The sequence below is a fragment of the Lutjanus erythropterus genome, chromosome 18 (assembly GCF_056507025.1).
Source record: "Lutjanus erythropterus isolate fLutEry1 chromosome 18, fLutEry1.hap2, whole genome shotgun sequence".
NCBI lineage: Eukaryota > Metazoa > Chordata > Actinopteri > Lutjaniformes > Lutjanidae > Lutjanus > Lutjanus erythropterus.
Genome location: NC_139334.1, coordinates 36,389,600 through 36,450,547, shown reverse-complemented (window position 1 = coordinate 36,450,547; position 60,948 = coordinate 36,389,600). Strand labels below are relative to the sequence as shown.

General features: G+C 38.2%; 3 protein-coding genes and 1 pseudogene across 3 annotated transcripts; all 4 read right to left on the bottom strand.

The window, feature by feature from the left end:
- Positions 1–5,782: 5,782 nt before the first annotated feature.
- On the bottom strand, positions 5,783–22,466 carry ak7b (adenylate kinase 7b). Its single transcript, XM_084742272.1, has 18 exons — positions 22,374–22,466; positions 21,355–21,543; positions 21,140–21,248; positions 19,440–19,534; positions 19,040–19,150; positions 18,873–18,956; positions 18,235–18,323; positions 18,007–18,097; positions 17,798–17,875; positions 16,017–16,166; positions 15,730–15,858; positions 15,524–15,629; positions 13,609–13,737; positions 13,428–13,493; positions 12,263–12,460; positions 10,343–10,563; positions 8,677–8,835; positions 5,783–7,322 (listed from the first exon to the last, which is right to left on the bottom strand). The coding sequence occupies exons 1-18, from the start codon at positions 22,449–22,451 to the stop codon at positions 7,284–7,286; spliced, it is 2,121 nt and encodes a 706-aa protein (XP_084598398.1). The 5' UTR covers positions 22,452–22,466; the 3' UTR covers positions 5,783–7,283.
- Positions 22,467–24,318: 1,852 nt separating this feature from the next.
- On the bottom strand, positions 24,319–37,961 carry galcb (galactosylceramidase b). The gene is made up of 16 exons (XM_084741921.1): positions 37,732–37,961; positions 37,521–37,584; positions 36,312–36,425; positions 35,253–35,392; positions 32,838–32,876; positions 31,518–31,648; positions 30,714–30,869; positions 29,746–29,870; positions 28,290–28,417; positions 28,022–28,111; positions 27,845–27,934; positions 27,602–27,746; positions 26,223–26,403; positions 25,935–26,098; positions 25,415–25,491; positions 24,319–24,682 (listed from the first exon to the last, which is right to left on the bottom strand). The coding sequence occupies exons 1-16, from the start codon at positions 37,828–37,830 to the stop codon at positions 24,539–24,541; spliced, it is 1,887 nt and encodes a 628-aa protein (XP_084598047.1). The 5' UTR covers positions 37,831–37,961; the 3' UTR covers positions 24,319–24,538.
- Positions 37,962–42,884: 4,923 nt separating this feature from the next.
- LOC146311408 (GTPase IMAP family member 9 pseudogene) lies at positions 42,885–44,535 on the bottom strand (annotated as a pseudogene).
- A 3,452-nt stretch (positions 44,536–47,987) lies between these two features.
- On the bottom strand, positions 47,988–53,203 carry LOC146311407 (GTPase IMAP family member 7-like). The gene is made up of 2 exons (XM_084741922.1): positions 53,056–53,203; positions 47,988–50,106 (listed from the first exon to the last, which is right to left on the bottom strand). The coding sequence occupies exons 1-2, from the start codon at positions 53,075–53,077 to the stop codon at positions 49,139–49,141; spliced, it is 990 nt and encodes a 329-aa protein (XP_084598048.1). The 5' UTR covers positions 53,078–53,203; the 3' UTR covers positions 47,988–49,138.
- Positions 53,204–60,948: the final 7,745 nt, after the last annotated feature.

Sequence of the window (60,948 nt, the reverse complement as noted above, 5' to 3'; positions counted from 1 at the left end):
CAAATTGTAGTAAATGTGTCTTCTCCTCCAGGTCCCAGGCTGAGGTGACAGCTTTGATGGCAGCATCAGGGTTATTTTCAGAGACTTGACAAAGATCCTCCAGAGCTACAGAAGACATTAACCCCCTGTGACCTGTCTGTGGAAATCCATAAGAGAGTTTATCGTTCAGGCTGTGCACATACAGTGATACTTTTATATAAGAAGAATAGGAAATGTTTGCGTTTGCTACTACTCTCTCTGGAATAATGTGTGGAATGAGCACAAGTACTGGGTTGTCATCATGAATGAAGAGACAAAGAGCAGAATCTATAGAAACTCAAACGTTAAAATTTAAAAGTTTCATTTGTCTTTTATTGATTCACAGCTGGTCAGAGGTCAGTGGCTGCTACCTCATATCCTAAATTGTACATTTAATAAAAAGCAAACACTTCATCATAGACCATGTAAAGAATAAGAACACACAGAAATCGTCCCCCTGTGGAGTGAGAGTGATGCCTCCCGTCAGCGAATAGATGATCAAGGACTGCCACCTAGTGGTGCAACACTGGTAGTAAAACATGGGACACTGAGGCCTGTCTCAGCTCTGGAAATGAGATCAAACCAAACATGCAGCTCAGATCAGAGCTTTACTGCATTTCAGAGGTCATCTTTGACTTGACTTGATATTTGTGCTGCAGTTTTGGACTCATTGATGTATTATTTCAAATGATTTGCAGTTTGTATTTTTCTTCCTTTCTATACATTACACCTGGACCCATTCCTCCACTTATAAATAGGCCCAGTAATTGCAATTTATTACAAACACTGTCACTGTTTATTCACAACCATCTGTCATACAGAATGCTGTGGTAATGTTGAGTTTTATATTTGAGACTTGAGATTTTAAAGGACCATATTAACATATTTCCAGCATTGAGCATGTTGTTGCTGTCAAAGCTACATTTTAGTTGTCTGGTTGTTTTATAATTGCACATTTTTATCAGAAAAAGTTAAATCAGTCCGACTTCTGCAAAAAATGAAATAAATACTTGCAGCACTTGTTTGACTGTGGCGTTATCAAACATTACTTTTGCTGTGACTACCATTACAACCTGTATGCAGCCTGCATGGTAAACTGTAAAACATCAAGTTTTGGACATTGTCTACAAAATATTAGCCCATATTTCATCACATGGTAATTCAGAAAAGGTGACCAACAGTAGAAGTGTCCTATATAGAACACTTCTGATCATTCCATCATTAGAGATTTGGACATTATCAGGACCTTATATCATTTGTGTCTGGCCCACGGCAGCCTGATTAATTTCTCATGTGGCCCCCCACGAAAAATAATTGCCCACCCCTGTTCTAGAGAGAGAAACTACAGGCTCTTATAGTCAGTGCATAATGGTGTTCTCATCATCTGTTATGTAAAATCATGCACCACAGTGGTGGAACAAGTACTCAAAACTTTTACTTTAAGTTTTTAAATTCACCAAGACAACAATGTAATAATACTCCATCATAAGTAAAAGTCCTGCATTCAAAAATCTTAAGGAAGAGTCCAGAAGTATTATCACCTAAATGTACAATATGTACAGTATTAAATGGAAAAGTACTTGGCCGCTGTGAAACATTAATGCACAATCAGTATTTTACTTTTGTAACTGTTCAGGTGGGAACTAGTTTTAATGACCTGCAGTTGGATATTTAGGTTCAGTGGTCAAAGGTCCAGTTTGTAGGATTTAGTGGTATCTAGCAGTGAGGTTTAAGATTGCAACCAGCTCACCTCACCCTCCTTTCAAGCATGTACAGAACCTATGGTGGCTGTAAGTAAAGCCGTATCTTTTTTGGTTTGGTTTGTCCATTTCAGGCTACTGTAGAAACATGGTGGTGCAAAACAGCCAATAAGACCAGCACTTGTGAGCAGATTGCAAAATACAGAGGCAAAGTCACGCCCCTTCCAGTGGACCATCATGTGACCTAACTTCAGAAAAAATATGACCTGTAGTCAACGGCAAGAGACAAATTATTTTTTGATCCCATTTGAGTTGTGTTGTGAATCACACATGATGTTTGTCAATTTAAAAGATAATTTTACAAGCCAAGAAAGTCAATGTAGCAGACTGTGAAGACACATAATCAGAAAGACTACACACCCAGAAGTCACGTAAGTTATGTCATGACTTTATCCCTCCAAAAGCTGATGTTAGCTGATGTTAGCTGCTGAAGCTATGATTGTATTTGTACTAGGATGTGTCACACAACAGCGATTCTTACTCACTCTTTCTCTATGTGGCTGATAAAAGGACCAGGAGTCACTGATTAAACATTTCAGGTAAACTAACATTACAAAGGACAGTCAGATTCATGTTGATGATGTATAGTGTATGAGACGAGAGATGTAGTTCACTCATCAGTTTCATATAAATTTAAACTACGACAAACCGGACACAATAAAATCGTGTTAGTAACTATGGCTGTCAGATAAATATAGTAAAATCCGGAGTAAAAACTACATTTTCCCCCTAGATGTAGTGCAGTAAAAGTGTAAAGTATCATAAACTGGAAATACTTCGGTATCTGAAAAATACACTTGAGTAAATAAGCTTAGTAATGACCTCACTTAGCACCACCACAGATCCAGTGTATGTTAAAGGGCCTTAAACGTCATTTCCTGTATTCATTTTGTTAAATGTAGAATGTCTCCTGTCCTAACGTCTGTAATTGTAATGTCATGTTGTATGGATGTACTTTGTTTTTTGTCCTGATGTTTGTTTTTATGAGGTTGCAAATGGAGCTACTGTGACGCAGGACAAATTTCAGACTTGTTCTGACAATAAAAGTATCAATCAATCAATCAATCAATCAATCAATCAATCAATCAATCAGTCAATCACGTAATATGTAAATGATCCACCTGTGTGCACCAATAATACCATATAAGGCTACACTTCCTGCCCCATATCTCTGGAAGTGTTCATTCATGAAAATGGATTCAAAGACTAAAAAGAAGAACTTAACAAGTTCAGAGTTTAAAGTTCTGCTTTCAGAGCTTCATAAAGGAAAACCTGTCATTGGATTAGTAGGTTTAAAAAAAAATACCTGAACACAACAAGGGGTGATCACTGACTGCAGCAGGAGGAGGAGGTCAAGGAGAAATTTCCATCATGGAAATTAATAATGGAAGGTTTCATGTGTGCCTCTTGGTTCTCCTGGAAACACTTGATAATTCTTTTACAAGAATTACATGAAAGCTGTCCATCAGACTCTGGAGAAGATGAAAGAACAGGAATGAGACTGTATAAAAAAGAAGGTTTGTCTTGTGAAAGTAAAGCAGACCAACTGCAGGATTTTGAGACCATATACTGTATATGATTTTACTATGATAATAGCTAAAGTGCTATTAAACCCACCAGACAATCCTGAGAACTGTTAAGGAAGCAATCTACAAAACTGTTCTTTATACTAACAGAACATTATTTGATAATGTGATACCTAAAGATGTATAGTCTCAGGTAGTTGTAGTAGAGCTGCATGAAACATCTGCTTTAACTGTGGAAAACAGGTTAGTATTGTGTTGTATCTCAGTGCAACGTATTTCTAAGGACATGAAAGTAATATTTAATGAAATAAATCATAAAATGACCATTATGTGTCATCAGAGATCAAGGCAACGTGTGGAGTTGAAATGAATGCTTCACTTGACATGAATGCTACAGCTGTAGTGTTCCTCTTGAAATTTTGGGCTCTGGACCAGAATAACTATTTTGTATGTCTGATTCACATTAATCATGAGCTCAAATTAATTCTGAATTTTCACAGAATAAGTAAGTGTCTGTTTGTGAGTTGTAAGAAATCATTAATAATCTTGTAGAAGGTCAGAGTGTGTTATTTCAGAGCAGTGGGTTTTTGTTTCCAGGATAACAGACTTAACTTTACATCGACAGACAACTGACAGTTATAAACAGCTTATCATCTTACAGTGGAGGACTTGTCCTCACTTGTTATTGTCAATTTATGAGGTTGTGCACGTCCCGTGGTCCTATGAAGCTTCTGTGAAGCTCCTGCAGCCTGCCTGTCTCTGCTGTGTCTGGGGAGGACACATAGTTCATATATTAAACAGGACTACAACCTTTTTAATATACAATCTATGGCTGCAACTCACTACTTGGACTGCTGTGTTCATTTGTGCACGTGCCATGGTTACATATTCTTCCTTTAAATGCTTTTCTTATGTTGTTTTGACAAAGTTTGTCATTTGACATCTTTACTGCTGCTTTAGTTCAACTGAGTGAATCATGATGCTGAATTTGGCTGATGACTTGAGTAAGATATATAAAATTGTCTGCTTTACTTGGTGGTAAACATGATCAGTGTCTAATAACCGATAATGACACATCTCATATGAGATGGGATGGTAGTAACATTTTTTGTTTGTGCATCAATAATTCAGTAGTTGTTTATGCTAAATCTCTCAAACTTTGATACACAGTACCCATATTTTTCTGCTACAACCTACCAAACTGCTGGGGTAGGTTGTAACTCTAGCTGGGGATAGATGAGACAGTGAGAGGAAATTTGCTGATCTACACTATACAATTTACAAAATAATTTTATTTAATGAGAAAGAATAAACACTTTGAATAAAGTGAACAATTTAAAGTGACCAAAAAAGACTATGACTAAAATTAGAGACTGACATTGGGACTAAAACAATGACTAAAGCATTAAGTAAATTAAAACTAGTTCCACTAAATGTTAACCAAAAAAAGATGAAGACAAAAGACTGAAAGCTCACTGAAAATGTCAGTGAGCAACTAAGACTAAAACTAAATTAAAAATTCTTAACAGTGATAATAATTTAGAGTCACAAGTCAGTCTCTAAATGTTTCACTCAGTAGAGACTGAGGATAATCTCCCTGCTTTTGGAAACAACTAGAGAGTTTTAAAAAGAACCTGCACTGCAGAACCCATCCAAAGGGCGGCCCTTCATAATGCAGCATTGACAGTGAGTGTTTACTGCTGAGAAGAACGGGGAGAGATCATTGTTCCTGGTAAGACTATCCTTGACACTAACAATACTTTTACTTGAGGTAAGTAAGATTTTGAATTATACTCCACTATAGCATAGTGTTCAGTAAAGAATCTGAATTTCCTCCACAGGTCCATGTAGCACTGATGATGCAGGATGACAATCATCAAAATGTTATTCAAAGATTCAACGTCATTTATTATCATTATACAACACAGGGTTGTACAATCAAATTAGAGTTGTATTACTTCACAATTACACACATTATTTGAATATATATTGCGCATTATGTTAAATACATGCATTACATAATCTATATCTTCAAAGAAAGTTTGACCAAATGTCCAGTCAGTGAGTTAGCTTTAAGTCCAACTGACTCATTTTGCATCATTCACCACAGCTAAATGGAAATAATGTTCCGTTTTGTCCAAATGGACTGATGAGTGAAAGGGAACACAGAACTGATGTTGTGCACACCTGTTGATGTAGTGACACGCTTGACCAAAGCTTCTTTGCATGCCATCACAGGATGTTTCAGATCACATGAGTGGTGATGTGCAGTCAGGGCAGGTCTCTGTCTGCTCAAAGGCCAACAGTTTCACTTTCCTGGTGAGCTGCTAAGTACCTCTTAACATGCTTAGCTTAACAGCATGGATGTTTCATAGTTAAAGGGACAATTCAGCCCAAAATCAATAAGCTGCCTAGTTTTGGAGACCATCATCAACCATAGAGATTTCTGTCTTTTCTGTCTGATCTGATTTCTGTCACCAGTCCTTTGGTGTGTAAAGAGCCAAAAAATACATTTGAAAACTCAACAGCAATGTCTCTTTCCACATATCATGACCTGGTTACTAAAAATTATCCACAGACCTTGTTGTGTGCAGTTTCATATAGGAACTACTTTATTTCTACTGCACATCTACTCGAACACCTTCTTTCTACTAGAAATCTGCTCTGATTTTTCAAATGTATTTTTTTGTCCACAAGCTGAGTGCCATTTAATTCCACTATATTGGAAAGAAGGCAGACATGTCTACAACTGAAATCTCCAAAACTCTGCAACTCACAAAACTATCTGGATGGATAAACAGCACTATAGGCCAGGGGAGAATATGTATTTTTTATTTTTATTTTCAACATTATCTTATGAAGAACAGAGCTGTGGTCACTAATGGGAAAGCAAACCACCTGACCTGCAGCATCTAACTCAGAAGTAGGGGTGAAAGATCACACAAACCTTTCAAACAGATTGTCCACTGTCACATCAATGTGAAAACCTTTGGCAAGAGTCCAAATGACACGCTCTGAACAGTGCTTATTAGTGCACACAAAGCAGATGTAAAGGAAAACAGGGAACTCTTTAAAAGCCTCCTTGATGTGACCTGTAACACTGACATTAAAATTGTACTATAGATGTGTCTAAAGATTGTAATTAGCTTTGCAGTACGGTCAAGACATATTTGTTAATTTGAGGTCTGACTAATGAAGCCTATTTATGTGTATTATGAACTTAGGTTGTCACTGACTGAGAATTATTGCATGACCATATTTCCTCTCAAAGTGTGTGTTTCTCTTTCAGGAAACTCTCCGTGCCGTGTCTGTAGCTGTTCCTCACAGATGGTGCAGTCAAATTGTCTTGCAGCGGCTTGCGTCACAATGTTTCCCAAATAAACTCAACTAATTTCCCCATGTGGTAATTAAGTATGTACAATGAAATAATTTGGTGTTCCGCCGCAACCAATTATGTACACTTTGGAGTTGCGAGTGGCAACATGAGAGAAACACAAATGAGCTGCCATTTGTAACATTTATCCTTCCTGGATATCGGAAGCCAAATCAAAGCAATTATGACCCGAGAATGCCTACTTTGGAGTTTACCAAGTTCATTACGCAAATTAACTTCCTAATTAGCTTTTGGCTTCATATGCACTTTCATCCGCTTTTTTAGGGTGCTTTTAAGTAATGGCCAGCACACAAGAGCCCAAACAAAGCAGTGTGTAAATACAACAGGGGCAGGAGAATGGGCCACTTACAAATCAGACCTAATCAAAATCCCAGCATGAACCGAGGGACACTCGGCATGTGTTGGCTCAAATACTGTGACTACTAATACTGTGAGTCGGAAAGACTCCGGGAGATTTTCTACTAATAGAAATGCTGTCTGTAATTGACTCCAGTCTCTAATATACTAAAGAGCTCGGGAAAATTAGGAGAAAACATTGATTTTATTTGAGTTTGTGTGGGTGAAACAGAGAATTGACCTCTTCTGTCAGTGGTTTAAGGGGTTGTTCTTCAACAAGTACTCTGCCTGCAACGACACAAACCAGAAGAGAAGTTCAATCAAGGAAGTCAGATACAAAGAATTACAGCTAACACTTTCTACAATACCCACACATTATAAACATACTTATAACGTGTTATAATGTTCTTATAGCAATCTATAAATATAGCTGTAAGCACCATAAAGACTCATAATCATAACACATTATAAAGCATTTTAAAATAACTTCTGAGGTAAAGTATCACAATACTTCTCAACATTTACTGACATTTTTGACAAGCATCATTGTGCATTGTAATTCTCATCGTTACAATACCTTAGAACCATTTATAACACATCATATTCACTGTTATGATGCATTATAATGTGATTATAATGCATTATAAAATGATTATAAGGTATTGCAACAATTCTTTTTTGGGGAAACATCACATTAGTGAAATGTAAATTCCCATCATTCAGTTATTCATCATCAAAAAGTTGTGTCAAACTGGAGTACTCTATTTCTGTTATGACCCATTAAACACCCGCCTTGCCTAGATTTAGTTTTTCTCTCACTTTATTTAAAGCAACAATGACCACTTATAGTGACTTATAACCAGCTTATAATGAATTATACATTACATATACCTCAGGAATTTCATTACGTTACTTAAAGCAACAATGACCACTTTGAGTGACTTATAACCAACTTATAATATATTATATCATACCTATACCGCAGGAATTCCATTACTTTACTTAAAGCACCCAATCACCACTTATAGTGACTTATAACCAGCTTATCATGTATTACATCTACCTATACCTCAGGAATTTTATCACTATATTGAAAGCAGCAAAGACCACTTACAGTGACTTATAACCAGATTATAATGTATTATATCTACATATACCTCAGGAATATCATTAATTTACAGAAAGCATCAATAACTACTTCTAGTGTCTTATAACCAGCTTGTAATGTATTGTAGCTACTTATACCTCAGGAGTTTCATCACTTTACTAAAAAGCACCCGGTGACCTCTTAGATTAGACTGTAATGCTTTATAACAGTGCTTAAAGTACATTATAAAATGGTTCTAATGTAATACAACTAGAATTATAACACATTATGATTCTTGCTAAAAAATAATGTCATATACTGACCAGAAATGATTGAGTTATGATACTTGAACTTATAAGTCATTATAAAATGTTTAAAAATTACTAGTGTACAGCTTTATGAATATTTGTGATTGCTTATGACTATAATTATCATTATATTATCATCCAGAGTCTGATATTATTATATATAATTTCATCGCTACAGTCTAACACATTATGAACATGTTTATAATGTGATATAGACATGGGTAATAACTGTTGCTGAATGTAATACCAAGAAGTCCACAGGGTCCTGTGGTTGAGCAGTGCAGCACTCGTTCAGGCCCTGGCTCAGTGTGGGCATGATGTGCTCCATCAGATACTTCTTCATCGGGACTGACTGGGCCTCCATCAGCTCCTCCTCCTGCTGCCTCACCTCCTCCAAACATTTGGTCTGAGACACACACACACACACACACACACACACACACACACACACACACACACACACACACACACACACACACACACAATGTATCTTCATCATATACAAACAGGTCAAACATCAATCTTAAAACTTAGTGGATCATTCTGGTTCGGTACAATGTGGGTTTGTGGGATTTGTAGTAGGGGCTGAAGAAAAATATTGATATAAAGAGTATCAAGACGTTATATTTTGTGTTTCTGTATCGATTCTCAAAAACACTCAATCATGACATCATGATAGCATGCAAAGGTTTGTGGCAGTGGTTCATTTTGTTTAAACCCTGGAACACTATAAAGCAGTGATGTTCTCAAACTTCATTGTTCAGACTATATAATAAAATCTGATTTTATACATATGGTGGTGTTTTCTTTATACTATGACAGTTTTCCTAAGATTTGATAGAAAAATAGCAATATATCACCTGCTTACAGTATAAAGATATATTGGGTTTTTACCCCTGTATTGTGTATCATGTAAACATATTGTATCGCCAGATTCTTGCCACTACACATCCCTGTACAACACAAGTTGTGTCTTAAACAAACAATCACAACACAGGTGATTGCTAACACAATCAACCACCACACAGGTGTAACACAGGTTCTTTTAATCACAAGAAAGGAAGGTTTTAAAAAACAATCACAAAACAGCCAACCACAAGACAGGTGGGTGGGTTTTACAACAGCCAATCACAGCACACTAGTTGACTGGCTATTTTAAACCTCTCTTGTGTTGTGATTAGCTGTTATAAAACCTATCTGTCTTGTGACTGGCTGTTGTACACCCCTGTATTGTGAGTCAGTCAGTTGCAACACAAGCAGCTTTTAAGACCATCACATCACAACAAACATGCTTCTCAAGCAGCCAATGACGACACAGGTGTTTTTAAAAGAATCCATTACAGCACCGGTGGTTTATAAAACAGCCAATCACAGCACAGGTGGTCATTCTTATGCACTTATTTTGATGAAAATCCCCCAAAGAAGTGTCCAGCATTACTCTACATAGACAGGACTATTGTAAAGTAACTCAATACTTTCAAACAAAGGCAATTAGTAATGTGGAACATATTGCATTTTAACTTGCAGTAATTTGCAGTACTGTACAGAGCAGTCTTTATCCAATGAGCCTGTAAGAGGTGGTTGAAAACTTTGGTAAAAGTTAGTAAGTGAACCTCTGAGTCAAGCTTTGTTTTTTTCTATAGTCTGACATGCATGGACTGCTTGGATCCTGTGTTGTTCTACTGTCGGCTTTGTGAGTTTCACATGGGGCACAAACACAGACACAATGCTAAAGCAGCAGTAAAATAGCTTCTGTTGTCTCTTGCTGTAGTGGACCAATGCCTCACATTTCCTTTTTGATTTACTGTGTACACACTGCACAGAGACACAGACACACCACATCAGGTGTATTTGATATCCTTCTTCAAACAACATCCCAACATCCAAACCCCAGCTTTCCACACAGTACTTACCCACTCCTCCCATCGTGCAGCCCTGTGTCTGGCCTCCTCTGCCTCGCTCCTCTCCTCCTCTGCCTTCTCCTGGGCTTCTCTCCTCATCCTCTCCTCAGCCTTCCTCCTTTCTTCTTCATCCACCTCCTGGCTGCTGGGGCCGTAGTTCCTGGGCTGACCCACCGTGTCGAAGATCTTCTGCATCAGTAGCAGGCTGTCAGGTTCATCACTGCTGGTGATCTCTGACAGGAGGAAAAGATGACAAGGAACCCAGTAAGGTTTGATGATGAAAATTTGAGCTGTTAGTGATGTTCTCAGTCTATGGCATCGATGGCGAAGCAGCAGGAGAACTGGTGTAGGAACCTAAGCCATGTACTGCTGTGGACAGGGTCAGCAACATTTTTTGGACAGCCAAAAAAATAAATATCAGTTTAAAGGATTAGTGTGTAGAATTTAGCGGCATCTATTGGTGAGATTACAGACTGCAAACATCTCATTTCACTCTCACTTTCCAAGAGAACTCACGGCAGCAGCAAAACTCCTGGTGGTGATTTTCACCACTTTAGCTTGCTGTCAGACAGCCTTTTCTGATGGGAAACCTCCATTACAAAATTGAATATCACTCTCTCACTCCTTTTGCGAACACAACAAATTTACTTTGTTGTAGTTGCTGCCTTTATTAGTTCATTTGTTTGTGTTATTGTGTGACGTCAGTGGTTTAAAAGGTTAGTTCAGATTCAATGAAGTCACAGAATAACACAAACTAACAGACTGAGGCAGTAATGGACCAGCAACTCCTGTGTTCTGTGAGCTAAAACTACTGTTTTTGCCAAATGAGTCAGGTGGTTTTGGAGAGAGTGATATTTGGCTTATAGAACAGTTGTTTCCCATCAGAAAATAAAAAGTGGTGAAATTATTCTTAAAAAAGCATATGTTTTGAAATGATGCAGATTTTTTTTAGGTGTCTAAAATATGTGTTCCTGCTGACCCTGTCCACAACAGTACATTGCTTTGCTTCTAGACCGGAACTCCTGCTGCTTCTCCAGACTGGGGGGTTTGCAGACCACCATCTGTGGATAAGAAGTCATACAACCACACTTGAAAGCTAATCATACAGGTTGACCAGTGTCATTTCCAGCTATCTGGGGGCTAGTTGCAAAATGTTGTTTGGGGACCCCTATTTTGTGAAACTTTAACGGGGGAATCCTAAATCCTCTAAGGTGGTCTGGGGCATGCATTTAAAACTTAAATGCATAAATCTGGTGGGCTCTGTGAAAAACACATTTTAGTTGATCCCTTGTGTTTTAACCTACAGAAAATGCTTATAAATGGGGGACACTGGGGCTCCCCTATCAAGAAACTCTTGAAAACTTACAGGATTTACAGAAGCTGCATTTTAACATCTGCCATATGCACACAAATGAGACAGATGCTGCATTTTACTTCAAGTGTTTATTTAAATGCTAGGAACAAATTTGTTCTTAACCTAACTATTCATGCTATTTTCAGACCACACAAGATGCAAAAAAGTCTGCAAAGTTTCCAAATCTACCCTATTATAAAAATATGAAAAATGAAAAATATAATGAAACATCTTTTGATGTTTTAAAAGGAGCAACACACCAGCACCTCCTCCGTCTGAGGCTGTTTGAAAACAAATACATTCATAATACAATTTTCCAACTTAACTAATTTGAGTTACTTATCTTAGCCTAGCATTCTCACAAGGTGTGCTCACATGAATGATGTAGTGCATGATGTGTGGCAGAGCTTCCCATCTAATCTCTGGACTTACATTACACTGCTTGGGGCCCCCATGGTGGCCTTGGGGGCTCTATGGCACTGCATAGTCTGCATATACATCAAGAAACAGCCCAGAGCTCGACCAATGAATCCCTAGTATCACCCACCCAAAGTATACAGTCATGCTTCATGGGTTACCCAGGTACAGAGGGCTGATGTCCAGCTCATCAAAGTAGTTGACAACAGTCTCATCCTCCAGGTTGCTCTCTCTGTATCTGGCCAGTCGTCGAAGGAAGCGCTCCTGCTCATAGTTGTGCTCCTGTACCAGCCTCTCCGGCAGGTTCATCACCCGATCCTTCAGAAAGGAGTCTGACGCATCCAGACACAACACGAACTCTGTGACACACACGAAGAAACCATCACAAACACACAACACTGGACACTGGAAGACTCAGGCCTGGTTATTTTTGTGGTTATTGAAAAGTCACTGTAACTTGCTCTTTGTTAAGAGTGAAATACAGTAATTGTAGTTTGTAGAGAAATGTGACAATTGATGACCTACTACATTTTTTTTCAAAGTATTAATGTTAACACTTGATTTCCATTTTTTTGGGTGACAATTCAACCCTAAAGGATTTATATGACATACATGTAATCTCTGAAATGTTTTGGTTTGCTTAAAAATTCACAACCTCAAACATTTAAAATGTGTTAAAAAGCCTTTAAAATCTAAAACTAACAATATCTACTGATACCATAGGTGTAAAAATGTGCTTATTATAATCATTTATCTTTGTTTTGAAAATGAAAATGTTGGCTATTTAATGTTGTATCCCAGATTTCCATCAACTCTGTCAGATTTTTACAAAAATATTTATCCTAAGGACCCCTGTCTCAGTTGCTCATGCACTGATAAACTTCCTATTTTTGGACAAATTCGTGAACTACTATTGCTATCAGATGTGTCTCAACCATAACATGTCAACTCTGTAGTCCTTCTAAATCAAAGCTAAACAAGAACTATGGTTTAAAAATGTGTATTTTGATTAACATTAAGAGAACTCTGAGACACTATGACAATAATATGGCTGCTCACTACGACTCTGCTGTGAAATGAAAAAGTAGAACATTTTGTAAGACGTCAACTTCATTAGATTATCCAATCTGCCGGAATTGACATCTACATTTACTTAAAATAATTACCTCACTAGGAGATTGGTCCATTACAAGGTTTAAAATAGCCAGAGTTCGATCTTTTAAAATATATTATATTTCCCATTTTCCTGGTTTTGTCCTAATTCTGAAGAATAAGTGAGTTCTGTTTGCTAATAACAGGACTGTAATGACAGTGCACTACAAAGACCTGGTATAATGCTCTTGCTGTGTGAAGAAGTCATGGCTGCTCCATCCTCTGATTCATGTTCTTCAGCTACAAAAGAAAGACAGCACACAGATGTGTATGTATGTGTAGTATCAATGTTATACGGAGTGAGAAGTTGTGATTCTGACACCAGTGCAGCAGCAGCTCTGTGTCAGCGTCTCACCATAGAAGAGCTCTTTGGCTTGTTCATATGTTTTGGGAAAGCCGTCCAGGACAAATCCCTGGTTTCTGCATGGATTAGACGTCAGCTTGTCCTTCAGCACCTTCACCAACAGCAGGTCATCCAGAAGACCTAATGGACAGAAACAATGACTTTCTAGCAAAATAATCTTAAAGGGACATTTGAATTATACTTCCATAAAGTCAGGAGACTCGTGAGAGACAGATTTTTTGTTTTAATAAGAAAGGTCAAAATGTAAAGCAGCAGAGTCTGAGATATCCTGACCTTTAGTCTCTCGTATGGGCTAAGCTCCAAAACATTGGATTCTACACTAATAATATCATAAAAGCAACTCTCATGACAGCCGTCTACATCCTTGTTATTACAAAGCAACAGCAGTATTTATTTGGAGTTTGTATGTTTGTGTCCACCGGAGAAATGAAATATTCACTAACTTTTAGCTCTGGATTTAGTCTCTACCAACTCTGGGAAAAAAATATCTAGCTTTTTTAGCTGTAAAATGCTTCACTATGTTGACCAGGTCATTAGTAACCATGTCAGTCAGAAGTTTGGTGCTGAGCAAGTAGTGGACTGTGGGTTTGTTGAGTTTTTCACAGAAAACGGCTGCCTGCTGTGGCTGAAAATGATGCTGTGGGAGCAGTGAGAATGAATCAGAAGAGTATTAGATATGAAGATAAGAATGACCTGAGAGTTGCTATAATGATAAAGGTTAATTAAAGTTAAGTGGAGATGCAGATTTATCCATCCACCCTTAAGGATGTTTTAGGATGGATGGATGATCCATCTGCTGAGTGCAATGGTCTTTTCCAAGGCTTCAGTACTTTGCGCTGTCCTTTCAGTCCTGGCCACACATTCTTATTTATCAGCAATGAAACATATCAAGGATGACAGTACCCTTCCACTGATCAGAGTTCAGTGGTACCATCAGTTGGCAGGGCAGCAGGCCTTCAACTGGCTGCAATAGTTCAGAGAGGTGGTTGCTTCTAGATGACTTGAATGGGTAAGAGAACTACTGTTGCACACAGATAGATAAATTATCAGCTGATACTGGCCTATCCAGCTATACTGGTCTATACTGGTATCATGTATATTAGCATAGCGTTAGCATAGATACTGTGATAGCATCAGTTATATCAGAACTGGAGAGTGTTTCTTTACGGAAAGAAGAACAAAGAACAACACTGAAGGCTTTTCTACATGGAAAAAATGTTTTAACTCTTGTCGCGACCAGCTTCAGCAAGAGTTTGATCTGATTGGTTGATGTTAGATATGACAGATGGTTCATCCAATCACATGCCAAATGTTTTTTGAAAGTGCCCGCCCTAACAGTTTCTAAGGATTACTTCCCAGATGGTTCTGTGTGCCAAACCATCTGACGTGTCAGGTTTTCCATCCGCACCACCTCTTTCTCGCTCTTTAAACTTCTCCTGTCATGTTTACTAGGTCCACTAGGGGGAGCTACCTAACAATAAACAGACATCTCAATCACTAGTCACAAGAAGCCACGTTTAACCAACACGTGCAATCTTCTGGTGAGGATGGAGTCGGATGTCAGATAAATTTGTGATTTGTGTGGTCATCTGAGACGTTCTTACACTCAGCTGTGCATAAACTACAGTTTATATGAACTTCTTTTTAAAATACTGTGCACGAATGTGAAATAGTCTGTCATCTTATTGGAAAGAGGTGATTATCAGTTATCGTATCAGAAGAAAACAAATCCATATTGTGCTTTCCTAAATACAGCTCAACTGTAACTTTACCTTCTGGGAAATGGGGACTTTTGGCACTTTGCTGTAAGGATCCAGGAGCAGCAGCTCTATTTTATAAGAGTTGATGTTCCTAGGTGTGTGTGAAGGTGCTACCACAGATAAACCCTGGCTGTCACAGTATGTACCTGCATTCTGCTCCATACTGTCCTTCAGGCTGCTCAGCAGCTCCTGGGCCTCTGCTGCAGAGTCCTCATCCTCTGCATCTGGATCAGCCCTCTTCACAGCATCTTCCTGCAAATGGGGATCAAAATGCAAATGCAAGGGCATGTGTATTTGTTCATGTTTTTGTTTTCACATGCGTGCATGTTTGTGTGCCTGAGGAGACGCTGACCAGTTGTGCGATGGTTTCGGAGATGGTCTCCTTCAGGGTGATGTGATGGAGTTTGTAGTATTCACAGATCTGCTTGGACACGGTGCTCTTCCCCACCGCAGGAGGACCCAGGACACACAGACGGATGGGCTGGACAGAACACTCTGACACTGATTATCTACGACAACTTTTTCATCTTCTACAACTTCGCACATTATGTCTATGAGATGTTGATCTAATTTGTCATTTCATGATTTATTTCTGTTTTCGCTGGACAGGGAAATGTTTCTTTCTGCTTCAGTACCTACCAGCAGTCCCCTGGTCTGTCTGTATTCCTCCACCACTATCTCTATGTTTTCCACCAGACCAGACTCACACCGCCAGTTGATAGAGAACAGTTCCTTGATATGGACAGCCTCCATACGGAGGTTGACCTGCATGGAATCAATTTCCATCACCTGTCAAGGGGAAATAACATGTCAGCTTTCTTAAAGCGTATTTACTATTTTATTCCAGGAATGAGATGAGAAGATGTCTGTGTGTTAAGTACAGAGCTGGAGTCAGGGTGTGATTAGCCTAGCTGAGCTGAGACTTGAAGCAGAAAGACACAGCTAGCCTGGCACTGTCCTTTCACAAATACATGTAACTAGACCTCTAAAACTCTCTAACAGATATATAAAAATGACAGAATGTCTTCACAGCGCCTCCCGCTACAGGGCAGGTTGCCAGATCTGGTCATAGAACACAAGTTAGTTTTTTTGTCATCAAACCTGCTAAACTGACTGAGATATCAATACTCCAGAAAGCTTCACCCATTCACTGCAAATCATTTTGATTGCATTGTTTCCATTTGGAATGTCATGACAGGACACGTGCAACGCCATGCGAAGCAGCGCAACAGTTTGAGCTGAACTTTGTCGGACATCCTGTTTCTATTTCTTCATGTCGCTCACGTTAAAGGTGCTGTCATGGATGAGGACTGGCTGATTCATTTTGAAGAAATGAGGAGTTATTTGTATGACGCCTCCTTGTTTCACTAAAAGAACATAATGATGTTGTGGCTGGCTGGACGGAGATCTCTAAAGAAACAGAGTTTCTGGTAAAGAAATAGATATGAGAAGATATAAGACATAAATGGTAAGAAATAGTTCCAATACTGATAACTGTCATATTTACATTTCTTTTTGTGTACAGATATAAAGTAGACATAGTGTGTAATTAGTAGCTTTCAGTTGTTGGTGGCAGTATGAGTGAAGTTTAGACAGAGCCAGGTTAGCTGTTTACTTCTTTGTCAAGTCTTAATGCTAAACTAAAGAAAAAACACATCCTGACTCCAGCTCTGTACTTTCTGGAGTCACAGGAGAGCCAGAAAAACAATCAATCTGTAAAGAATAAAAAAAAAATGTGGAAATAAAAAGAGATATAAATAGTAAAAAATAAATGTTGAATTTAAATTATTGCTGTATGTTGTAATTTATTTCTGTCTTTCTTTTTATAATGCAATTTATTTATTGTTATCCCTTTATTTTTCCTTATTTTTTCCCTTTTGCTTTTGACTGAATGAACACATGAACTCTGCCAGGTTTCAAGTGTGCAGGGATTGACTAATCATCCTGGGCAGGAAGGCCCGTCCAAAGTGAGCTGACTGATTGGCAAGGAATAGCAAAAACAATAGGGAAAAGAATTTTAGTAAAAATAAAGGGCTAAAAATAAATAAATTTTATAAATATTCCTCTAATTTATATATACATATTTGTTTGCTATTTGTCCTTATATTTCCACATTTATATATTATTTTATCCTTTCCTCTTTAGATTTCCAGTTATTTTCTTATTCTTTTACAGATCTTTTCTCTTTATGGCACTCCCAGGAATCTATAGTACTTAACATGCAGACATGAGACTGATTTCCATCTCCTCATCTCTCTCCTGAAAAGTAAACAAATGAGAGTATTTCTAAAATGTTGCACATACTAGCTTTCATTTCCAGTTAATTAGCTATACTGAAATAGCAGTGTGATAATTCAGTATTAGGCATGACAGAAAAACAGGCTCTGTAGAGCACTGCAGCAACGTCAGTTACAACATACACTCATGTCCTGGATGAGGAAGGCCTCCTCCAACGGCTTTTTCTGGATCTCCCCTGGTCCCAATACAGAGGCAATGGTCTGGTGGACAAACAACTCACATATCATTATATCATCATCTGTATGGGTGAAAGCATACTCAGCATTTATATAAATATACATGAGGACAGATGTAATAAAAGTCAATATCGTGTTTTGTCTGTATACGAGACCTTCACAGTGACCTCCATGGTGTTTCTGGAATTGTCCACAGCTAGCAGATAATATGGCTTAGGTTGATGTTCAATCACGTTCTGAATCACACTGTGACATCAAGAAAGATCAGTGGTTAGCAAATACTTGATCTCAAGCTTGAAGAGATTCAAGAGAGATTTTCAAGATTGAAAAAACATGTATTTTGTGTGTGTGTGTGTGTGTGCACGCGTGTGTGTGTGTATGACCTTGCCAAATCATTGACATGAATCATGGGAACGATGTTGTTGCCATCTCCAAACACAGGTAACTCATGTTCCTGTCCCAGCCATGATGTCTGATAACATCAACATCATTTTCAATTAGTTACCAACGTGATGCTTTTGAAATGTTTAGTTTGAAGTGAATTATTTTCTGGCAAGTTTAGAAAAGAAAAAAAAATATATATAAAGCAGACCAAAACATTTGATAAATGACATACATTTCATAAAGATAAATCCTTAAAGAATACATTTTCAGGAAGAAAAAAAAGAAAAGACGTGGAATTAGAGGGTTAGTAGTTTAATCTTATCTTGGTAGGACATGATTCGTCCCCATTCTTCAGAGTGAGTGATATATTTATATGTTAAACTTGAGTTAAGAAAAAAGGCTTACAAGCAGGGTGCTTGATAGAATATAAACACACAAACAAACAAACAAACAACTATAAGGAATCTGAATTATGTTCTGATAAAAACATGAAAGTTTTTATTTCGGGGCAGATGGTGCAAGTGAATCTCTGACATTTACTTTCAGTGATAAATGGAGAGAGATGTGTGCATTGCAGGAAAATAAAACTGGATCTTGTTCATATCCTAAGCAATAATCTACAGTCATCAAATCTCACCTTGAAGAAGTAGTGCAGCGCCTGCTCTCCCATCCCGTACTGAACTCCTGACGCCACCACGTAAGTTGAGAACAACGTCCTGTTCTGAAAACAGCAACCATGTGACGTGGTGATACGTATCAAGCAGTACTATATCAGATGTAATAATTTAGGAACTTGAAACTGACCGTTTTTCCCAGTTTCACCACCCTCTTCTCCAGGTCAATGTGTTTTTTGAAGTTGGGATGAGCTCGTCTTCTCCAGAAAATCTCATCAGTGAAAGTAAGATTCAGATCCTCCTGCATAACACACACAGCAACAGGGAAGCTAATGACAACTAAAGTATACAGAGTAATTAACCAAACAAAAACAAAAGGAATGACATTAAATAAATACATGAATGCACAAACACATTGCTGCCCTATATGGTCAGTGTCATAATGTGTAATAAGGAATAAAAATGACCCATGTTAGTCAAAAAGACAACATGCTAGTCTGTCCAGAGGTACTGTGTGTGTGTGTGTGTGTGTGTGTGTGTATGTGTGTGTGTGTGTGTGTGTGTGTGTGTTTGTGTGTGTGTCCTCTTACAGGGTCAACTGGCTTGCTGCATGCCCAAGTCATCACAGTGGAGACGAGGATGAACATCTTTGCTCCACAAAAATGTCCCATTTCACTGTGGAGAGCTACAAATACAATGAGTTTTTGTGTTAAGTGTCCATGTTTCAGGTGGTTTTCAGGTATATTTTTCAGGCATCTGTACTTTACTTGAGTATTTATTTTGAAGACAACTTTTAACTTCTACTCCCCACATTTTCCCACAAATATCTGTACTTTTTACTTTTCACAAACAGACTTGTTACTTTAGTTTTAATATATTTGAGGGGAATTGTTGATTATTTTTGTTTTGCCAATAAAAAGAGACATAACAAGCAATGACAAGATGAAAACAACTACAAGACATTAAAAACATAACAAGACAAAATCGATGTAACACAACAAAAACAACTGAACAACAATAACAATGTGAAGGATGCAATAAGATTGAACAGTGTACACTGTAGCAAGCTGAAAATGACACCAAGGACATATGAAGAAAAAAAGATGTAACAAGACAAAAATGACATTAAAGATGTAACAATATGAAAACAGCATAAAAGACATAAGACAAAAACAATATAGCAAAATGAACACAATGTTAAAATGCCAAAACAAAACAAAGGACGTAACAGGTATAATGAGACGAAAATGACATAAAAGATAATACAAAGTGTAATGTACTTTTAAATTCATAACTGAGTAAAGTATAATTTGAATAACCAATCTTTTCATCCACGTTTTTGTATGCAATAAGGTGATCAGATCACAAACAGACCAATGAAACAATGACATATGGATGAAAAACAAAACAGTGCAGCAGCACAGTTTTGGTGTGAAGATGTTAATGACGAATCATTAATCGATTAATCTCTTAAGAACTGAACAGATTAAAAATGTATTAATCTGTATTTAAATAGCCTAGAAACAGCAGAACATTGTTTTGTCTGGCAGAGCCATTTGTTGAATAAAGAAAATCCCCAAAAAAAATGAAAATGAGAGAAACAAAAATGTAACAAGACATAACAAGACAAAAACAACATGGCAAGATGAACACAAAGTAACAAGACAAAAACAAGAGAAAAGACATGACAGGCATAACAAGACAAAAAATTATATAAAAGATTATATATAAGACAAAAATCACGTAACAAGATGAAAAAGACATTACAATAAATAACTACGAAAATGACTTAAGAGATGTAACAAAATGAAAACAACCTAACATGTTTTTTTTCATGATTTTGAGACCTAATTTTACTTAGCGATTATTTTAATCATTCGAATTTGGCTGGGTGGTTAATAACACATGTTTCTGTGGTGTGATTCAGAACTCAGAACAGACATTTATTGTTGCTTTACATGATTTTTAAATATCATCTGACATATTGTACAGCCTGCTATACCTTAAATACCAGTCAAATCTGAAATCTACAGCACAACTCAATGCCTCTTTCATTAATTCATTAAAAAAATCCATCTAAAACATTTTACTGGCTAAGATGCCTGTGTATTAGACTGTAATGTGTATGGAAAAATTATACATGACTTTTGTATATTGGCTGCCCCGCTCTATGCTACTGAAAGGCCAATATCAGCTGACCACTGAAACAAAGCAACTAAATGTGAAGACTATAATAATAACAGACAATGAAGAGCCGTCAACCAGCCAACAGAGACTGAGAAGCGCTTACCCGAAACAGCCCAGAGGGCCTCTTCTATCTGCTCAGCATGCTGGGTAATGTTGTAGATAACAACATCACAGTCCATCAGTTTGGAAAGCAGCCCATCTCTGTTCAACTGCTGCCATTCAAACAGGACACAAAGAGAAATGTCACGAGTCCTACTTTAATATAATGTTAGTTTACAGAGGGCTGTTGGGACAGCTTTTGAATGATGGAGAACTTACTGAATACTCCTCAAACACATATGATGGTCTGTCCTCAGATCTGTCAGAAACACCTCCAACAATATGAAAAGCTGCTCCTCCACTGGGCTCTGACATCACCACCTCTTCCTCTTCCTCCTCCTCCTCCTCCTCACTCTTCCTCTCTCTGTCAGGATCAACAGCTGCTCCCACCACACATTCAGACAAGAACTGAAAACATCAACATGTTAAGTGGCCAAGGCAGGAAGTAACTCGTTACAAATACTCAAATTACTGCAATTATGCAGTTTTCTGGGGGGATAGTGCTACTATTATGAGTAGATTGTCAGGTCTCTACTTTAATCGAAAATAAGTATGCATGACACTATATAATATAATTAGTTACTTTTAAAATGATAATTGAGTACAATTTTAATTAACTAAATCCTTTCATCTGCATTTTTGTAGCCAATCAGTTTATCAGATCACAAACAGACCAATGAAAACAAAGACGTATGGATGAAAAAACAAAACAGTGCAACAACACAGTTTTGAAGTAAAGATGCTAACAATGAATCATTAATCTACATTAAGAATTTAAGCAGTTAAAAATGTATTAATCAATGTTCAATCAATAACTGTACCTCATTTAACATTGTCTGGCGGAACCATTTGTTGAATAAGGAAACTTAAATTTAAAAATGAGCAAAAAAAGAAAAACAATTGAAAATGAGACCAAAAAAAAGTTTTCTATCTAAAACACTGTGGATATTTGATTTGTTTCCATTTTATTGGTTAATGAGAAGCTCAAAAGGTTAACTAGTAGTTTTTAGAAGAATACTTCGTGCTTTTACTTACCACAACTTTAACTTATAGTTGAGTAATATTTCAGTAATGTAGGCTAACAGTAATTGTACTTGTACTATTCGTTCCACCTTTGTAACTGACAGAGAGTTGCTCTTTACACTCTGCTACAAACAGCTAACAGTAGCAAACTGCTAACTCCACCATCACAGCTAGCGTGAGCTCGTTCCTCAGAGTCCACAGTGGACTACATTTACCTTGGCGATATATTTAGATGCGTATGAGTTGATGTTGTTGATAAAAACTCTTTTAGGTCGCTGCTTGATCTGCTCCATCTTCGGTTCCGCCACTTTAGCGTGTATACAGCTGTTAGCGGCAGTTGTTAGTGTCCCGTTGCCATAGAGACGACGACGCGGTGCGCAGGCGCAGTGCCCGCAGAGAGCAGAGAGACACTGAGCGGCAGGTTGGGACCGAACTGTCCATTAATAAAAAGGCTGTTTCTGTAAGGAACAGGTGGACAAACTAAGTCAATAGAGACAACATTTGACACGCTACATATGCTTCGGCGTATCACAACACACACGAATGTCGTTTTAAACATAAATTTGACAAATACACTCAAATGTAAAGCAGTATCCTGACCAGCAGTGGAGGAAGTACTCATATTTTACAGAAAAAGTACTGATATCATTTTTTACATTATCATTCATATTTCAGACTTCTTGAAATACTCTTTAGTAATATTTTGATATAAGAAACATGTAAGTGCACCAATTAATAATACATCTGATATATCTTCACTAATAAGGACGAGACTTCAGAATAGAAAAGGTTAAGCCTTTTCCAGTGGAGCAACATACAACAAACACTTATGTGTGATTCAAGGCACAATTCAAACAGGAACAAAAACTAATTCATCTCTCGCCATCAACCATCTTTCATATTTGGTATAATTTCCCCCTTTGTGGAGGTAACTGAAAAAAATGTTTTGAGGGAATGGTAACACCAAAAAACAAGTCATATTAACTCACAGTGTCTTACAGAAAAGCACAACTAAAAGTAATCACATTACTGCTGCAGTATCTAATGCTGTTAACTTCAGGTGGTTTTTATGTAGTTCAAATTCTTTAAGATGTCAGACATCGCCTGCATTCACAGCAGGAGACTTCTACTTTTGCATAAGTCCAGGCAGCTATTCTAGTGGTGACTTGATTTTACATTTAAAATCATTTAAACAGAGTAAAGTACTTTGACACAGACAAACAAGGTGCTACATTTGGCCATGACACCAGGATCGCAGCCACAGTAAAATCTTTATGTACATTTTTAACCAATAACCTCAAGATCTTTTTATTTCTGGTTTGTAAACATCATCACTCTAGCTTCTTTCTGACTTAAGAAATTCAGTGGTTACAATTGTTCCTGGTCTCCCCTACTCATTGCAGTAACTGGCTCCCTCTGACTGCTATAATGATATATCTCATTACATGATTCTGACTGCTGCAGTTGGTTGAGGTGGAGCTCATTTTGATCTATTTTGCTTCCTGGGGTCTACACAAAAACAACAATAAGAAGAAACTAATGATTGTCAACTAGTGAGAAATTCCGTCACGATGAACTAGAATCCAAAGTGTCGCCTTCACATTGTTTGTTTGGTCCAAACCTCAACATTATTACAAATACATAACAAATATTAGTTATTCAAAGGAAAAGCAGCTAATCTGGAACCATGAAATGCATTTACATGAAAAAGTATATTTACATGAATTATCATAATTAGACACTTAATGATTTCATCTGTACCTGTAAACTATTGGGTAGTTTTATTTATAACAAAACATTTTATAAACTTGTTGTATGTTTTGTGCAATTAACTTGTAAAGAAAAAAAGATGGTCAGATAAATGCAGCAAAGTAAAAAGTCTAATATTTCCCTCTGAGATGTGTAGAGTAGTGTAGCAGAAGCAGAAAATAGCAGAAAATGGAAATACTCAAGTTAAGTCCAAGCACCTTAAATTTGTTCTGAGGTACAGTACTTGAGTAAATATACTTAATTACATTCCACCGCTCTCTCACTAGCTCTCAAACAGATGAAACAATAATAGCCACAGTTAGACTTTTCTGGGTACATTTCTGATTTCAGATCTTACTAAACACAATTCTAAAGTGTTACAAAGCAGTTTTTTTTTTCAAAAACAAATTATTTAAAAAATCTTTTATTTCATAAAAATGATGAAGTGCAAAATTATTTACAGTTGTATCAGTCAGAAAACCTCCAGGGTGCAGTGCATCATGTTACATTATGTGCACACATGGCCCCTTAAATCTTAAAGCACAGTCAAGTGTTACCAATACATTGATCAGAACAATAAATTAATCACAATATTCACAGCATAGTGTAAATGAATCTCACAAAGAAATTATCATGCCGCCACCACAGCAAAGTTATCGAACTGAGCCAGTTCAAATGAGTGTGTTCCTATGGCAGCCCAGCCGTTGTGTGGTGTCAGAACCACAGCGTTCTTCCACAGGGGGTATCCATTCAGCTGTCCTGATGCATACTGGCCCTGTAGAGAGACACGTTACACTTTACTACATACACACAGGAACGTCTAGTTCAAATTAAAAGTGAGGGTTCAGAATTAGTGCCAGGCAAGGGGAGGACATTTTTTTTTCCTGCAGAGGTGACAAAATCTTAAAAAATACACGTTACCAGCTGGAATTAACTACAAGTTCCTCCACCTTTTCTGAAGTCAAATTTAAGCATTTTTCATTCAGCATTTTCAAGCTTTTCCAGCACCTTACAGCTGGAGGAAATGTTTAAATGTTGCTATAAACAGGGAGACAAATGAAAGGAAAGCAGTTTCATGTTTGAAATTAAACACCTGTCTGTAAGTAAACTTGGCTTCCTATTAGAGTTGCAACAAGTCATCAGTTAATTTTTATTCATCAATAATAAGTCATCAACTAATTGGTGTGAGTATTATTTTAAGAAAACAATGTCAAAATTGAAAATGAGAATGTGAATATTTCCTGGTTTCATTACTCCTCTTACATTTGAGGATGTCATCGATTGTCCCAGTACTAAGGAAGAGTGCTGCAGCTCAAAGTACATGAACTAAAAGTCTAATCTCTAAGTCATCAGTCATCAAACTTCATGGTATTTGGATTCAGTCGAGCTGTTGTTCTCTCCTCCCTGCAACTCTGCATTCATCATCAAGATGAGGTGCCAAAAGCACAAGGTTTGAGTGGGACACAAAACCTTTCCAAAACAAGCAGTATCTGAAGTCTCTACTTACTTCCACAGTGAGTGATAGAGTGTACCAGCCATACGCTCGGGTACCAGACCGTCCCTCTGCAAGCACAGTCTGTCCAGCTGTCCACAGGAAGGAAGGAAGACAACAAAACAGTCCAACACACATCAATGAGGGGTACAGCAGTTTGAATTAAGCAAGTTTTATGAGGAGATAACAAGCCAATGAAGCTCGTCTTAGCTCGGTAAAACGTAGAAACTTGAATTCAGAAGGTGAGCAGTTGTACTTTTCTGTTTAATAAGGAAAATAGGTGTGAGAATGTTTAATTTATTGACACAGAGCAAGTTTAGTTTGTTTATATTATTGAACATAGTGAACATATGCAGTGCACATAACGCAGTGAACTTGTTGGTCACTTGATTTTCCCAGCTGTGACTCGAGAGGATGAGTGGAGGTGGGACAGGAATGTATCGCCAATCACTAATGGGAAAATCTTAACATATCGCCCAACCCTATTGTCATCTAATTCCATGAAAATACCAATGAAGAAGGTAATACTACTGACCGAGATCATTGGTGACCTTGTATGTTCCATCTACAAACACCCAGAAGAAGACTCCTCTAGCGCTGCGGATGGACTGGCCTCCTTTATCCACCCTGGCTGCTATGAACACACCACCTGTCTTAATGCTCTCCATGAAGACATCACAAGTCACCTTCAGGTTCTGCCTAGAGCACAACAACAGAACAGTGTGTTGATATCGATTAGAATCTGGCACTATTTAGACAGTTAAGTTTGTTGTATAGTTACATTCTCAGTGAAAATCAAGTCTTAAAGGTGGTGTGGCCTCACCACTTATAGTCTCCTATGACACTGACGGTCTGGTCAGCATCAGCGGCCCAGGTGACGGGCCTCTCAGTGAGAACCTGCCGTAACGTGAAGACATGAGGTCCGGGGTCAGTCAGGTTCACGTAGTACTCGAACACTCCTGTCTGGTCAGCAAAGTCTGGAGCCTCAGAGAATGGAGGGTTTCCTACACAGACGGAGAAGATGGGTGGAGGTTATTTAGGCCATTTTTCTCCAGTCTTTGGAAGACATCAGCTCAGAGTACATGTGGAAATACAAGAACTACATAAAACTGTTGGAAATTTTGAGAAAGCTCATAGTTTAGATCAAAATAATTCTTGATATAACACATTATCACATGGTTTGCACTATGGCCCTCTCTTCCCATTTAATGACTTTTCACTGACTTCTCACAAAAAATGAACTCTTTTCTAAATGAAATTAAACTTAGCATCATGACTTTTATTCTCCCTGGTTTGTTTCAGTTGGTCAGGAAAACATCAGCTATTGCACTTGTGACTAAAAAGAACAGCAATTTTTGAAGTTGGTCCAGTACTGAGGAGGAGCGCTGCGGCCATCAAAAGTGAAACTGAGCTTGTTTTCACTGACAGGCTGTTATTCCAAGTGTCTGACAACATTATGGAAAGGATCCCTAAAAAACAGAGCCTTTTGTTAAAGAGGAAGATATATTTTGTTCAACCAGTAACAGTGGTTTTATTGCTCTTGCCAAACTCCCTTTATAGAAACACTAATTTTATCATTGCAATACACATTTAGCTCAAATCTGATAGAAATGCAATAAAACTCAGAAAACCATCTTGGTTTGTCTGTCCACTTTTCCTACCAATCATCAACTCTGGTTTGGTCAAGGATCAGGAAGTCTGTAGTGAGCACTAAACAGTTGTTTCTGGTTAAACAAAAATGATCTTCCTCTTTAACAAAATGTCTTTCTCTGCAGAAGTCTTTTCCATAATATTGTCAGACACAATTGTCAGAACAATCTGAGCCTGTTAGTAGCAAAAACAAGCTCTTTTAGTGGACACACTTTGATGAAACACAGTTGGCCATAAGGATTCCAGTGCAGCCTGTTTCACAGCTGATGGCTGCAGCTCCTCACTCAATACTGGAGCAGCTTCAAAAATTGTTGTCTCCTTTAGTCACTTAGAAACAACAACAAGGGAAAACAGATTCAGGTGGGAAAATAGCAAAGATGCCCTTTTATGTGTAATATAAGTTAAGTTGGATTTTGATTGTGTACAGTGACCATCTGTCTCTATCTATAATTTCCTTGTCTTGGGTACTCTATTATACTATTGATAGTACTTTCAGAATTCTGTGGTCAAACATGCCAAAAATAATTTGGGTTGTGTGCCTGCTGTACTTACGGACATCAAAGTTGTCTTTGTAGACTTTGGGGAAGCGAGCAGAGGGAGGAGGGTCTGGGTAACTGCCCTTCTGTCCTGTTGTAATTGTGGTTAATGTGTAAACCTCATCTTCAGCCAGATTTAAGCTGACTGATCCATCTAAAACCTAAAATCATCAGAAGCATATAAACAAATAAAATTGTGTTACATGTGTTGTATGGTGCAGGGTCAATCTGTTCTCTTTGAACTGTCCTGTTCTTCTACCTTCAGTGGAGTCAGTTTCTCAAAGAAGGACGGCTTCTTTGTCTGGAAGTTAAACTGAGAGCGCCACACTTGGAACTCCTTGATGGAGGCCTACAGAGGAAAAACAAATCAGTGTGAATAAGACAAGTATCACTGGCTACCTTTCAAAAGTATGATGAAGACCTCAGGGAAACTTACAAATGATCCCTTAAGCTGGAAAGTTGCATTCTGGGACGTCACATTGAAGGGGGGGAGTGGAGGTCTTATGCACACCGAATGATCATGAGTCTGTGAAGGAAAAAAAAACACGTTCAAACATCTCCAGAAGAGTCTGAAGTGTAACTGCAGTACATCTGCTGCAGCTTCATGTCAACACTTATCATTTTTAAATGATTATTTCAAATTATAGAAGATGAAAACATTAGAAGCAAAAAGTAAAGCATCAAAATAGGAAAGCCTAATTTACCATGGTTTCTATGACAACAGTGAGGTTTCCCTTCCCATCAGTCAGGGCTACATAACTTCCACCTCGTGCCAGATGTCCAACAGTCTGCAGGTAGGTCCATCCTTGTTGGGTGAACTGTGTGGTGTGGGCTGGAAGGAAAATAATACAGTGCAAAATTGGACAGTTTTTCTTTTTTTTAAATGAAACAGATGCTGATAACAAAATGTTAACATCTCTGTTTGGTGCCTGAACACATAAGCCACTGAGACGGCCTCATGTGAAGGCTTCATTATCTTACAGAGATCTCTAAAACAGGCTGCAGAGCTGCAGTTCTGGCCAAGCAATACTAGAAAAGTCACTGAAGAAATGAGAAATAATGAATACAAAACAACAACTTTTTGAGTGACCCTGAAGACGCCATGGGCAAAATATGTTGATCACACCAAATAAATTCACAGTAAAGTCAGCTGAGTTTGCAGCAGTTTATTTTGATATTTTCTATTTACCAACAATATTTTTTTATTGGCTATTATTATTATGGTCAAAAAGGGATCCCAATAGTGTTGTCTCCATACTGGATACACTATCTTGAAAAAAATAAAATAACTGATATTTAATATAATTTCTGATACCATAGGGAAAAGTTTAAAAAAAAAAAAAAAAAATCAACAGAACCATAACCCTAAAAGTTTTGATTTTTATTAATGGATAAATTCAGTATGTGCCCTACCATTCCAAACTAGATATTTTATTCATATTACATATTTATTATATATTATATTATATTCTGAAATCATTTCAGCTGTTCAGAATTGATAAAGCCAACACTGCTCAGCATGACAATGAAAGTGCATCATGATCTTGTTATGTATGTAATGTACTTTTAAACTTTTTCCCTGGAGATGTGTCTTAGTGAAACTGCACTTATACACAAAAGCATTTTAAAATGAACAGCTTCCTTTACTGGTGTAATGAGCCTGATTATTTTAGTAAAATCCTCTGACAGACACACATGCTCTTAAAGGGACAGTGTGTAGGACTTAGTGGCATTTATTGGTCAGCAAACAGACTGCAAACCCCTAATCTCAGTCTCGCTCTGTGTTTGGTTTGTCTGTTCTGGGCTACTGTAGAAACATGGCAGTGTGACATGTCCACTGAAGAGGAGCCATGTCCTCTGTAGAGATAAAGGGCTCATTGTAAGATAACAAAACACAATGATTCTTATTTAGGGGATTATACACTGATGAAAATTAAAGTTTGTGCAAACGATTACATTCTGTCCTTATTTACTGTTTCACACACCACCTCAACCTCTTTGGAATCGGGGTTGTAAGGCTGTCCACTGGCATTAATTTCAGTTGCAACTTGGAGAGTGTAATATCCTGTTTGACAGTCTCCTGTGTTGTTAAGATAAACAGAAAGAACATGTCTCATATTTACATAGTATCACTCTCTCAGTGCAGGATGTGATGCAGACCTGTGATCCAGATTGGAGACTCCACCACATAGTGACCGCTCCAGGGCTCCTCAGCTGTCATGAGCCCGTCTCTCCCGAACGGCAGCTCCTCATAGTAGCTGGCCACCAGGTTCCAGGAGATGGTGCTGCAAGAAGAGTCACAGTCATCAACCAGACGGCTGCACACAGGGACTGAAATCAAGACTTTCATACTTACAGTCACACACAACCTCACTGTGATTTATGATTTTTTTTTTTTTACCTAAAACATGAAATATTTGATTTTTTGTGCATTTAAAACCAGTTGATTTTGTTCAAGTTCTTGCACAAGTTTGAACTTTTCTCCAATACAAGTTAAAAATTGAACAAATGACTTAAAGAGACACTTCACCTCAGAATCAAAAATACATATTTTTCCTCTGGCCTGTAGTCCATCTGTACTGTTTTGGTGTGATTGCAGATATTGGCTGTACAAACTGTCGGCAAACTAACTCTCTTCAGTATAATGGGACTAAATGGCACTCATGACCCGGATCCTCAAGATAATCCACAGACCTTGTTGTGAGTTTCACATAGGAGCCATTTCCTCTCTATGTCTACCAGAATTTATATGATCTATATCTACATGAAACTGCTCACAAAAAGGTCTGTGGTTTAACTTGAGTAACCAGGTCATGATTTCTGGAAAGAGACACTGGTTTTGAATTTTTCTGATGAATTTTTTTGTGGGTGCTTTGAGCACCACAAGCTGAGTGCCATCAAGTCCCATTATATTGGAGAGAAGGCAGATATCTCTACAGCTGGTATCTCCAAAACTCTGCAACTCACACCAAAAAAACTCTAGATAGATAAATAGCACTACAGGCCACGGGAAAAATATGTACTTTTGATTTTGTGGATGAACTGTCCCTTTAAAGTAATTAGAAAAATACATTTCCGGTTCATCAAATAGAGTATTTGATGAAACCCGTTCACATGTATTTCCTTACGCAGTCATGAGTCCGTTGACGTAGTTCTGGTTGAGGATCCGAGCCCAGCAGCCTCCTCCCACATCATCGTTGAATGTGCTGTAGTCCTCTGATGACCACAGCTGCTTCTGAGTCTTCAGGGCGTCCTTCACTGTGATGGTGCCTGGGTAGTGGGCCCTGAACATCACACATACAACACCCAGGACACAAGGTCGATATGACAAGAAAATAATAGGTCTGCTAACATTTGGGTGCCAAATTTTGCTAATGCAAGAACAGTACAAAAGAATATGCTGTCCTATCAGCAGAGAGCACTAACTTCAGCATGTATAAAACTGAGAAAATAATGGTTTCAAATGATGCCTATGAATGGTATCACACTGGTATCTCAAAATGTCAAACACACATTTCTTTACATGGTACAAGAAGGCAGAAGTTTTGAATAAATCCATTTATCCTTGTAAGTATTAACTTTAAAATATGTTACTTTTACTTTACAGTATTTCAAAATCGACACTAAGCATATTTCATGTGTTGTTCTACACATAGAACACAGACAGACAGAGGTGCACCACACTACAAACAGAACACTGATCAGAATCAGACACAGAAAATATGATTAATGCTTACCTAGTAGCTTGAAAACCACAAACATGTAAGAACACAAAATGATGCTCATGCACACACACACAAGCAAACACTATGTTCACAGGCAGATTACTACTGTTAATACGGTACGTCATGTGATGCAGATAAAGACTACATTCAACTGCAGGCGGTGACAGAGGGAGTGCATGCAAACACCCTGCACAGAGGGGCTCCTACCCTATGACGTCTACAGCTGAGCTGAGTTCAGGGTCTAGCAGCAGAGACAGAGTAATGGGCTGCCACAGGTTGTCACTGGCTATGATCCTGACCCCCTCCAGACCACTCTTATCCAGAGTGTACCGCAGCAGCTGGGACAGCCAATCACAGCCACACAGCAAGACAGAGAGCAGAGGAACACATGGCTGTCACCATTTTGACTTTGTCTGCCTTCACAGTATTTGCTGCCACCATGTAAACACACACACCAAAAAGCACTTTATTTGGAAGAAAACTGACTTTAAAGCTGCATTAACCGATGTTTTGACCACTTGCTACCAAGTGTGAAGTGTTTTCAGATGGGGCAACTGATAACTCCACCATTCCCTCCTTTTAGCACAATTCTGTTCTGAACTCCTGAGGAAAATATCTGTCTCTTTAGCTGCTAAATACTTGACTTTGTTCATCAGCTACTTTGTCTGCCATCTTGGGCATAATATTATTGATTAGTGCAACTTTAAAACCACTCGAGAAAAAGTGCAACATTGTATTTTGTGTGTTTTTATATGATGGCAGCAGTACACTGTACAGTTTAATGAATCAAAAAAGTGAGCTAATTATAGTGATGTCATGCTTTATAGGAAAATACTATCTCATGCACATGGGTGTACTACACAGGAGCATGCACATATGCAACGTATCAAGTTAGTATGTGATTGAACTGTTTTTACTCTTCAAGACCAACAGAAAAACAGCCACAAACATTCAGCTCTGATCCAGCACAGCAGTGACATTTATAGGAAAGAAGACACAAGCTCAACTCAACAGCTGTTTGACGTGAAGACGCACACAAATGCAGTGGACGTGTCACCGTCTGAGCATCACATGCTTAGTCACTCAGTTGTGAGGGATCAACCTGCCCTGCAGTGGTGAAACTTCACATCTTTCCATTAGGTCAAATGAACTGCAGTAAGATTTTTATTTTCATGGCTTCAGAGCGACTGTACTCACCCAATCACCTGAACAGAATCATAAAGGTACGGGTCAACGATCATAGAACCAGCGATGCTCCAATCACCGTCTGCCGCGATGATGCCAACATCAGTTAGACCGACTTTATCCAGCGTGTCCCGGAGCACCTTGGCAACAGAGACATGCTCTCAGAGGAACACGGCTAAAATGAAAAATCATCTCAACCACTGAGAGTCAAACCGCAGCTCTCTTGTGGGCACAACTCAATGTTGGTGGCTGTTTTTCTCCTTTCATTCACTGATTACCCAGAATGCACATTTGTCAGTCAAATCAATGACAATACAGAGAGGGATAAGATGTTAGGCTTACCTTGATGTACTTGCTGTCAAAGTTTCGCTCGTTCCAAATCTGAACAGATGGAAATAATTTTAGTTACAGAGAAAATGGGTCCCTGTTCAACTGTAATCTGCTGTGGAAACAAACCATCAATTCAGCATTAACTTGTTCAATGTTTTCATGCTAAAGAGCTTCAAAAATTATTCCATGTTAATCACAAATATCGTAGTTCTGGCCAATATTCCTACTGACGATGACAACACTGCACTCACCAAAGTAGGCCTGACAAATTAACTGAAATTTAATAGAAATCGCAATATGGTCTACTGAAATTTTGCAAATTGTAGGATGTGTACTATTTGTTAAAGGTGAAATATGGGTCAAAATACCATTTTAAAATGAAATATTGTGGTGCTGCAGAGGCGTCCTGGCCAACACATCATTCTTTAGACTTCAGAAAACATCTTTGTTTAGTACAGATCCCTGAAGAAAATAACACACCATAATTGTTTTGAAGTGTTTTTCAATGAAACTGAGAATAATGATGAAGCATAAGCATAATTTCCTCTAATATCAGTCAAAATAACTGCAATTAGATATTTCTTCAGAATTGTTCAGCCCAATACCGACGTTAAGTGATGAAATCTATGAACACTGGGTGAACTTGCTACATGAAACAAGCAGCAGTTAAACAATCAGGCTGTAAAAAAGACAATAAATTCATCCAGATTTTCTGACCACTGTCAATAATAATCCCTCATTGTACAGACAAACAGTGAGCACACAGCTAAAAGTTGAATGAGGCAATTGGTCTGTACATGGTGGCAGTTTGATCTTGCAAAACCATTATCATTTTGCTATAGGAAAAAAAATGTTTTGGCGTCTATATTAACATGTTAGAGCAGCTACACAGCCTGCATGAGCAGCACATGCGGGGCTGCAGACACACTTCAACTTGAGGCTCGCTTATTTTTTCTGCATGATACATGCAGTTCTCAGCAGAAATACACAGTAAAATGATCTGTTAACAGTCATATCAACATTATATCAACATCATGACACCTCTCACTTCAGTTTCAATCTCTGTCTCTGTCTGTATCTGTAATTTATGTCAAAGACACGAAAAAATCTGGCGCAGGGTTTTGCTTTTTCTCTTATTTCTCTTTCTCTCTCCCTCCTTCCATCTTTGTCTGAGTGAGGGGGAAAATCATTGATTGCCTTGTGATTACAACTTTTTCTACTCTTCAAAAGTCTGCAGAAAGATAAGGCTCTCAGCAGCAGCAGCTGTGCAACAGAAACACAGCCTGTGTGGACACCACAGGCGTTTCAGGCACGGCAGTTTAGTGAGGTGGCCACCACACACAGGTATATGCATGAAGCGTCAACCATCCATGAGCGCTGGCCAAACAGCTGACTACTCATTTAAGTCTACATAACGACTTTCATTTTTGATTCTAACCAAATAGTTTTGATTGTGCATTTTACAACCTCTGGTCTTCACTTCATTACAGTGTGAGTGTGATGACAGAGAGACGTGCCTGTATCAGTCCCACTCCACATTCTGTGAGTTAATATGTGTGTGTGTGTGTGTGTGTGTGTGTGAGCGTGTTCAGCTGACTATTGAGCAAAGAGTCATCTTGAGTGTTTGACAAATGTTAGCAAAATAATTGAGGAGATAACACATTAATTGTTTGTACAGGCATCCTCATTAAACAAATTACAGGGAAAAACGGGTGCAGTAGCTGAATGATTGTGCAATGATGTCAGAGTAACAGGTCTTGAGGAAAAGGCAGGTTATTTATCAGTCTTAGAGTCTAATTTTACAGTTTAATGTCTCCTAGAGTGTCCTAGCCCAGATCGTCCTTGTTGGAAACCTACGATGGCATTAAAATGAATAAACCCCTGCAAAAAAAAGTAACAGCTCATAGCTTGCTTATATTTTTAACATTAGTGACCATGTTGGATAACTTTCCATTTTCAGCGTGTAGGTTTCTAGCTCAGAGGTTGATTTGGAAAACAGTATGCACAGGATCGCAGAATGGAGGGAGAATACGGGCTGAAACTGACGGCTAATGGCAGGCTTACACTCACAGTCTACAGCTGATGGGTCAAACTAGTTCAGTGATAGTTTTACCACTCGCCTTTTTTTCCCCAATTCAGAATAAGTTTGACTAATCAGTGGGTGTCCTGTCTGATCAGCTGACTGCTCATTGTGATGTCACCATGTTTGAAAATAGTAATTGATCTGGTGAGTACAATGTTATTACTGATAGTTTAGTAACATTTGTCTAATTTATTTCAACATGACTCAAGTTGTACATTAACCTAATAACAGTATTATAATTAGCAAATAACAATAATAATATTGATAGAAATAGGCAGTTGTACTACACACAGCATGGAGCTTGAACAGGTGTTAGATTCAATTAGAAGTAAATGCATACACACCCCAACATACTGAATGTCCAGGTCATGGTACTGCTTGGCGCCGAGGATCCAGTTGACCACATATGCTGCAGTGATGTCTGGGAAGTCATAGGGCCAGTTCTCACCATGGCCCACCCAACCAGGAAACGCCCAGGGTAAACCTGCATCAACACACACACCAACACACACATGCGAAGCACGAGTTGTGATTTGTACCACAAATATACAACGTCAAACTAAAGCCCCTTTTACACTGGATAGAAACCCCATCAACACACACTGACATCTGGCTCTGGGCTTCACTGGGAAAAAGGTACAATCTGCATTCAGTTCCAGGCCAAAAGACTGTGCAGTGGTCACAGTATCAGCTCCAGCTCTGATCAGCAGTGATGGAAACATGAACTCCACATGGACACGAACATGTTTGATTCTTTGCAGTGGAGGCAAAAAGGCTGGTCACCTCCATCAGTCATGTCTGTAACTCTTTTACTCCTTTATTCATACACAGTCACTGCCTTGACTTTACTCAGTCTATGTCAGCATTAAATGATACATGCTTGTCTTGAGTGTTTCTTTAATAACAAAGTATATACTCATACAAACCCCTTTCAATCAGCACGTCTGACCCACTGTCAGTGTGTGTTGGTGTCTGTATCTACACAGATCCTGCAGCCCTCTGCCTGCGTTTCCTTAATTTTCTCATTATTTTGCTGCTCAGAACACTTTACCAACTCAGACTGTTGGTATTTGACATCCTGGTATCTTTCTTGTACCTTTATGAACAACTGAGACAAATCCTACTGATTCTATCTTTGAGTTTGCTTCAAGTCTTTGATGAAGCAATGAGGCTTAAACCTGTCAATCCAGATGTTTGAGTCACATCTGCAACCAGCATGTATTCAAAAAAGCCAATATGGTAAATGCAGTCAGGGGTTTTGATGTCTGTTTCCAGAGGTAATGACATCATAACTTTATCATTAATTGATCTCAGTGTCGTAGCATCACATCCTCATGTGATGTTTACTGTAGCAGCTGTTTGTTGGAATGTAGGGCACAAGATGTTCCACTGTACGTTCTCACCTATGAGTGTGATATTTGGGTTCCTCTTCTTGGCCTCTTTCATGAGCCACCACTCGTACCCTCTGAAGTAGTTCTCATCATTCTCATAGTGCATGTGTGACGGCTCCGTTCCATCTATGAAAAATTATTATAATAACAGTCCAATGTAACATCATAAACATGAAACAGTGGAACACAGTTATTACATTTATTATTTATTAAATTATCAGTGTATCCAGACTTTATCCATGGCCCTGATGAAACACTCTTACTACACTACTCTCAACATCTGGAAGTAACAGCATGCTGACACAACCCCATTACACATTGATTGCATTCTGTTGTATTACTACATTATTTCAGTTTATATATTTTAAAGTCATGTAAGGTGTACTATCAACCTTTAATGTATGTACAACTAAATGTTAGAGCTGAAACTAATTAGACCAAGCCAATCGATGTGTCAGTCAGGTGATTAATTGTAGGGCTGCAACTAACAAATGTTTTCATCATCAATTAATCTGTTTATTATTTTCTTCATTAATCAATTAGTTGTTTGGTCCATAAAATGTCAGAAAATGAAAAATGTTGATCAGCAGTGTTTCCTCTATCCTGGTCCTCAGAGCTCACTGCCCTGCATGTTTTAGATGTTTCCCTGCTCAAACACACCTGATTCATGATGAGCTGATCATTTGAATCAGGTGTGTTGGAGCAGGGAAACATCTAAAACATGCAGGGCTGCGGGCCCAGAGGAAACAGTGATTCAGTGTTTCCGCAAGTCCGAGATGATGTCCTCAAACATCAACTATTTTGTCCACAACTCAGAGATATACAGTTTACCATCAGAGAGGAGTAAAGACACCAGAAAATATTCACATTTAAGAAGCTGAAATCAGAGACCTTTGACTCATTTTCTTTACTCAATTCATCACATAACTGGTGTTCTCCTCAGCTGAGCTCTAACCTCTCGTCCATGAGTAGATACACACTTCCTTCTGAGCAGTGATGCAGCTGTTGTTAAGTATAAAGAAAATAGTGAAACCTCTCACAATAAGGTCTGTGGATTGTTTTAAGTTTTAAGTCATGGTTTCTGAAAAGAGACATTGCTGTTGAATTTTTCAAATGTATTTTTCTTTCCTTTTTTTCGGCTCTTTGAACACCACAAGCTGAGCGACATTTAGTCCCTTAAATGAAGTCAAACAAATTTAGATGTTCCTACATGTGACTCACCAGTAGTTTGAGCGTCTCCTCCGATCTCCACCTTCAGAATGTGCAGAGAAGCTCCAAAGTTTGGCTGAAGAGCAGCACAGACACAACAGTGAGTCTCCAAGTGCTCTGATACACAGCACTGACACACAGGACTCACACACAGCACTGACACACAGCACTGACACACAGGACTCACACACAGGACTGGATGAATGAGTGAATCCTAACTTACTTTAAACAGGAAGTCTAATATCTGGCTGCGGTACGGCTCTGCATAATTCACCAACAAACGAGACGTCGCCTGAAGGAACCAGGAGACAGAATAATACATGAGCAGAGGGTCAACAGCTAACTTTAACAGTCCGTCTTCCTGTGAACAGTAACGGTATCGGACCAGGAAGTAGACAGACAGACAGAGTGTGAACTCACCCCTCCGCCGCTCAGACCTCCGACTCCATCGAAGACTCTGCCTACACCCTGTCCATCGTCCAGGACGTAAGACTGACAGCGGGACAGACTTACAAACACACCTACAAATAAAACTAGCACAGACGGTCTGTACATCCTGACACACCGAGCTCAGCTCACGCGCTCTGGCTGCTGTGTGCACGCTCACGCCTTCTGTGCGTCACATGACCACGTCCCTGAACGGTCACGTGATCCCATGACAAAAAAAAAACAAAACTAAAAACAAACCAAACGGTGAGTTTGACGAACATATTTTGTTTGCAAACAGAAAATACAAGTGAGTAAATTAAGCACATTGCATTGCAGATAAGATATGTTTTACTAGTTAACCTTTTCTACATGAAAACTGGTAAATAAAAAAGATAAGTTATTTTTAAAAATAATTCTGACACCAATTTTCCTGTTGGATTGCATGCACCGAAATATCTATAACGTCCCGCTTTTTATCCACCGAGAAGTGTCCTTCTTTTAACCCTTAAATGTGCAGGGTCATTCTCTGAATTCAGAGCCCTTTAAGTCCCCAAGAGTTTCAGACACCTCAAAATCTATTTTACTGCAAAACTATGTGCATATACATACACACCAGCATGTTGCATGTCCCCAATGATCATCATTAGCTTTTCACTGAAAAAACAAACAAATACAAATTGTAATTAAAACCAGTTTGTTCTGCCTAATAGGATCATGTTTGTCCTCTTGACCTAAATTGTGTTTTTTTCTGAAATAATTACATGAATTATGATTTGCAATATTTTTACACGTCACCCAGTTTGTTTTCCACCACCGTCACACCATACCATTTATCTATAAAAATAATGGATCAGGCCCTGTGCTATCAGAATTGAGGAAGTGAAATCACACAAGTCTTTGAAATGACATGCTGCAAAGAAAGGAAAAGGTCAGCATCTTTTCTTACCTATATTTCATTATTTTTATTGTCAGATTGAGATTGTCAGGCTTGATGGTTCAACTCTTATATGAATAAATTATAGTAAACCTTTGTTTAGGAAAGAATCTACTGTAATACAGCAAAATTTAATTTTCAACCACTTCACATTCAACACTTTCACAAGTTTTATTGAATCATTGTGACATGGCTGAATTAGCAATGTGTTTACACACCACTCACCACATTGTAACTCAGTTTTGTCTCAGTCTGTCGCGAGGAGCTGACAACACTTATCAATCTTCTTGATTTATTCAACCTCTAAATGACTCAAAAGGCACCCGTCTCACAGAATCACCCACAGGAAAATATATAAATATTACTTAAAATGAATTAATCGCTAGACTACAATTATGAATTTCTTGATTTTTTTTCTAAATATGACCTTTAGTTTCCAAGTTACACTCTGTATCTCCTGAGATATGCTGCCCTTTCAGGATGTAAATGTCTGCTAACATTTCCCCTTATTTTAATCATTCACATGCAAACTTTTAAAAACATTTTATAAACAACTGATTAACTACTTCTACTGCTAACTTCCTTTCATGTTTTGTTTTATTTAAAAAAAAGTCTGAAAAGAAGAACAAAACTTTTTTTTTTTTTTTTTTTTTTCCATGAGGTGCAATAAAGAACTGGGTCACTGAGTGTCACTGTTGTCCACATTAACAAGGTCTGTCTGCAGTAGGAGCTGACTGAACTCTGCTTCTGTTTGACTGGAGATGATTCATAACCTCATACATTACTCTCCTGTCAGAAACACTAATTACAGCTGCTCATAACATTTATTTGTCATTGTGTTGAGCTATTTGAAGAGTTTTGTCTGTTTTAACCAGCTTTCATCGTTCCTGCTGTGTGGTATATGAATTGGTAATCGTCTTCACTTGATTGGCTGAATTCTCAGTATCATTTTCTCAAATTGAAACTTTATTTCTACCAATTTTCCCTGTTTATGCAGATGTATGCAGCGTAATTCCTCTTTCATCATAACAATACAATACCACATCAAACTTAAACTATAAAACATGAACATCTATGCTGTTACATACATATTGTACCTATACATTGTGTCCAAACCAGCAGATTTACTCTGATTTACCACGTTGCCATAATCCATCCATATATCAGTGTATTCTGTATACCTGCTGATCCTTCTCAGGGCCTTGGGGTGCTGGAATGTATCCCAGGATGCACTGTGTAAGAGGCAGAGGAGCCTACTAACACACACAGACTATCTGACTAAAATATTCCACAGACATCCTAATATAACAATGTACATATAATGTACCAGTTCATAAAGACCATCTGGAGCCGGTTTCATCAAGATATTTTAGACTAGTCTGAAGTGTTAGACTAGTCTTAATTTTGCTCATAGATGAGTCTGTTCAAGTTAGATCATTCATTCATTCATTTTCTGTAACCGCTTAGTCCGTAAGGGTCGCGGGGCTGCTGGAGCCTATCCCAGCTGACATTGGGTGAGAGGCGGGGTTCACCCTGGACAAGTCGCCAGTTCATCGCAGGGCTAACACATAGACAGACAACCACTCACACTCACATTCACACCTACGGGCAATTTAGAGTCACCAATTCACCTAGCATGCATGTCTTTGGACTGTGGGAGGAAGCCGGAGAACCCGGAGAGAACCCACGCAGACACGAGGAGAACATGCAAACTCCGCACAGAAAGGCCCTGCCCCAGCTGGGGAGCTGGGGGATCGAACTCAGGACCTTCTTGCTGTGAGGCAAGTTAGATCATTTCACAAAAATAAAGACTGTGAGACAAAAACAAAGACACCTTGACCCCAGGCTGACTCAAGCTTAAGACCCATGATCTTTTATATATTTATGTTTGGCATACTTCCAGTGCATCACCCTGCTAACTCGCTGACCCTCTACTTTTTAACCTTTTATAACTGATGTTAGTGACCCTTGTTGTAATGAAATAGCCTGTTATGGCATTTTGACCCACACTGACTGTCATTATTGAAGATGACCTGTATATATATCAGAACTTAGCTCAAATTAAAGAAAAAACTGACAAAGACATTGTTGAATGAAGCCCCGTGTTCGTCGGCAGTGGGCCTCCAGCTGTGTCAGTGTCAATGTAGGAAAACAGATACTGATCTGTCCTGAACTGATGACCTGTTACTGCTGTATGCTGGGCAGAAACAAACAAAAAAAGGATATAGGAGAGTTGTCATCTTTTGAAGTGTTTAATAAGTTTTACACCACAATAACTTAGTACTTTAGAGTAGACCAAGTCAAAAGTGTGTTCTAAATGCCATTAGTTATCTTACATAAGAGCACTCCTGCAACAATATTCTGTAGAAGAACACCCCTGAAATGAAGCTCACTGATGAACCACCACATGCTTCTATCCAAGACACCAGTAAATATAAATGGATTTGATTGGCTTTCGTTCATCAAATTACTCTGACTGTGATCCCAGTGATGTTGTTCCCTTGTTCATTATTGTTGTCAGGGGTGAAAGTAACTAATTACAAATACTAAAATTACTTAATTAAGTAGGTCCTTACTTATAATTTAAGAATATTTTCAAGTTTGTACTCTTACCCATACTTAAGTATGCATTACACTATATAATCTACTTGGTAACTTTTACAGTCAAAGCTGAGTACTGAATACAATTTGAACTAATGTCCAAACGTTTCATCTGCATTTTAGTAACCGATAAGGTGATCTGATCACAAACCGATGAAACAATGACATTAATAACAATGTAGCAGCACAGGTTTGGAGTGAAGATTTTAATGATCAATCATTAATTGACTGATCACTATCAAGAATTTAACCACATAAAAATGTATTCATATTCAAAAGTGTAGAAATGTCAGTAATTGAACCCTGTATTTCTTGTATTGCTTTGTCCGGTGGAGCAATTTGTTGAATAAGGAAACTTAAATGAAAAGAGGAAAAAAACATAAAAAAAACATAAAAAAATGAAAGTGAGAATGTGTTTTGTATCTTATCTTCTATCAAATTAGTAATGATTATTGAATCAAAGCAAAGTGCAGAAAAATGTACAACCCTAGTTTGGAGAGATGACTGTGAGCACTGAGCAGAACAGAGCAGAAGGAATTCAGACCGAAATCTGTGGAAACAAACACCTCTTTTATTGAATGCTGTTATTAATTATGCATTAAACATCAACTGTATAACTAATACATTAACATAGTCTTTGAGATTAATATTTTGTATTTTTATTTAAGAATTAAGTGATTTTTTTTTTTAGTAATGTAACAGTACTTATCTTATCTTAATCTTTAAATGTACTTAGAGTTACTGTTAGCATTCTTTGTGTGGGCGGCCCTGAACCTGTATGATGTGTGTTACAAAAACTATGTGTCATTTCTCTGTTTTCTGATGCAATGTGAATGTAACATGCATGAAATAAAACGGACAACAAAGCTGATAAACTCTTATGTGTAAACTACAGAGAAAACTCAGGCGAGTATAGGAGGCTTACCAACATTCAGATCAGCTTCAGATCAGCTCTGTGAACACTGAAGTACTTTTTTCCAGCCTTTTCCCATTATGATTATTTTTTGTGATGATCCTAGGTGGAAAGGTGTCATAATTTCTGTTAAAATAACATGTTCATAATCTTATAAAATACATTTAACTGTTTCGCAGATCGCTGATGGTTATTATCCTGCTACTATGGTTTACTACAAATGATGGCATGCATTTTGAAAAATATAAAAATACTTTTTACAAAATTAACATTTTGGTGTTATTTCTTTTTTTTTTTTTTTTTAAAGATAAACTAAAAGAATAAATGCATTAATCTCTTAGCCTCATATCTATCAATGAGAGATAATAGAGTTTGGAAGTCAAAAGTCAAAATGACCACTTGTACTGTTAGGGAATAACATAATCATTTCATCCACCCTGGAAAACTCACTTTGAGCACATCATACACACATGAATGAACATATAATTCTGTGTGCAGTTACACCAAACTGAGTACAAAGAAATCCTGTACAGACACAGTCATACTGAAGCTTCCCTGGCAGCGTACAGGTCTGTGGAGAGTCATCTTTTAGTCAGTGTATAAAAGGAGGTTTAGTCCTTAAGTTCAGCCATTCACCAAAGTGTATCTATTCACCAAGTTCAACTGCTTCTGAATATCCAGAGAGTTCATCCACCTCCTACTGCAGTAAACATTTACCGTCTTTCCCTGACCCTCGTGTTAATCCCATCTCTCTCTCCACTTCAGCCTTCAGGGTTCTCTTCCTCTGCCGCTCTGCCGCTTTCAACTCCTTTGAAAGTCTTTGCTTCTCTTTCTTTGAGGCCTTCTTTGCTCTCCGGAACATCTGCGTGGTGTAGTGCCCTCCGTCGTTCTCCAGAGTGATTCTGTCGATCTTCTCCAGCAGCTGATCGATCTGCTCCTGCTCTTTCACCTGGTTGTTGAAGACATGATATCTTCCGTAGCAAACCTCAATGAACTCTTTGAGTTCTTCACTCTTTGAAATAAAGGTTTCAATGGTTTGTTTCTTCAGTTTGTCTCCGTGTGTGAACAGCACCAGAGAGTATTTAGCTGCCTCCTCACCAAAAGTATTCTGAATCACCCTCATGGTGTCTTTCTCTTCCTTGGTGAACCTGCCCAGCTTTAGAACCACCAGGAAGGCATGAGGACCGGGGGCAGACAGAGACATGCACATCTTGATCCTCTTCAACACTTCGTCTTCGGTGAAATTAGTGTCAAACAGCCCCGGAGTGTCGATGATGGCAACACTTCGACCTCTGACCTCTCCGTCAACTCTCTTGCACTCAGTTGTCCAGGATGCAGAAGACAAATGGGAGTCAAATGCTTCTCTCCCCAAGATGGTATTTCCCGCCGCGCTCTTCCCTGCTCCTGTCTTCCCCACCAAGATGATCCGCAGCTCATCACTCTTCGTCTGCTTCTGAGATCCTGTAGAAACAAAACACAGCAACATCTTTGTTTTCATCTTTGTTCTTCTGCTGCTGGTGCTGGTTTATACTTTCATTGATCGAACATCCCAGAGCAACATCTTTGTTTATCCCAGAATGTAAAGCTGCAAACATTCACCCTTCAACATCCATTTTGTGCAGAGGCTCAGGGTCCATGGAGTTGATTAAAATATCGCGTTGTTGTTTTATAGAGCAGCTATTGAATCCAGTATTCGTTGAGGCATTACAACATGGTTTGGAAACCTGACCGTCAAACTTAGATCACAACTACAAAACCTCATCAGAAGGGCAGGAAAAATCATTGGCATGCTGCCCCCATCCTCTCTCCAGGAGATATGTGAGGGGACACTGAGGAAGCAGGACCTTAAAGTCACTAAAGACCCAAATCATATCCTTCATAAGGAGTACGAGCTGATGCCTTCAGGTAGAAGGTACAGGTTACCAAACTGTAAGCTGAAAAGGTCTAAATTTTTGTTAGTCCCACTATCAATCAAACTACTTAACAGTAGGAGATGAAATATGTTTATGTGGGTGTGAGGGGTGAGGGAAGAGAAATGTGCAATATTTTAGTGTAGGGTATTTGTGCAGTAATTTTTGTATAGGATTTTTCTTTATTTGACTTTAGGGCATCATGCAATACTCTTTGGTATATGTTTTTTGGGGTGTATGGATCTTGAGGTGATACTGTGTGTTGGTTGCAGAACTGAAGAAGCTTCTTGGATGAGAAGCGAAACATCTTCAAGAACTCTACATGTGTATTTGTACATGTGTGGTTGTGTTGCCTGTGTCACTTGAATGTTCAAGACAACTTTCTCCTTAGGTTGAGACAGTGAAGGCTGATCTTATCCTATCCCATTGTAACCACATGGTTGACCATTTTTACGACTAAACTGCTGTCATAAAAAGTCAGCAACACCCTTATTTTGCTGTTTATCGTTATTCCTCTGACTGACTTGAGTGTCTAATGACAATTACATCCACAGGGTAAAAGATATCGTTGACAAAAAACAGATGTGAAGCTGCTCTTCAGATATGACTTCAAGTGACACCATAAGTTGAAGTAAGAAAAACAATCTTTAGATTTCATGTTTTAGACCTCCTAATGATTTTATTTCCATAAAAAAGTAACATTTATCTCTATTTTATTTGAATAAAGTGTGTAGCTGCCTGGTTGAGTTGCCTGTTTTGGGTAAACTGAATCTCAACTTCTCCATACTGATAAATCCAACACTGAAAGTCTTTTGTGATTTACTCATTTCTTCATGTTGAAAGCTGTTTTTTGTTGACATGTTGTTATCCATACACTGACAATCCCATGATTACTTCAGCTGAGTCTGTCGACCAATCAAAGGTCCATTCCCCTTTCAATAGATCTAGGTACACACACTTTGTACTCAAATAGAAAAACAGATACTGCTGTAAAAAACAAACCCCAACTATTAATCAGTAAAAACAGTGTGACATGTGACTTTTCAAATCTGGACCAATCACTCTATAGAACTGGCCCCATAATTAAATAAATGGTTGTGATTGGCCCAACCTGATCCAAGGCTGGTGGAATTTTGTCTGAAAGGACAGGGGGGCAGACATATCTGCCAGAACAAAGGAGAATATTGTAGTTTGTAGGCTAATGTAATGTGCCCATATAGTTAAAGAAGCAATGTTACACCCTGGCTTTCAAAAATGAATACTGCAGTCCAAAGAGTGGGTTTGAGTCATAGACGGTATATTAAATAGGTTGAATCCCTATTTAATATACGATCAATAATCAGAGCAAGTTGTCCCCCCAACTGGCTGTTGCAGCTAAACATGTTTCCTTAATCTGTAATGACATAACATTGTCATTTTATGATTTACTACAATAAATATATTACATATTTCCCCTTTAAGTGCAGTACTCAAGTTTGAGGAATAACAGATTAAATGTAACAGGATTATGCAATCTGGATTTTAAAAAGGTAACTGTATTCCATTAAGTTACAGATAAAAAAGATGTAATCAGATTACAGATCTATTTAGTAAAATTTTAGATCATTAGTAGGATTATAATTTTAAAATAAAGCAGGATATCCTACCATTCACAGCACATAGCTGCCAATTCATTATCATGGTCTCTACTGAAAAAATGCTTCACTGGGTGGAAATTTCAGCATTTTTTGTCTTTGAATCCATCAATCAGACTACATTAATCTGTACCTATTTTGATCATTGGTTAATTGTTTTGAGTCATTTTAGCTAATATTAATATTTTCTGGTTTCTTTACTCCTCTCTGACAGCAAACTGAATATCATCTTGGACATTTTTCATAATTTTCTGACATTTTATGGACCAAACAGCTGATCAATTAATTTATGAAATGATTGACAGATTAATCAATAATGAAAATAACTGTTACAGGAAAGACTGTTTTGATATAATCCAAAAGGACAGTAATCAAGTGACATTACTCTAATATTGTGATACTTGGATTATATTACTGAACATATTTTTTAACAGATAATCAGTAACTGTATCTGATTACATTTTATTTTATTCAAATAACCCTGGGGTACTTGATCACATAGACTTAGATACTTAGATTCCACCACTGCAGATTACTGGGTGGAGTCTTTGCATCTAATTTATTCATAATTAGGAATGTGCCAACACTTAAACTATTCTAAATCTTTGCTGGTTCTATGGTCAGCTCTTTAATTCAGCACATGCAGCAGCCTTCAGACACATGCTACACTTCAACAATCTACAAGTTTTGTTCCACTGAGGCTCTATGCAGAGTGTTGTTTATTTCTGTGTGGGACTGTCGCAACATGCAACATACAGAGTAATGGCAAAATAAAATTCTACATACAACATGTTTGCTTAAAAAAATACTGTAAGCAGCTGTTTTGGTTGATCAGCTTTTTATTGAATTTGTCACATGAAAACCACTGTACACAAGGTACCAACATGTATATAAACAGTATTTAAGACAAATCATCACTATATAGCCTACCAAAGAAAGAAAAAAAGGCCCTACATAAGTGCTAGATAATTTTACATTATATTTGTCACATAAAGTGTGTTTTCTATGTGACAAATGTCCCATTCTTTTATAAACAGGTAAATTATGGTCTTCTCAGCAGCAGTCAGACCTACAAACATGACTTTCCAAAGTGTTAACCTGGTTTTATCACTGAAGGTGAAGTCAAAATTAAATAAAAAATAAAATGGGCTGTTTAGGAACTGGGAATTTTAAGATATTTTCACTATAATTAGTCACCTCAGACCAGTGATTAGATACAGAAGAGCAGTCCCAGAAGACAGTACAAGAAGGTACATGCCAACAGTGTTCTGTTGGGGCTGGTGATACAGTATGTATCACAATAAAGGCATTACAATATATTGCAATACTTTAAGCAAGATGATATATTAATAATTTTAATCAAAGTTTGGGAAAACTGTCATTGTATAAAGAACCCACCAGCATATATTTATAATATATATAATATTTGAGTCAAACATTTACTTTTTTTGTGCAATCAAAGCAGGGAAGACATTTAACAACACTGCTCTCTAGTGGACGAGGGTTTAAACACAACACAAAGTTAATCACAGCCGCAAACGTGTGCATGTATCACAATATCTCTATAGAATGTTATTGCAATACAGTATCAGAAAATATAATACTGAGATACTCAATATTTTCAATATGTTCTTACACCCCTAATTCTGGCTACATTTAATACCAACACATGCTCATACCTTTACAGCAGAATGGGTTGATTGCCAATGATCCCCAAGGCGACATATATGACCAGTGGACACCATGCTAACTAAGCCATGTGACTTAATTCACATTACATGTGGTTAATATAGTAAAATGGTCACTGTTTTGGTTAGGTTAGGTACCAAAACCACTTACTATGTGTAGGAAAGGATTGTGGTTTGGATAAAAATAAGTAGTATTATGTATGACATGATGAAAGTGAAGTACATAACAAAAGAAGAAAAACAGAGTTAAGCAGCCAAAGCATTAAAACAGATTCATCTACTGTTATAAAAGATTGAAAAAAGTTTCTCCTATCTTACATATACAGTATATGAACATCAACTCAAGAAATGAATGTACTGAATCCACATGTACTGTTTAATAAGATTTATTTAAATGCTACACATGTATAGTCATTCAGTCATAACTCATCATGGTAATTAAATTCATGATTTTACATTTTACATTACATTACACAAATATTATGTAGTTAAGATGCTGTTCAAAATGCAATATAATACAAGTCAGTTAGCTTTACTTACGTCAGGTACAGAATATTTCAGTGATTACCAAAAAATTATTATGGAAGTCATCTTCAGTGCAAATTATTTGTGCAAAGAGTTTACCAAGAAGCAAATAAGCAGATTACACTAGACAAGATGTCTATATTTGGTAACACTTTAGTTTATATCCCACAGCATACTGTGTAATTACTCCAGAGTTATGGCATAAACGCTGTACCAGCACAGTACAATACCTACCTACAATACCTATATGTAGGTACTGGGTAACATAATGGAATAAGGGGGTATAATTTTGGATTTTACAAAGAAATAATACTGTAGTTATTTTAGTTATTTTTCCAACTACTGGACAACTATTTTATTATTACAGGGTAAGTGTGCTCTGCTGAGTAACTATCTGGATGTTTGTGCTCAATTTAGAGAGAATTTATACTGTAGTTATTTCTAATGGATACCCATTCTATTATTACAGGGTAAGTATGATGGGTAACACTTTAGATTACAGCCCACTTGTGTGACTATAAGTAGTTACTATGTAACTATACGTAACAAGGGGAGAAGTGTCAGTGCTTTAGAATACAGCCTTCATGTCCTGTAGTTACTTTTTAACTATATGTAAAAAGTTTACATATAGTTATACAGTAACCGCATGTAGTTACACAAGTGTTGCCAATCATACTTACCCTGTAACAGTAGAGTAGGTACCATTAGTTAAATATAACTACAGTATAAATTCTTGCTAAATTCATAACAAATGTCTAGTTAAGTGCTCTGTAAATCATACTTACCCTGTAATAATAGAATAACTACCCAGTAGATAAACAATAACTACAGTATAATTTAATTTTAAAATCACAAATTGTTACCCCCTTATTCCATCTTGTTACCCAGTGCCTCAGCATTAACAGGTGTTATTTTAAAAAAATCTCATCGTGTTAGTGCTACCCTATATTTTTCCTGGAGAACAATCAAACTATTCAACCTAAAGTTGTACTGTCTTCACTGAACACGGCAGTGTTCTGAGAGTCTCACTGATATAGCGCCAACAGATGCTCCAATAGCTGCTCCAGCTGCAACTCCAACTGCCAAACCGATTGGTCCAGCTGCGACTCCCAGCAGACCTCCAACAGCGGCACCACAGGCTGCTGCTATAGCTATTGCCGGAGCAGCGACAAACTCGTTTGACCTTTCAGCTCGAGCTCTGGCTTCATACTCATATCTCATGTGCACCCGCTGCTCCTGCGTGCGGTAGACCTTCGCTCCACATTTGGCTCTCAGTTCGTCCAGCTCTTTCTGCTTCTGTGCTTCCATCTCCTTCAGGAGTCGCTGTTTCTCCTTCTCTATGGCTTCCTCCGCTTTCAGGAACATTTCGTTGGTGTAGTAATTTCCATTGTTAGCCATGGTCATCTTGTCAATTTTGTCCAGGAGGTGACTGGTTTGTTTTGGGTCTTTGATTTCATTGTTGAAGACATGGTATCGATTGTAGCACTGTCGAATGAGGGCATTCAGGTCGACACTCTCAGCAATATAGCTCTCAATGGTTTGCTTCCTCAGCTGATCTCCATGTGTGAACAACACCATTGTGTATTCAGCTGCCTCTTCACCAAAAGTGGTCTGGATCATCTTGATGGTTTCTTTCTCCTCCAAGGTGAATCTGCCCAGCTGAAGAACCACCAGGAAGACATGAGGACCAGGAGCAGCCAGAGAGATGCACATCTTGATCCTCTTCAATACTTCCTCTTGGGTGAAATTAGTGTCAAACAGCCCTGGAGTGTCGATGACAGCAACCTTTCGACCTCCAACATCCCCCTTCGCTTTCTGGCACTCAGACGTCTGGGAGGATGGAGACAATTCTGACTCGAACGCCTCTCTGCCCAGGATGGTGTTTCCTGCAGCGCTCTTCCCAACTCCGGTCTTCCCAACTAGAACAATCCTCCTTTCATTTGGATCTGTGGCACCTCTGTACCCTGTCGGAGAGAAATACACCGTTCATCATACAGTGCTGCGCTGTCAAATGAGGCTGTGTGCACACTGCAGATGGAACAAAAGATCTCAGCTGATTACATTTTTGAAAATGAGAGATAAGAGTCACCTCTCACGAGACAACTTCGAACCAACAGTCAGACTACAAGGCTGATAATACAGCCTTTGTTTAGCTTGATGACAATGCATTTTTGATGTTATCCAACAGGTCTGGAAAATCTCTGATATCCACCAAGTCACAGCATTTCTCAAATCAGAGCATTGTGTAAATGTAAAGGACAGGCATTTCTTTGCATAACACCTCCCAATAACAAGGTAATTCAGAGTGCTTTACATACAGACAGACATTCGGACAAGATGTAACTGAAACACAAGGCCAGTTCAGTGAGTTTTCTAAAAAGATGATTTCAAATGAGTGATGCATAAAACCGGAGGGCTTTCTCTCCATGTTTAGTTTGCACAAGAAAACCTGTTTCATACCATCTGAGAGGTCTGGATGGTTAAGGACCGAGCAACAGATCATTTAAACACAAAAAGATTGAACAATGAAGAACACCAGCATTTAAAATGAGCAAAGCTTTTGTGTTGGTTTCAACTTTGCTCAATTCTTACACCAAAATTTTTGCCATTGACTGATTGCAAGGCAACTGACCTGCAAGTCCAAAACAGATGATGTTATCATAGCCCATTAGCTGTATAGCACCATCCACTTTTATAAACTGTCATTATAGTTTTCATCAGTGGAGTTGTAGACCAATGGTGGGCAAGTTATCTGAAAAATGTGATCAGTTACTCACTGAAAAAGTTCTTTTTCACAAAAGACCCCACAGCAAAATGATTTACATGCTTCTGTTACTTGGCCCAGCTCTTAAGACTTAAGAAGGCAGACTTCCTGTACCAAGTTCTAACTTTTACAGAAGAGCAATAGAAAGCTGGACTGGAAACATCATGAACTAGCATGAGATGTACACGGCCGGAGGCCAGAACATCATTGGTACTCATTTACCGAGCACCAGTGATACTGGGGAGGTGAAGTGTCTGCGCAGAGCCCCGAGGATATGAAAAAACAATCCCCACCACAGCCTGTTTACCCTGCTGCTGTCTGACAAGAGATACAGAAGTATCTGCTGCTGCACCAATGGACTCCAAAGCAGCGTCTTCCCTCAGGCTGAGGCAGCTCAGTTTATCCTCTGCACTGCTCTGCAAAAACAGTCTATTTTTTATGACTAATTTCTTATTCATCCATTATAGAATTTTTGTTTTGTGAGAAGCATACCAGGACTACAGCTGTCATTTAATTGCACAACCCTGTATTGTAGAATTGCAAATAAATGAGCCTTGTACCACATACCTTTTAACAAATGAAAATCCTCATAACAAGAAATCAGCTTATGATTTTGATGTATTTACTGACCATCATCAGCAAGCTTAGCCCTAGGAGATAAACCCAGCAGAACTTGACTTCACCTCACAGTGAAGCCACAGACCCTCCAGCAAAACCTGGCTTCATAATCTACTAACTGCCTGATGTTTGTTTCAATCTAAACTAAAAAGATTTAATGTGTTAATAAGACAACTGAAGTTTATCTTCTATTGGCAGAGGCTTACCCCACCACAGCCCCTGCACCAAGCTAACATGTCCCTGACCAGTCAGCCCACTAAACACATAAAGACCAAACTGATCTTGAACTCACCTTCATTCAAACTACTGGCTAGACAGATATGAAATGTAATGTGGCCACAGAATTTCATGAGTCAAGTCAGACTTGACAAATTAAAAAAGACTTGTAAGTGGACTTGGACATTAACACCCATGACTCATGACTTCACTTGTACTTGAGCCTTTTCACTCGAAAATACTCAGTACCTTCCCTCAAAGCACAAAGATTAAAAAGTCTGTTATTTAAAAAGTGTCAATCCACAAAACCATTCATTTCCTGAATCAGCCAACATTAACACTATTCATTCTCAGCATGTCGACACCTAATTCCCCTGATTCACTTTGTTTGAACCAGTCTGACAGCATCCCATCGAGTTGCGGGAGAGAACCATGAAGAACTAATGTTACTCCAGTTGGAAAAAATGACACCAAAAATGACACCAAAGGCCATGCCACTCACACACAAAAACTGTGAGGTGGTCAACAAAAAATGAATTGCAGTGTGCAAAACGTGTAGGTTGAAAATTACGGACAAAGACGCATCAATTTCCAACTGTGAAGTTGTATAAAGAATCGGAAGTTGAGGTTCTGTTGTTCAAATGGCATAACATTTGGTGAAGAGCAAATTATGACTTGTTGAGGACACAAAACTCAAAGACATGGGACTTGACCCAAGTCTTGAGTGCAAAGACTTTTGAGGATTACCCCTGACTTGCAAAATGACTTGGTTCCAGCTCTGTCAAACTATTACTATTACACTCAGAAAGCTTTTGTTGTTATTAACGGTGGGTTAAAAAAATCAGTTAATCAATTCAAATCTAATTTCCTTTGCATAGTCCAATATCAATTCATAAAATCCCAAAATCGATCTTTCACTCTATGTCTTTTCTCCCGTGGATGTGTGGTACAGCCTGCAGTTTTAACCCCATTAATCTTGCATGACCAGCCTTTGGCACGAGATCTCGTGGCCCTAATTTTAGTGTGTTGGTCAGGTCATGTTTAATAAAAAGTATGTAAATTTGAATCGATACCCAGCCCTAGTCGTGAACTGTCCAGATGTGGGCTGTGGTGGAAACAAAGTCGACCTCTCTGAGATTCATCACCCCAGATTCTTTCTTGAGAAGCCAAAAAAACTCAAAATAATGTCAACACACATACACACTGCTTGTTACTAAAAAAGTAATTATTGTAAAGTTTGCTAAGTTGGCACTGCATGATACTTCAGATTTCACAGTATACCAGTGAACTGTCACACTGACAGAAGGATCCTTACCTTGATAGTATGCCCCGCTCATGATGAAACGCCAAAAGCCAGAATTATCCTGTTGCTGTGTGTCCTGTCATGCTATGAATGTTTCATTTAGACACTTGTCATGACTTCACTCGTCATTTGTCCACATGGGCGTTCCCTCTGTCTCTGCTGGACTGGAATTTCCAAGCACAAGACAGTGCAGCATGTTTTTAAAATATAGGTTAGACTCTGAAGTCACAGAGCATGTGAAATGTCATATTTAAATATTGGGAATTTATGTAAATGCATGCATGTATCAGCTCATGCACTGTAGAAGCCAACAAGGTGAGAAAACTTACTACACATTTTTGAGTTTTGAACTCCCCTCAAACTCTTAAACTTTGAAAAGTTTTATCAACTACTAATCTTTTGTTGAGATAATTTGCTTTTCTTCTTTAGATACTTGAATCTTTGAATTTTAGAAATTTTGTATTTCAAAAATTGTTCCCTAACCCTAACCCAGTGAGCTGTGAACCTAATTGTCATTATTTGGTACCTGAGAATTAACTGGTTTAAATGAAAATATTAAAATATTAACCAGTATTTACTTACACTCCAATGAGTTTACTTCTACTTCCTAAACTCAAAGACTGTAGTTTAAGAAAAGTAAATTATGTAAGCAAAAGAAGTTTAGTTTAGTACTTCAGGTATATCTTCTCCTGATGCACAACAGAACCAGTTCACCCTGTTTTTCAATGAAAAACTATTTACGACAAGTCTAACACCTGTTTACAGGAACTGACAGTAAGAAATGCCTAACACTCCCATTTTTCATTTCCTATAACTAGATTTGTTTACAGGGTGAGCCAAGTTAGCCAGAGCTGACAGCTTTTATTTCAGTTCAGATTCTTCACAATATACTTATGTCTGGCAGCTATAAAACTTTATATAACTTTTTTCTGAATGGAACTTACTTGCTTTCTCACCAAGAGTTCAGTGAGAAGGTTGATACCACTCTCATGTCTGTGTGGTAAATATGAGGCTAGAGCCAGCAGCCAGTTAGCCTAGCTTAGCATAAAGAGAAGAAATAGGGGGAAACAGCTTGTCTGGCTCTGTCCAAAGGTAAAGAAAATATGCACCAAAGCTCACAGTTACATGATAGCTCATCTGTTTAATCCCTGTGAAAAAGTGTAAAAATGACTATCTGCTGTTGTACAGGGTGTCTTACAATATGTCATAAGTGATAATTATGAGATAAAAAAAAAGTTTAAATACACTTTCTTGCTTTGTTTCAGTCTTGTCACAGTCTTTAAAGTCTTTTTTAAATGTTTCATGCCTTAAATGTCTGTGTAGCTAATGTTAGTGATTAGTCTGTGTTAGTGGTTGGTCTGTGTAGCTAACATTAGCAGTTGATCTGAGTAGCTAATGTTAGTGTTTGGTCCATGTAGCTAATCTTAGCAGCTGGTCTGAGTAGCTAAAGTTAGCAATTGGTCTCACCTGTAAATGTTCCTTTATATTAGATGTCAAGTCCTTGGATGATATCGTCCTGTGTTTTAAAATGTATTTGGAAATTGTAATCCTCCTAATAATCCCCATTTTCAAATATATCTGTAATCTGATTACATCTTTTTTTATTTGTAACTATAGAAGGTAACTGGAATACATTTACCTTTTTTGTATTGAGATTACATAATCCTGTAACAAGTAATCTGTTTCTCCCCAAGCTCGATAAATCACTAATTTTCATTGTCATGTACCACTTCTCACCTGTGTATATTATTCTTAAAAAGCTCATTTATGTGCTTTTCCATGACCGTTGGTAAGTTCGTGCTTGTCCCTCATCTGTTTGAACATGACAAAGCCCCTGTGCACACATCAAGCTCCATATAGAAATGCTTTTTCAAGTTGGGTGGGGAGGGATTTGACTGGCTTGCACGGATTCCTGACCTCAACCCCGTCCAACACTTCTGAGCCAGATGTTATCAGTCAACATCAGTGTGGAGCCTCACTACTGCTCTGGCAGCTGAGTGGGATTAAATCCCTGCAGCAGGTTCAACACCTGCTGGAAAGACTGAGAGCAGAAGAGGGGAGGCTGTTGCAGCAGCACATCAATGCCTGTGGTGCTGGGTGTGATGATCAGGTGTCCACATATAGTATTTTGAATGTGACAGAGCTCCAGCTCTGACACAGTGTTGTTTGTGTCATGCATCTGTGTCAGTCTTTGGAACGGTTACTCTAGTGCATACCAGTAAATGTGTTGAAGAGCTTAAGAAAACACATGCTGACAAACTTGTTTAACTTGTCCGAGCAACATGTGAACAGGTCACAATGACTTGACAGAAAGGGGCATCAAACTTTCTTTCTTTCCTCCAAGTCCTTCTTGGCTCTTGAAATTTTAGTTTAAATATGTTAAGGTTTTAACATTCTATCAATATTAGTATCACACATTACTGTGTTACATTAATGTGTTCTTTTGTTATGTCACTGATAGTATACATTTTGGAAATTCCCTGAAATGACAGCTGTCTTTGTTTGCACTGCATGTCAGGCAGTGGCCAAACCACAGTAAAGATATGAGAGGTATGAACTGTTCATGACAACAAAATGACTTCTCTGTTAACCTCTCACACTTGTGGGAACTGACACCAACAGCTGCAGATCAGAAGAGGTGGGACCAAATTGTTATACAACCTGCAAGTAAGTCTAAAGTCTTTGCACCCAATCCCAATTTAAGACTGACAAGTCCCAAGTCCTAAACTTTGAGTTTCAATCCTAAACAAGTCATAATGCACTCTTCACTAAATGTAATGTCATCTGAACAACACAGCCTTGACTTACTGTTCTTTGTGCAACTTCAAATGTCAAACAAAGTTGGAAGTTGTTGTGTCTCCATCTGTAATTTTCGACCCACATTTTTTGCATACTGCAGCTCACTTTTTGTCGACCATGGCAGTTTTTGAATGCAAACAAAATTATCTATGGTAGCATTTTTTTTCCAACTGGAGCTCAGTAACATAACATTCTTTGTGGTTCTCTGCTGTTGGATTGTTTCAAGAGGATCTAGGGAATTCAGTGTCGACTTGCTGAGAATGAATATTGCGTAATGATTTGTGGATTCACACTTTTTAAACAACAGGCTTTTTCATCTTTGGGCTTAGGGGGAGGTTATCATTAATTCATTCAAACCTTTTTAAAACCTTGAAAATCATTGTGGTTTCCCTCATTTGCAATGAGACAGAGAACTACACAGTTTAAAACATTTAAAGGGGACAGTATTCAGTCAAAGCAGATGCACACTGAAGTGAAGTGTTTTGGGATCATTGTCCAGGGGTGATGTGAGGGGAGGGGCATGTGTTAGTTTGTAGGGCTCATATAGTGTTGGGGGACTGTGGCCCTGGCATGTCACCTTTCAGGTCCGCCCAAAAAATCCTGAACATAGAAATGGTGAACAACAGTTTAACGGTCTTACTACATAGTTCTCAGTCTTCACGTTTTCAGCAACTATTTTCTTACATCTATAATGTGTCAGACAAAAACTCCCTTTTTCCTTTACACAGTCTTAAAGTCGCCGCTGGTACTCTCCACCAATATGTTGTTTTGGAAAAAACTGACAATTAACCTATTCTGGGGTTTAGGTATGAAGGTGGGTTGAAAGTTGGATATGTTTCTGTACAAAAATCCAATTTTTGCTGATTTTTGCTGTTTGGTGTAAATGATTCATCAAGCTAAATGCTTCGATATTTAATACTCTGACTCTGTCAAGTAAAAAAATTGAGTCATTGGTGTAAATGTCCAAGTCCAGTTATAAGTTTATTTAATTAAAAAAAAAAATTTTGTTAAGTCTAAAGTGATCAAATTTGTGATAACATGCTGAGCAAAAACAACTCTTAATGAGCCATCTTTCTGAATAGATGAGGCCGTTCACCCCCTACATGGTGAAGTTCCTGCATGTGACCACTTGATGTCAGTGTTGCCTGAGATTTACCCTGAATTAGCCTTTTCATCCACTCACACGTCCTTATACACACACAGCACGTTCAAGTGTGAGTGTCCAGTATTTACATTTTGTAATTGTGTTTTTGTGAGACTGATTGGCTCTCCAGCCAGTCTCTGTTTCAACAAGTCATGCCCGCTGGATTCCAAATTAATTTCCACACTCACTGAATGATTTACTCTGTCTGTGCATACTGTGTGCACACACCTAAAGGACAGCAGCCTCTTGAAACAAATTTAATACGGACCTGTCACTCATTTAAAGAGCTGAGGATTTAAACTTGAAGGTCCTTCAAAACCACACAACATATAAGAAAAACTTTTTTGGGGACATGGTGGAATATTTAAAGTGGATGAGAGGTGTGAGAGCAGTCAGATCAATTATGAAGCATTTGCATACTGTGACATTTCAGAACTGGCACAGTCTGCGTGGAGGGGGGGGGGGGGGGCGTAGTCTTCATGGCAACCTGTCAGGAACCTTAAGCCTGTAGGCCGGCTCCCTGCATTTAAACTAAAGTCACCCGTTCACTGTGGTTTGGTTAAACATCTGTTGTATTTTTAGATGTCTTTGTCTCCCCGTCTTCACTTTTCACTTTAAAGGCTGGTTCTTTCAGCAGATTCTGATTTAGTCAAATCCAGCTCATTGAAATTCTTATTTAGAGTGTGTCTTGTCAAAAGGTTTGATGAGGTAAGTGGCTGAAGTTTTATTCAGGGAGCAAACTGGAGCTAAGCAGCCTGGATTCTAGTGGATTTCTTTGTTGCTTCTGTCAGTTTTCACAGAGATCTTAACGATGACTGACAGCCAGTGATGGGAATTAACACATATGAAAGGTTTTAGAAATACTGATGCAACACACATTTGAACTGTAAAAAGAATTGATCTTTACAAGACATGAGGTTGTTAAGGACTTTTTTTTATTTCAATTACTTGAAACAAGACAGAATACAGTCCCCTCACAGGAATCAGGCAAAAAGACTCAAGACACTATTTGAAAAGATGTTCACGTCTACCCTTTTATTTCTTGTTATTACAACATACTGATGTGGAAATCACAAATCATTTTTCTGACTCCAATCATTTCATTCAGTTCAAAGATTCTTTGTCACATTTAAAGGGATAGTTCACCCAGAAATGGAAATTCAGTCATTATCTACTCACCCTCATGCTGATTGAAGGTCAGGTTTAGTTTTTATTAGTCCACAAAACACTGCTGGAGTTTCACAGGAAAACAGTGCTATAGAATCTCCCAAACAATGGAAGCAAGTGGTGACTAATTTTCAAATGTTAAAAAAACAATAGAAGAAAAATGTAAAAAGCCTCCATACTTCTTGTCTGGTATAATCCAAGTCTCCAAGACCCATCATGCCAAGTTGACCAAAAAATGTTATTTCCACCATGTTTTTGGCCTCAATGAGCCACGTTCATGTGCACATGCTCACTGTCTGAACTGGGTGTGTGTGTAGCATGATGGTGTCCAAACAGCATGTTGGAACTTTAGGAGATTTAGATTATACCAGTAAAGCAGTATGGAGTCATTTTATGTTTTTTTTTTTTTTTTTTTTGCCCAGTTATTTTTTACATTTGAAAACTAGTCACCTAACTAACAAAATAAACCTGACCTTCAGTCTGCATGATGGTGAGTAGATATTGACTGAATTTTCATTTTTGGGTGAATTATCCCTTTAAGCAATCACATCTCTCAGTTCAAAGGCACTTTATTAGGTACAACAGTAAGTGAACACATCACTGTTCACTTGTCAGTGACATTCAGCGTTGATTATCCCCAGCAGGTGTAAGTCAGGAGAGGATCATGTGATCGCTCTCATGTGTGCCTGATGACTTCACCTGCATTTTGTCCGGAGCTTATCTCAAATACTACTGGACCACTTGGCCTAATTTTTTGGTGTGCATTCATGATTGTATGCTGTATTTTAATGACTTATGTCTTTATGTTTTTTGTGGATGGCATTATGTTTTCAGGTCATCCCAGTCTTGTGAACAAGGAATTTCAAGAACGCCTAGAGGAAATTTCTCCAAACTTTGTACAAATGTTCACTGGGACTCAAAAATGAAAAAAATTTGGTGGTCAGAGGTCAAAGGTCAGGGTCACTGTAACCTCAGATCTGTGACATCTCAAAAACTTCCATGTTGCCAAATACCCTTGATACCTGTTATTGAATTCCTTCAAAGTTACAGGTCAATATAGCGATAAGTTTCATATTAAATTCCTTCAAAGTCTTCACTACATACATTATATGAGTGTGGACAGATATGCATGTAAACTGCAACTTGACTGGTCTATGGAGACAAACAACTGTGGCACTGCAGCAGGTGCTTCACCATCTGCTGCCTGGTGGGGATCTGCACTTCACTGAGTGACCTCTGCTAGTTGTGATTGTTTTCAGTTGAGTGGTTCGTTCAGTCTGTTTGTGGTCCAAGCTGTGCAGTTCAGTACAAAACTGCACATAACGGCCAGAACGCACAGGAAGCAGAAGCACTGCCAACTTCCATTTGGTGCCTATGTTAACCAGTTGGGCTGTTCAGACAGAGTGTGCCATGATATGCAGCAACAGTTTCAGCTTCTATTCTCTTTTTTTCCATGTTTTGCAGGCAAATCTGACAAGAAAGAACACTGATAATTTACTCGAAAACAACATAAATGATATGTGATAAATGATGAAATATGCATCTAATGCTTTCCAACTCTTTTGGTTTCTCTGCCTGTCTGCCAACTGTTCTCCTGGAGACGTCCCCCTAGTGTTTTGATGTCCAAAAGGTCAGGTTGAAGTCAGGTGATGTAGAACAAAGAGCACGAAAGTGCTTGTATGGAGGAGGTGGAGTAGATTTATCAGTCAGAGAAATGCAGGATTTTCACTTGCAGTGTTGCAAAATAGAACATACAGCAATATCACCCTGCAACTTCATAAAGTGATCATATTTGAATAAAAACTGTTTGATATCTTGGAACAATGTGGGAAATGCCAAAGCCTCAGATCTACACACTGTCACTGCAGTGCTGATTTGATTGATTGCTCTTAAATCACAAACAAACTTGTTATGCATTTATTGAAATTAACAAGATTTTTATACATTTGGCCTTTTTCAGAATTGCTGATTGTATATTGTTCAGTATATTGTTAATTGTTGTCATTTTTATCCAAATACAATCTTTATTTTATCATCTGGCAACACTATTCACCAAAAGCAGGCATTAAGCTGTTGTTCAGTCCCAGGAGGTCACAAACACACATTTCTAAGTCAGGCATGTTGGAAGCTTGATCTTCTTGAAGGCAACATTCAACATATTTTTGCATTCTGAACTTGTTTCACTGACACTGACCTTTTGGCCTCTTGCAATAACATTCCATTATATTTCAAGCCCGAGACCTCAAAAACACACATTGCCAAGTCAGAAATGTTGGAAAATTGATATTCTTGAGGGTAAACATGGTTTTATTCTAGTTTCTGCTGTACTTTATAAGATTCATTCTGAACCTGATTGGCCTTTTTAGCCTGTAAAGTTACATTAAGCTGTTTTTCAGGCCCAGGAAGTCAAAAACTCACATTTCCATTTCAGACAGAATAAGTAATGAAGAGTTTTTTTTTATTTTTTATTAAACAGTAGTAACTGCCATTTACTTTTTTTTTTTTTTAGATAAGTTATAATTAAGTTTGTGTTTGATATTAAGAGTTGTAATAATCTATATGAATCATTCTGTGTTACTTATTTATCTGTTTCAGTACCACATGTGGCACAGATCTCTAGTTGTATTATTTCTGTCTACCAATATAGCTGTGTCTGCTGTGTCGCACTGTTAGAAGTAGCTTTAAAAAAGAAGATTCAAGTGTCTGAAAGTTGTTTTCTAACAAACTTGGTGACAAGCACAATTTCAGATCCTCCGCTACACTTCCAAAGTCCACCATGAAAAAGGTAGCGCTAT

Excerpts from the sequence above, each read along its gene's own strand:
- ak7b (XM_084742272.1), bottom strand. The coding sequence starts at position 22,451 with ATGGAGCAGATCAAGCAGCGACCTAAAAGAGTTTTTATCAACAACATC. Across the intron at positions 21,544-22,373 it reads CATCTAAATATATCGCCAAG|TTCTTGTCTGAATGTGTGGT; the intron begins GTAAATGTAGTC and ends TGATGTTTTCAG. Across the intron at positions 18,957-19,039 it reads TGGTGAAACTGGGAAAAACG|AACAGGACGTTGTTCTCAAC; the intron begins GTCAGTTTCAAG and ends TGCTGTTTTCAG.
- galcb (XM_084741921.1), bottom strand. The coding sequence starts at position 37,830 with ATGTATTATTCTGTCTCCTGGTTCCTTCAGGCGACGTCTCGTTTGTTG. Across the intron at positions 29,871-30,713 it reads GTCAACGGACTCATGACTGC|CACCATCTCCTGGAACCTGG; the intron begins GTAAGGAAATAC and ends CTCTTCTTGCAG. Across the intron at positions 28,112-28,289 it reads CTGTTGTCATAGAAACCATG|ACTCATGATCATTCGGTGTG; the intron begins GTAAATTAGGCT and ends TTTCCTTCACAG.
- LOC146311407 (XM_084741922.1), bottom strand. The coding sequence starts at position 53,077 with ATGAGCGGGGCATACTATCAAG. Across the intron at positions 50,107-53,055 it reads GAGCGGGGCATACTATCAAG|GGTACAGAGGTGCCACAGAT; the intron begins GTAAGGATCCTT and ends TCTCTCCGACAG.